At 39.6% G+C, this 56,853-nt stretch overlaps 1 protein-coding gene across 1 annotated transcript; it reads left to right on the top strand.

Annotated features, from left to right (window-relative positions):
- The first annotated feature begins 18,404 nt into the window (after window positions 1-18,404).
- Window positions 18,405-21,512, top strand: LOC104449137 (cytochrome P450 71D11). Its single transcript, XM_010063170.3, has 2 exons — window positions 18,405-19,304; window positions 20,695-21,512. The coding sequence occupies exons 1-2, from the start codon at window positions 18,408-18,410 to the stop codon at window positions 21,331-21,333; spliced, it is 1,536 nt and encodes a 511-aa protein (XP_010061472.1). The 5' UTR covers window positions 18,405-18,407; the 3' UTR covers window positions 21,334-21,512.
- The last annotated feature ends 35,341 nt before the right edge of the window (window positions 21,513-56,853 follow it).

A 56,853-nucleotide genomic window follows, 5' to 3' on the forward strand; every position in this document is an offset into this window, starting at 1 on the left:
ACTAGATTTACTCATCATTTGTCCAAATCTTCCTCATGAAAGAAGGCTAAGCACATACCAATGATATACTTCGGTGATCGATGCTAGTTTGGAACACGCCTGCGATGGTGAGGCTGGTCGCTGGTTCTATCTAGATCTAGTGGTTGGGCTTCGACGACGATGATTATGGTTGGACAGCAATAATGGTGGCTGTTTCTATCCAGATCTAGTGGTTGGGTGGCTGTGGTGGCTATGGTGGTGTGAGGTGATGGTTTTGGCGACGATGAGGGTGATTGTGGTGGTGGTGGTGAGGTTGAAAATTAGGATTGTTTTTCTAACTTCGATACAATGTTGAAGGAGATAAAATGTCGTATTGTGTATGTATGTATGTATCTATATACACACACATATACATATATATGAATGACCCTCTCAATCTAAAATAATTATGGACTATTTTTCTCCTATCATTATTATTTACTAACAGGTCTAACTTTGGATAAATACTTTCCCTTTTTGTGGGTGGGGGCTTGTTTTATTATTATTATTATTAGATTTATGTAATTTATTCGACCAAAAAAAAAGATTTATGTAATTTATAAGCTGGATTTCCACACTTTTGTCGTCCTCTTTTTCACGTTCTAAATTTCTTACCGTATCATTTGGGGATTACTATCATCCACAGAGGATTTGATATGGGATGACTGGCTTGCAACTGTCGGGCCTGGGTGAAGAGTTGACCGTGTGAAGTTGAAATGGACGGATGCGATTGGAATATTGGTCATCCAACAGTCGAGGGCATTGCTGAACTAAGGGATAGCGGAAGAAGTTATTCATGTCCTTGCAAGAGTTTCATGTTTTTTTACTCTGAAAATTTGCGAAAGTTGCTATGATCTTTTCGTGGATCTTGATGTTTTCAGCTGGTATCTGTTCTAAGTTTCTGCAGACTTCTCTGTATGTCCGAACTGGATTGTGAGAGCTTCCACCATTATTTGTTTACAACGAAACAGAAATTAAAAAAAAAAAAAAAACTAGATCGCTCTTTCTTCCTCCGACTAAAGACACTCACCTTATGATGCTACGCGAAGCGCACTTCTCTTCATGCCATTTTCAAATTTGTTCTCACTTTCTTTTGCTTTGCTTTTCTCTTTCTAGTTGGTTGTTTGGCATGTGCCCTACGAATAAAATAGAATTATGAAAGGGCACTATCCATTTGGACCATTTTACGTTCAGAACTTGGTGGAGAAGTGGATCAAGACAATTCATTCGGCATGAGGACATTGGAATTGCCAATTTTTATTTTTTTTTAATTTTTTTTATAGTGCTTACTTTAGTGTCAAAAGTTTTTGTTGGCTCATTTATGTCACACCTTGAACCTCAAGCATGCGCACATCCCTCGGCGGTCGACTAAATTGCGACGTTCTCAGGACGCGTTGCCGACCCAACACGATTTATGCACATGCGGAAGCGAAACAACAATCTCCAGACAACAAACAAACATGGGATAAAAAAGCAAGATAACCAATTCACACAAAACGCATTTTATAAACAAACCGAGCAGGACTCCTCAGACATGGGCTCTAGGTCCACCACGACACCATTAGGGGCGTCGATATCCATAGAGTGCCCTACTTCCCATTGCTCGGTCCTGACGGGAGGCCTATCAAAACCTTGTATGGGACCCCCTTGATCCCCTTGAGGAAAGTTAATGAACCATGCTCTGAAGTGATGAGGTACCTAGTGAGGTAGGCCCTCATCGACCCAGATTGTAGACTCAACTAATTCCTGGGTCAGGTTGGTCCCGGTGATAGGGAAGTAGGAGTACTAAAAATCCATCTGCTCCGGGACCCCATAATGCATATGATGCTCCTCCATCTATGGACCTAAAAAGTTTAACTCACGACAGGGTGAGACAATGTCTCAGCGAGTCTACATCCTAAACCCCGATTAGATGAATAATTCACCTAGAGGCAGCCTAAACACACATCATAAATGACTTACCTTCCCTCAACACCTCCGTGCACATTAGCACAACTCATATATATATATATGCATGCAATAAACATATTTAACAACTGGAACACTACACATTAATCACCAAATATTCACAGGGGTCCTGATTATAAGGCTAAATCGTTATGACATGTCCCATTTCGTGCCACACAATTTTGTCCCATAATCAAGCGTGGCTATTTAACTCATTCAAGCATTCCAGTTAATTACAACCCAACAGCCACGATCAACTCAATAGTCGACGGTTATTCGGCATAACCGGGCGTCGTTTCGCTTCGTCGGGCACGACAACGTCTACATCTAGACGGCATTCCTGAAGGAGCATCAACTCAGCCTCCACTGCGACCGGCATCCGTTGACATGGGGCATTCCCAAAGGAACATCGTCTGGCGTAAACGCATCGTGATGGGTTCTAATAGCGATCATGCGCATATCCAATCCCTACCAAGGATATCATGCTTTGCACTAAAATGTCTTAATTTCAAATAATGTACTTGGCATATTTTCTTCATATTAAAAACATCCGGTAAAATAAGTGTGCGTGGACACACGGTCAATTCGAACCATAAAGCATGTTATTCTCCAATTTTAAAATTTCACGATTTTATATAGTACTTAAAATCTTTTTGGCGTAAAAAACCAACACCTGGTATTTTTCTAATTAAATACCAAAATTCCATATTTTTGAAATAATAATTCAAAAATTATCACCAAATACTCAATTGCATAAATTAGCACTCAATTGCACAAACCAACTACACCACGACGATCAACACGAAATTCTGACAACTGTCTATCTCGGTATAATTTCCACTAATTAATAAATAATTAAATAAATTACAAAATATTTAAATTAAACCACTAATTAATCTACATACACTAATCTAACCACCTAATTGGACTAATTAACCAACCTAGCTAGGATAAGTACATTACACTAATTAGGCTAATCCTCTAAGCTATCTAACCACCTAATTAACCTAACTAATTAACTAAATAATTAAATTACACTAACTAACCAACCTTAATCCTAATTAGGCCTAACTAATCCACCCTTAAGTATAATTAGCATCCTAATTAGAGATTAGGAGGTAAACTCGATGGTTTAGCAAGCAAACCGGTTCATGGCGATGGCGGTGTGACGTCGACCACAACTCAAGCCTACGGTGACACCAAAGGAGGTTAGGAAAGGGATGAAAAAGCCTAGCAAACCTCATGGTTTGCTACTGGGTTTCACTTATGCTTCGAGTCGGGTTGGTTGGTCGTAGGCCTTTACGGAGCTAGATGAGTGGTTGCAAGCGATCGTTGGACCGAACGTGAGGCAGATGAAGCACGGGCGGCGTGAGGTGGTTGAGCGAGCTAGAGACACGGACGGGGACGGGCTTGCGGGCGGCCTGGCTCGCAGCTTTGGGCTGGCTCGAACATGGAGAAGGGGGCGGCAAGAGGGTGGCAGCTTCGGTGAGAGGCTGTGTTGGTTTGTTTGCTCTAGAAATGGAGGTTGCAGCTGGTGAAAATGAAGAAGCTGAGGAAGAAGAAGATGGAGTTGTTGTTGGGAAGGAGGGGGACAAAAAGCCTTATAAGTCAAGTTTAAATATCTAAAACACTTGAGTACCAGCCCCAAAGTTTTTAGCCATGACCAGCTGCCAATTTTCCCTCCCAAACTTCTCAAACAAGCCAAGAATGAAGGCCAAAAGATGGCAGCCCCATAGCCCTACGACTTTGCACCCACTCACCTCAAGTTCTTCATAATTTCAAGCCAATTTGATGACCGAGAAATCTCCTTGTGTGGCATCCTAAAAATTTCATGACAACCCCTGGATATACCATGAACCATGAATAGGTGATGGAAGCGCCATCGGATTATATTATAGCCATTAGACCGATGAATTACAATAGATTAAGGCCGAACATTTTAATAGACAATTATTTGGTTGGAAATATATCCTATGTCCATGAGTGATTAAGGTTTTGTATTAAAGGATAAATTGATAGGAAATTTTTTATTCTTGGCCATGTACTTTATAAGTTGGATTTTTATTGATTTATATTACAAAATTTTATGGCCATGTGAGTATTTGAGATTATGAAATTAAGTGGGGATTAAAGTAAATTGTTAAGAGCAATTATGGGCTTATTTAGTATTATTTTGGGCCATTTAAAAGTTGGACTTTAGACCCAAAAGTGTTGGACCCAAAGTGGGCCAAGAGGCTCGGCCCAAGGAGCCCATGAAGTAATCGACCAAGGCTAGCCCAAGCCCAGCCAAATGAGGCCCATCTTCTTTGCATGAAAATCCACAAGTGGCAAGAGGAGCTTGCCAAGTGTTATTCCCTTAGAGCCAAGTGTCATGCATGCAAGGTTAATGATTGCTAATGATGAAATGGAAGAAAAGTGGAGAAGCGGATTGAATGAGGGGGAGGGGTTATCGACCAAGAGAGAGAGAGAGAGGGAGAGAAAGCTGAGAGAGGGAGAGTGAAATCGTAAGAAAGGGAGAGTGAACCGAGAGAGGGGAAGCCGAGTGGGAGCCATGAAGGGGAGAGGAGATTGTCGACGCCGCCTAACTCACCGTTTTGCTTGCCGAGATTTTCATTCGATTTAAGGCAAGTAGAGTCCATCAATCTACCCTTTACTTGCTGTGATGTGTGTGTTATAAAATGGTAAATTTCGGATGTGGATGAAGTGTGAAATCTCGAAGCTACAAGAGTTGTGTTCTAGCCTGGTGTTCTGTTTCTGGAAAAACAGTCTAACCTTTGATGATTTCATGAGTTGCATGCGATGCTATAGTGGGAATTTAACTTCAACTTCTTGATGAAAGTTGTAAAGGAATTCTTGGAGAGTAACATATCCAAATTTCAGAAGAAATGAATAAGTATAGACCGGTGAAACTAGTTTTCTTTGAAGAAGTTAGATCTGGAAATCGTAATGCTGACCTAGTGTGACTCTGTGAATTTTATAAAATTTTCCAGTTGAAATTTGATCTCGTGTTCTGCATGAAAGTTGAAAATGACATAATAAGGAGTAACATACTAAAATTTTAGAGTAAATGGATGAGTTTAGGTTGGTGAAACGATTTTATCTGAAATTGTTAGATCTGGAATTTGATGTTGAGGGTTATGGAAGGTTATGGTTATTATATTTTTTAATCTATCACAAATAATATTTCCAGTTCTTCATGAAATATTTACTTCTGTATTTTTTCTATAACATATAAAAATTTCAGAATTTTTGGAGTTGATTTATGATTTTTACTGAATTTGTGAATGAAACTGTGTATGACAATATTCCGAGATTATAAAGACTGTGATGTGTGGACTGTACCGAATTGTATGATGTTCTTTTGATATGGTGTTCTTCATGGAATATTTTCCTATAGATCTTGTATATAACATGTCGAATTTTTAGAATTTATTAAGGTTGTTTACTATTTTTTCAAGAATTATGACCAAAGGAGTGCAATCTGTTTTTATCCAGAATTTTGCTGTATTTTCAAAAATAAATGAAATTGCTCCGTGTGGTATAATGTCTTGAGTGGTTGATTATGCTGCATATGTGGTGACATATGGCATGTTATATGACATCAAAATCTGGTTGAGACCTTTGATATTGTTGCATCAAATGCATTGTTGAAATTGAGATGCATGTGTGAATATAAATTATGATAATGATGATACTGTCGGAGGTGTGAGCCGATGATGCCTCGGGAATGTTAGGATGCCCGGAGTGTGTGTGCCGGATGCTCCGGGAGTGTTGGGATGCCCGGAGGTGTGTGCCGGAAGCCTTAGAGGTGTGTGCCAGGGGGATTCCTCGTGATGCCAGTTGGGGTACGGGATGCCCGGAGGTGTGTGCTGGATGCCCGGAGGTGTGTGCTGGATGCCCGGAGGTGTGTGCTGGAGGCTCCTCGTGATGCCAGGTTGGGTGCGAGCAATAAATGAGGGATGCAAACACTGATCCTTAGAAAGAAAAATGATGAGATTCTTGTGAAAGATAAAATTGAGAATTGAATCATGTGCATGGGATGAACCTCATGGAAATGCAAGCATGAAGTGCATGGTGGTATATGCACGTTACATGGTGATATATGCATGGCTGCTTGATGATATATGTACAAGTGCATGGTGGTATGTGCACGTTGTATAGTGATATATGCATGGTTGTATGGTGAGGTATGTTCGAATGCATGGATGATATGTGCTTTATTCGTGATACCTTGATTGTTCTGTCTGATGCATCGTGTAGTTTGGTGAATCTTTACTACTGAGTGGTTGTACTCACCCCGTTTGGGGACTAACATTTTAGACTAGATAAGATACCTCTGCTGCCACTGCCACCGGTAGATGGATCAAGTGGTTGGATATGACCGCGAGGAGGATGATAGCAAATGAGGGAACTTTTGGATGCCGACACTGAACGATGGACTTTGAGTATATAATTGTTGGAGGAGATGTTGGTCATCTTTTGAAGTATAGCCGAATATAGAAGACTACGACATTTTGATGTACCGATGAATGATGTCCATCTGGTTTAAGTAAATAAAAATGTTCGGCTTTTACCTAAAAATGTTTAGTAGGTGTGCATCGTTTTCTAAATATAAGGGAGGGAGTTGATGGATGTGCTTCCGCCATATAAATTGCACAGGGACCAATCTAAAAGATGTAAACCCCTGGAATTTATGAATTTTAATGAAATTCCTTGGTATTAGAGTATTATATTATCAGGTCAAGTGAAGGGTAAGCGGACTGTGGTGACCCTAACGGTTCGAGGGTCGTTGAGGGGTGCCACATTTAGTGGTATCAGAGCTATGGTCTATTTGGAGTGATAAGGTGCCTCAAATGGAAATGAGGATAGAATGATGCATACCATAGGGTATTAAATGGAATAATTGGTTAACTTTGAATAACAGGTGATGGGTATTCACTCGTAGATCCCTAGTAGTTTATTATGAGTTGTCTTTAGGTGCCAGTAACTTGTATATGTTACTTATATATTAGTTGTTGCTTTTAAATGGAGACAGTAAGTCTCAGATTATTCTTGAGGCAAATGCTTGGAAATTGCTGGAAAGTCATGGTGCGAGCTGGAAGTGCTCATCCATCGAGGGCTGAAGCCTCTGCTGCGAGGGGCTGAACTCTGAATGGAAGATATCCTACAGGCATTGGCCAATATTGGAAATCTGATGGAAAGGCAAGCGTGTCAACAACCTATAATGGAACGTCGCCCTCAGGGACTAGTGGAACAATTCTTGAAGTTGAAACCACTTAAGTTTGGCAGAATGGGAAGTCCTGAGGAGGCGGAACATTGGATTGAGGGGATAGAACAGATTTTCCGATTGTTGGACTACAGTGATGCTGAGAAAATAGTTTTGGCAGAGTACCAGCTGGAGGGAAATGCAAAGTTTTGGTGGGGAGCTTCGAGAGACACGATCTTTCCACCAGGTACTGATGTGAATTGGGATGAGTTTGTGAGAGCCTTCAATAGGAAGCATTTCTCTGAATGTGTTAAGGATAAGAAGATCACTGAATTTGTTCAGTTGGAACAAAGGGAGCTCACAGTGGATCAGTATGAGGCAAAATTTTCTGAATTGTCTAGGTATGCTCCCAGATTGATTGAGGATCGTGAGGAAAAAGCTAAGAGATTTTTGAAAGGGTTGAGGATTGATATTAGGAAACAACTGGTGCATTTGAATATAAGGGAATATGATGAGATTTATGAAAGGTCACAGTTAGTGGAGCAAGAGCTGGTGAGAGAGCGATTAGATTCTAAGAGACAGTTGAGCTTTAGTGATATCAGAAGGGGTAATAGACCATATCGTGGTCAAGGTCAAACTTGGGAGGCTAAGAAAAAGAGCAATTTTGGAAATTTTGGAAGAGCTAGGGATGGCTTGAATATAGGGAAAACAATCTATCAACCGATGTTTATCGAAGGTGTGATGGGCAGCATAGCCCAGGACCTTGCAATGGATGGCTGAGATGTTATGGTTGTGGACGAGTAGGTCACTTTAAGAAAGATTTTCCACAAGAGAGGTCGCAGTTGAGTGTTGGCTCGGTGCGACAGGTACAACAAAGTACTGGTGGACCAAACCTACGAAGGAATCCACAGAGGCCACCAGCATAATGAAGGGTGTATGCGGTCACTCAAGAGGAAGCGAAAGCTTCCGAAAATGTTATCTCAGGTACGATTTCTATATATGGATAAGAAGGCATATGCGTTATTTGACATGAGTGGCACGCATTCATTTGTCTGAGAAAATAGAGATAATTGTGAGAAATAGGAACAAATCTTTAGATATGCCTCTTCGTATTTCTACATCATTGAAGGACATGTTGTTATCTACATTAACATGTGAGATGCATGAGATAACCCTAGGGGAATGAGATCTGGAAATGGACTTGGTAATGATAGTTATGTATGACTTTGACCTCATTGTAGGAATGGACTAGCTCCGTAAGCAATGGACTAGGATGAATGATCTCCTGAGATAGTACTTACCCATGTGCTAAGGATAAAACCGTGAGGCTAAGAATGGGATAGGCCAAAGCGGATAATATCTCTGTAAGTTAGTCCCTATCGAAAGGAGACCCTCCAATGGATGTGTAGTTTGGGTTCTAACCAGGCGAAAGTTGGTGTACCTGTAACAACCTGGTCTGATGAGGGCGGGGAGTGGATGCCGAGGTCAAAGGAGTTGAACAAGGAGCGGCTCTTGGCAGGCTTCTAGGATGGCAAAAAGGGGGCAGAAATGAACTGAACTATGAACTGAACTGGGAAGGCAGTGTTTCTGGGATAATTCTATTAGAGTGGCGCAGCGGAAGCATGGTTAAGCTTGTAGAACTCTTGTTTGTGAAAAAGAAGGACGGGTCAATGCGTTTGTGCATTGATCATAGGCAATTGAATCATGTGATTGTTAAGAGTAAGTGCCCATTACCTAGAATTGATGACATATTCGACCAACTGCAATGAAAGTTCGGTCTTTTATAAAAATTGACTTGAGGTCAGGATACCATCAACTAAGGATTAAGAAGGAAGACATTCCTAAGACTGCGTTTAGGACTCGCTATGGACACAATGAGTTCCTAGTTATGCTATTTGGATTGACGAATGCCTTAACTGCATTCATGGATTTAATGAATAGGATATTTAAGCCTTATTTGGATCAAATTGTGATTTTCTTCATTTGATGATATCCTGATGTATTCTAAAGGACCTGAAGAACATGCGCATCATCTAAGCGTAGTGCTGCAAACAAGGCTTAAGAAGTGAATTATGGAGAGTGAGTTATGAATTTGAGAATTAAGTTATGATCATTTGAGCTAAGTAGTGACTTCCTATTTGAGGATCTCATTGGAAGTCTTGATGCATTACATGGAGGCATTTAGTATGTATAGATTAATTTTGGAAGTCATGAGTTTGAGTGGTCATATGAGACATGAAATTATTTGTGGTTTATATGTCGGAATAATAGGTTTAATCGAAGGTGATCAACTTTTAATTTTTGGTAATAATCTCAATTTGAAAAGGGTCTGTGGAATTAGTGGATATGATCAATTGTGATTATAGTATTTCCAAGGTGAAAAGGTGAAAGTTCAAGTTGTGGATTTGATGAGTGATTAGTCCAAGTGATGATCCTTTAGGGTGAGACATGAGATATACTCGATGGAAACTAGACAAGTTCTTATCTTGGTGGATTGTCAATCTTTGAATTGGATAAGTTTTGGTGGACTATCGATATTTGAACCCAATGAATGGTGTTGTATTTTAGGCTTGAATTTATGTTGCAGTGAAAGCATAGTGAATGTCTTTGTTGGGCTGAACCAAATGAGTTATTGGTGGTGTTGATTTTGATGGTTCTAGGCTTGAATTGATGGTGACAAAGGTATAGGAATAATTCGGCTAAATGGTGTGTTCGATTGAGACAGTTAGATATACCAAAGTGGAAATGGGATCATGTGACAATGGATTTTGTGCAAGGATTACCAAGGACATTAAGTGGTCACGACTCTATTTGGGTGATAGTAGATTGCTTGACTAAGTCTACCTATTTCCCAGCAGTTCACGTAGACTATTCGAAGGGTAAATTTGCTGTTATATGTGTAAGCCAAGTGGTATGCTTACATGGTGTTCCTGTAACTATCACGTCGAATCGAGATTCAAGATTTTCTTCAAAACCTTTGGCGAAGTCTTCAAACCGCCTTAGGGACTAAAGCTCTAGTTTAGTATCGCTTTTCATCCACAAATGGACGGACAAACGAAAAGAGTGATCCAAGCATTAGAGGACGTGTTAAGAGCTTGCATCCTTGTCTTTAGAGGAAGTACTAGCCTGATCCAAGACACATACTCGATCATGAAGCCATCAAAGTGGATGAGAAAGTGAGGTACATTGAAGAGCCTGTGCAAGTACTAGATCGAAAGGAACAAATTTTTAGGACCAAGAAAATACCATTGGTTAAGATATTATGGCGACATCATGATGTGTAGGAAGCCACATGGGAAAGTGAAAATGAAATGAGGGAAATGTACCCTCACTTGTTTAAAGAGACATATGCAATGTCTAATTTCGAGGATAAAATTCTCTAAGGAGGGGAGAATTGTGGCATCCTAAAAATTTCATGACAACCCTTGGATATACCATGAACCATGAATAGGTGATGGAAGCACCATCGGATTATATTATAGCCATTAGACTGATGAATTACAATAGATTAAGGCCGAACATTTTCATGGATAATTATGAAGTGCATGGTGGTATATGCACGTTGCATGGTGATATATGCATGGCTGCTTGATGGTATATGTACAAGTGCATGGTGGTATATGTACAAGTGCATGGTGGTATATGCACGTTGTATTGTGATATATGCATGGCTGTATGGTGAGGTATGTTCGAATGCATGGATGATATGTGCTTTATTCGTGATACCTTGATTGTTCTGTTTGACGCATCGTGTAGTTTGGTGAATCTTTACTGCTGAGTAGTTATACTCACCCTGTTTGGGGACTAACATTTCAGACTAGATAAGATACCTCTGCTGCCACTGCCACCAGTAGATGGATCAAGTTGTTGGATATGACCGCGAGGAGGAGGATAGCAAAGGAAGGAACTTTTGGACACTGACACTGAACAATGGACTTTGAGTATATAACTGTTGGAGGAGATGTCGGTCATCTTTTGAAGTATAGCCGAGTATAGAAGACTACGGCATTTTGATGTACCGATGAATGATGTCCATCTGGTTTAAGTAAATAAAAGTGTTCAGCTTTTACCTAAAAATGTTTAGTAGGTGTGCATTGTTTTCTGAATATAAGGACGAGAGTTGATGGATGTGCTTCTGCCATTGCACAGGGACCAATCTAAAAGATGTAAACCCCTAGGATTTATGAATTTTAATGAAATTCCTTGGTATCAAAGTATTATATTATCAGGTCAAGTGAAGGGTAAGTGAACTGTGGCGACCCTAATGGTTCGGGGGCCGTCAAGGGGTGCCACACCTTTAAGCTACCATACAATTTCTACCATTTCTCCACAAATTGCTTCACTTTAGTAGCCCAAAAATCCAATCAAAGAGGCCCCTACAAATTTCTTGATTTAATTTTGCCGAATTTTGATTTTTCACCAAAAATCCTAGGCTCACCGAAAATTCTTCAAAGAATGAGACGATGTCCTAAAAATAAATCGTGATACGCTGAAACTTTTGATTCTTGAAACCGAGTTCAATTTCATGGTTAATTTCAACCGGATGTGATTTTAGCGTGACCTAACCTACCGAGTAGCTTTCAAGGATTTTATCGTATTTAACCCGTGGTCAATAATTCTCGATCCATGTTTGTGCATCTTCGATTCATCGGCGACTCTCGGTTGTCGTAAAAATCACAAGATTTCAATTACAGGCAACGGGTACAGAATTGATAGAAAAATCGGTTTAATGCTGCTAGACACGAATTTTGCAATCGGGTGGAATCATCCACAACTTAATTACATGCTTCTGTCAAATTGACTTATCTTCGGTCTCTAAGGACGCATTTGGTAACGTTTATGTTCCGCGGAACAATTTATGAACATAAATAGTTTTTTTTTTCTGTTCCAGGGAATAATTTCTGAGTATAAGAATGTATTTGGTAACTGCAAAAAATTTCTACTCCGAACAGAAATGTGTTTGGTAAACTTGTTTATATATTTTTATTTCTTTTAATTTTTCAATTTTTTTCCTTTTTTTTCTTCTTTCTTTCTTTTTTCCTGTTGTCGGTGCGGCCATGGCCGACGAGGTCACCGGCCCTCGGCGAGGCTCAATCTCATCGGGCTATCGCGAGGTCGGTGTCGCCCAACGGTGGCCCGGCGAGACCGAGCCTCGCCGGTGGCTAGGCGAGATTGGCCTCGCCAAATTTGGGCGAGCTCAAGCTGGCCCAGCCAATGTGAGGCCGAGCCTCACTAGCCAGTGTTAGCTTGGCCTCACCAAGCCAAGGCGAGGTCGAGCCTCGTCGGTGACCTCGCCTAGCCACCGAGGCCACCAGCGAGGCTTGGCCTTGCCCAGGCGGTGTGAGGCTCGGCCTTGCCTTGCCTTGGCTAGGCAAGCTCGGCCTTGCTAGATCTGGGTGAGCTCGAGCTCGCCCAACCAAGGCGAGGCCGAGCCTTGGCTGGGTCGGCGATGCTTCGGCGAGGTCGCCGGCCCTCGACGGCCGGTTGCTGGCCATGGTTGAGGTTAGCGATCAGCCAAAAGGAAGAAAAAAGAAAAAAAAAAGAAGAAGAAAAAAGAAAAAAAAAAGAAGAAGAAAGAAGAAGAAGAAAAATGAGAAGAAAAAAAAGAAGTGTTTCTTGGAAGTGTTCCCGAGAACAAGAAAAAGTTTTTTCTACTTCTTGTTTCTCGTTCTAAATCTGTTTCGGGAACAAAAAATAGATTTTTTGTTGTTCCGGAAACAAAAGTATAAACAAACGCGTTTCTATTCTTTTTTTGTTCTCTAAAACAAAAGAACAAAAATTTATGTTCTGGGGAACATAAACACATTTTTCCAAACACACCATAATCGATTTTAACAGTGCCGTATTGACCCTTGCCGATTAGCATAGTCGAGCAGTTAATTTCTGATCGAATTCTCAAGTATGTCGCATTTATATCTCTTAACGGATTCACCTAATAGATTAGTTATCTCTATGAGTGATCAACTCAGAGAAAAAGGACTATAGGCACGTCGATGAGAAGCCCAATTCATTTAATCAAAACAGTGTCGAAAATCAGGATGTCACAACTTAAGTGCTAAATTGGAGAAAAAAAAATCACTTGAATGTCTCCGGCGAGAAATTTCAATAAAAAAGAGTGTGGCTATTATAATTAAAAAAGTAATCTGAGTTGGCACATTTTTTAAAAAGTCGAATCCACATGGGCGTGCAAAATGGTGTCACTTAGTCCAACGGGGAGGGCTAGGGCATAAACAACACTACACCATCTCCATGCCTAAAAATGATGTCGAACACGATGAAGTAAATAGGGCTCCAATCATATTCAATACTTGCTCATTGTTGCCATCTCTATCGCTCTCACTTAGTCAAGTTCATTATACTATCTAAGTCGCTCAATTGGAGGGAAAAATTAGGCATCAAAGGAAAAAATTAGGTGTGAGAATGAAAAATTAATGTTCTTGATTGTGACATTCGGAATTTCTGTATTTATAATTATGTAATATTCGGAAATTCGTATTATGATAATGATACTTAGATTTTGAGCTAAGAATTATTTGCCTTAGTATTCAGACAAGTACACGGAGACTTTAATCGAATTCGTAGATTTCGTGGGACGTGGACGGTAAATTTCGTGAACGTAAATCGTTTCGGGTTCGACGTATGAATCGAATTATGTGTGCACTAATAATAGAATGGTATTAATTAAATTACTATCATCTTACTAGTTAACAGTTGTTATTAATTTTATAAGTTTTTTCAATTAATAATAATAGTGAATAACTTGTGTTAATCATGCTAGAAGAGGATAATTTCGTTTTGTCCACTGCATTCATTTGCAAGGTTTATTAATTAAAATTTGAAGTGTCACTTGTCCTCATATTATGCATTTCATGGCCTGTGTTCTTACAATATTATATTTTGTGGCTAATTTCTTTTACATTCAAACTAAGTGAGGATTATTTCAAGATGACTCATATTTCTCTTGCTTTTTTTTTTGGCCACGTGCAAGGGCCTTGCTTTTCATTATTGGCACATCAAGCTGAAGATTTACATGTAATTTTACACCTAGCATTGCTATGAATTAGATTATCTTAATTAATTTTTTACAAAACCCACTTTATCTTGCCAAAAACCCATTTTTCGTCTCTTTCAAGACTCAAACAGAAGCTGCATGTGTTAGTTTTTGCTTTTCAATCCAAGAATTTGGAGAGCAAACTTCATATTCAAGAGCTATTAGGGTGGTGAAGACAATTAGTGGTTTATGGCTTGCATTCGTTTGAGGTAAGTGAAATTTCTAGTGTTAAGTTAGCTTAAATCTAATTTTGCTTCTATCTTGGTTGGTTGGGTGAGGGGTGAAGTCTTGTTGTGGGTATGATGGTTGTTAAGTAGCTTGATAATTTCTTGCAAGTTCGTTATGCTTCGCCTTGGTTCATTTTGGTTTGTTTTGTGTGATTCAGAGTAGTTAGAATGTGCTCATTTTGCCATATTTGTCTTGATAACCCATTGCATGCTCGTTCTGCTTTTTTCTACCTCCTTCTAGGTAGTTAGAATCTAGTCAATATATTGTATTTGTCTTGATAATCTATTGAATGTTCGTTCAACTTTTTTATGCCTCATTCTGGGTAATTAGAATCTAGCCATTATGTAATCCATTGCATGTTTGTTCTGCCTAATTCTAGGTAGTTAGAATTTGGCAATTCTACCATATTTATCTTGATAACTCATTTCATGTTCGTTCTACTTCTTTTTGCCTCATTCTGGGTAGTTAGAATCTGGTCACTATGTTGTATTTGTCTTAATAATCTATTGCATGTTCGTTCTGATTCTTTTTGCCTCATTCTAGGTAGTTAGAATCTAGTAATTATCCTATATTTGTCTTGATAATCCATTGCATGTTCACTTTGCCTCATTTTGAATAGTTAGAATATGACGATTCTGCCATCTTTGTCTTGATGACTTATATCATGTTTGTTATGCTATTTCCGCCTCATTCTGGGTAGTTAGAATGTGGATGCTGTATTTGTCTTGATAACCCATTGCATATTCATTCTATTTCTTTTTGCCTCATTCCGGGTAGTTAGAATTTAGCAATTATGCTATCTTTGTCTTAATTACCCATTACACGATCGTTATGCTTCTTTTTGCTTTATTCTGAGTAGTTAGAATCTAGTCATTCTGCCATAGTTATCTGGATGACCCATTGCATATTTGTTCTGCTTCGTTCTGCTGGAATTCTACTAGTCAGAATCTGTTTGTCTCACTTGTTTCTACTAAAATTTCCTGAGACATAATCTGTCTATTTGTGAGTATGCTCAAATCTGTTCATTGGTGAGTCTGTTCGCTTGTTGAATCTACCAACTTCTGAATATATTCATTGAGTAGTTTGTTTATTGGTTTAGACAGACTTTACTGAATTTGAATCTAATTCTAATTGAATGCGCTCATCAGTTGATTCTGTCCATTGCTAAATCTGCCTATTTGTAAGTCTGTTCATTGTTGGATCTGTTCTTTTGTTCTATGAGCTATTATCAAACTAGAAACTTGCCTTTTTAATTGTTCAGACTTTATGACCAAAATGTACTTGTTCGCCCAGACTCATAATATACCCATTTGATTTACTAGATTTTAATGTCTAGAACCTGCTCAATGTTTAGACTCAAAACATACACATTTGATTTACTCGATTATTGATGCCTAGAACCTTCTCATCGTCCAGACTCAGAATGTACTCATGAAATGTCGATACTTTGACAATCATAATATGATTACATATTATTAAATGTGCGGTTATTTGGTTAAGGCCTTAAATTGAGTTGAAATATGTGTGTTATGCTTGTGAGTATGCATATATCATGGCATAAATGAGATTAATGTGAATCTGTCACCCATATAGTGGTGAGTGATGATGCCTCATGGGGGAAGTTTGCAGGATGCCCCAGGGAGTGTTTTGGGATGTCTCGAGAGTCGAGATATCCTTGTGGTGGAAGTTTGCAGGATGCCTCGGAGTTGAGATGCCCTGTATGTCGGGATTCCCTAGGAGTGTACGGGAGGATGAAGCATTAATAAATAAAATACATTATTATGTATAGAACTAAATTATTGTGTGAAACATGGTATGCACATACATAAGTCTAGATGGACGGTCTGTTGGTTAATAATAATTCATGTGGTAGAAGATCATGAAACGTAAAGTCTGTTTATGTTTGCATCATACTTATCGGATGATTATGCCTTCATTTTGTGTATACCAAGTAAAGTGGTAAGATGATTTTTCTAACTTAAAACTAGAGATTTCATTTATTGGGCTTTGGCTCAACCCTATAATTTTTCAAACATGTAGGATGGACACCTCTCAACCCTTGCACTATGGAGTCCTTGTTTATAATGAAGCTTTTTATGAAAGTGTACTTGAATCAGAGTCTGTCATAGTATATACCAAGTGTAGTTCTATGGGTTGATATAGGAGGCTTGCGGAGTGGGTTCCTTTCTAATTCGTTGCTTGGTATTGAAATCTTGATGGAAAGTTAGTGGGTCCGTTGAGTAGCTTCGATCTGAACATTGGAGACACAGCAGAAGGAGAAGTTATTAACCCTTGACTCAGTCCGAAACGTTTATATAGGCAAACTTTTGAAAGTATAGTATAGTTTGAAGATAGGTCTCCCTACCCCTACTCAGAATTCTGTCTTTTGCTGGGAATGTAATGAAGTTGTGAACTCTCATGTGGTATAAGTAAAAGAAGTAGAAGTATGTTTGTTATAATTGTGAGGCTTTAAAGGTTAAAAGAATATTTGTAAATATTTGTTTTTGCTTCCGCGCGTTAAAAGAAAGTAACGAAATGAGAAACATGTCGCGGGTGACGTTCTGGGATGTCACGTTGACGCAGCTGTGGGGATGATGATATCAAAGGAGGAATCATTATACATTGAACTTAGCATTGTGGGGACCTCAATTTGTTTTATCAATTTGTGTGTGCTTTATTGCTTTTTATCCACTAAACAACAATCGCTGAGTAAGTTTATTGTTATTAGATGATCTCCACAACTTTCTTGTCCTCTTCTTCACATTCTGGATTACTTATAGTAATATCTCGAGATTTTTTATTATCCACAACTTTATCGTCCATCTAGGGTTGGCCAGCTTGCAACTGTCGGGCGCCTAGGTGAAGAGTTGAATGTGTGAAATTTAGATGGACGGATGCGATTGGACTATTGATGATCTAATGGTTTGAGGACGTTGGGCAACTAATCCCTGAGGGATTGTGGAAGTAGTTATTAATGTCCTTGTAAGAGTTTCATTCTTTCCTTTTTATGAATTTTGTTATTTATTTTTTTTCCTTCTGGATTTTCTATTTTTTTCATAATGGTTGTTAAGGTTGTTGACAACCCTCGCCGACCGGGTGAGGCTCAACCTTGCTGTCGCTAGGTAAGGTCGGCCTCACTAGGGTTGGGCTAGCAAAGCTCTGGCGTGGGTCAAGCCTTCCTGGCCATGTGCGAGGCTCGACCTTGCTAGATCTAGTGAGGTTGCACCTTGCCCAGGTCGCGACTCTTGCTAGATTCACAAGGGTGACTCTCGATAGAGGCCATGAGGTTGGACACAATGAAAAAATAGAAAAAAAAAAGAGAAAAATATTAAAAATTAAAAAATTCAAACAATTTTTATTTTTTTTAAATTTGTCTATGTCAGTGTCAATGGCACCACGTAAGATGTCTGGCATATACATTGGTGATTTATGGTTAAAATTGATTGGATTAATTGAATTGATAAATTATTAAAATATTTAGGACTAAAAGGTCAAATTAAAAAGGCTTAGGACACAAGCAACCAAGGATGTTTAGGATGGTAGGATACAATGTATCGATTCCCTTTTTAATGTTAGATGACGAAGCGTCTCATTTCAAAATTCAAAGCAGTTGTTCTTCCATGTTCTCTCCGTTAGAGACATAGGCCAGCTAATCTTTAGATGGTCCCCTCAACCTTAGTAAACATCTTGTGTCCTCCAACTATTTATTCGAATTCTCTCCTATGATGGAAGCATCGTACCGATGATATATAATATTTCATTCGGCAGATCCTTGCATCGCGGTAAATCGGTATCTTGTTGCCAACGTCGGCACAAAGATGACAATTGGCTAAGCAACAGGTTTGACTTTTATAGGCTTCTTGTCTCAGAAACAGCTTTTAGCCTTCCAAAAGGTATTGATCAGCAAGGTCTCTTCAGAAAGGCAGCCTGATCATTTTCCTACACTTCCCCACCTAAATGGAATTCCATGTTTTTGCCTTGCCAAGCGTAGTCTCCTTCTGCATCTTCATCTTCATTTTACGAAAATTATGTCACAAGTCTGATGTGAAAGGCCTTCCCAAGCTTCCTCCCGGTCCGAGGAAGCTCCCTCTCATAGGAAACTTGCACCAGCTTCTCGGGTCACCGCCTCATCGTGCGTTGCGGGACTTGGCCAAGAAACACGGGCCGTTGATGCATTTGCAGCTTGGGGAAGTTCCTCACGTGATCGTTTCTTCGGCTGAGATGGCCAAAGAGGTGATGAAGACCCACGACCTGACTTTCGCAACGAGGCCGCCACTTCTTGCTTCCGAAGTAATGTCATATGGATCCACCGACATTGCATTCGCACCTTACGGTGAATACTGGAGGCAACTTAGAAAAATCTGCACTTTGGAGCTCTTTAGTGTCAAGAGGGTCCAGTCTTTTAGGCATATAAGGGAAGAAGAGACTTCGAATCTCGTCAAATGGGTTGCTTCCAATGCGGGGTCTCCAATCAATCTTACTCAGAAACTATTCTCGACCAACTACGGAGCTACTTCGATTGCAGCTTTCGGGAAGAAATTCAAAGAGCAGGAGGAGTTCATCTCAGTAGTCACCGAAGCAAATAAATTGGCGGCTGGCTTTGAGGTTGGGGACGTGTTTCCCTCGTCAAAGTGGCTTCATGTGATTAGCAGGATGAAGCCGCGATTGGAGAAGTTGCATCGGCAAGCAGACCATATGATGAACAACATCATCAGAGAAAGAAGAGAAGAGAGGGCTAAGAGAAGAGATGATGAAACGAGACATGATGATTTGATCGATGTTCTCTTGAGGTTTGCCGATCCCGGTGGTCCTGAATTTTCCCTGACCGCTGACAACATCAAAGCAGTGATACTGGTAACTTAGTTTTTCTGTTTTCGTCATGCTCAATTTCCTCATAAAAATGAACTGCAACCTAAGTAGTACCAACACGAACACGCAACACGCAACACGACATGACACGACATGCTGACACGTCATTTTTCAGAAAAAGAAAATTCTGACACGTTGAGATACGTTGTATACTAAATGAATATTAAATTAATTTATTCAAATTCATAAATAAATAAATAATAAAAAGAGCCTATAATAAATCTATACTAATAACATTAATAAATTTATTCATAAAAAATTAGAAAGACATTTTTTGACTTTAACAAAAGTTATCGATGAAATAAATAACTAACGAGAGATTAGAGTCAAAATAAATTTATATTTTTCTACAATGATCAAAATTTATCATTATCTAACATCTAGTGCTTTTATTTTTCGAAATAACTTTTTAACCCGCCTATTTATTTATTTTTTAGCCTTAGCATTTATTAATAAAGTTATTTAACATTCATATATATATATATATATATATATATATATATATATATATTTTGGGCTAAATGGGTCTCACCCATTTATTTCACCCTCTATTTTTTTCCCCCACCCCACCCACCGCCTGCGCCACGAGGCTTTGGTTTCTTCCTAGAAGCCCTTGTCTCTCTCCTTGCTCTTCTTCCTAAAATTGAAAAAGCATAACAGCCTAAAGGGCAAAAACCCTAGCAATCGCCTTCTTCTCTCCTTTGCTCGGTCTCTACCTCTCTTGCCGCTGCCTCGCCTCCGTTCCCCCCTTTGCCATTGTAGCCTCACGTCTAGCCCTCCATCGCGGCATTGCGGTTCTCCATCTCGGCGTTGCAGTCGGCAGTCGTAGCCTTCTCGATCGTCTTGGTCTTTGCTCTTCCTCTACCCTCCCTCGCCATTGCTCAAGGCATTGCCTCGGCTCCATCACCCTTGCCTCCACCCTCTATCACCTTCTTCCCTTCGCATTGCAGACCCGCCCACAAACCTCCAGACACGCGCGTCGGAGCGTGTCGGAAAGAGTTGACCACGTGTTGAAAACTCTTACACGTGTTCACCGCGTGTCCGAGCATGTCCGACACGACACGGAGGCCCTCTGTCGGTGTCCGTGCTTCCTTAACTGCCGCTTTGGGATTTCAAATCAGTTGGATTTTGACCTCAGAACAAAGTCGAAGGTCGACATGGGTGGACTTCCACCTGTGGACATGATATCGGTGCGAGAAGAAGTCTATCGAGATAGCACGGCCCAAATTAAAATAGCATGAACCTCGAGACGATTGAAAATAACTTTGATGCTTGAGCGTGTTATTGACTAGTTCGAGGCAATATTTTCTTTGTCATTCTGAGGATTAAAATTCAAGTTATTCTAACAAAGATTGGAACACGAATCTGCATGCAGGACATTTTCGTTGCGGGGGGCGAGACTTCAGCCACGCAGGTTGATTGGGCATTGGCCGAAATGATGAAGAACCCAAGAATCCTCAAAAAGGCGCAGGCCGAGGTGAGAGAGGTCTTTGACAGGAGAGGCAAAGCAGACGAGATGGGGTTGCCCGAACTAGAGTACCTGAAGTTGGTAATAAAAGAGTCCCTGAGGATGCGCCCTTCTGTTCCCTTGCTGCTCCCGAGGGAATGCGGAGAGAGGTGCGAGATAAACGGGTACGAGATCCCGGTTAAGACCAAAGTGGTCGTGAATGCGTGGGCGATTGGCAGAGACCCCAAGTACTGGGACAACCCCGAGGTCTTTTACCCGGAGAGGTTCAAGGACAGCCCAGTTGATTACAAAGGGACTAGCTTCGAGTACATACCATTCGGTGCAGGAAGGAGGATGTGTCCAGGGATGAACTTTGGGATCGTGAACGTGGAGCTTCCGCTTGCGATGTTGCTGTACCATTTTGACTGGGAGCTCCCTGAGGGAATGAAGAGAGAAGAGCTGGACATGAGCGAGTTGCTGGGTGCAACTCAGAGGAGGAAGCGGGATATGTACCTGGTTCCTAAGCCCTATCAGCCTACCTTCACCGGTTCAGACCTTCCTCTGTAGTCATTACAAGGGTTGCCAAGGTCACAGATGTTAGTCAACAATAACGATGGGGAAGAAACAAAAAGAATGCAACTATAAGGTTGTGTGGAGGAAGAGGTTTATGTAATAAAGAATGCCACTTGCTACTTGTCTTTTTTAGCTCCCTCGGAAGAGGAGGTTTATGTAATAAAGAATGCCACTTGCTACTTGTCTTTTTTAGCTCCCTGGTGCGAGGAGTTTTAGGGCTACAATTGTATGTCATTCATTAGTCGAGTGCTTCTGGATGAGTGTCCTCACCGCTTACCTTTTACATAGAATACTCATATTTCAATAATTGGGTCAAACTTCTTATCTACATGGGATTGCTATGCTGTCAAGACCACTCTTTTCGGGGTTTTACATAGAATACTTGGTTTTGAATGTCAAACCAAATATGTGGGGTTTACAAAATCTATCAAATCATCACCCTTCAGGATCATATCAAATTAATCCCAAAACTAGACTCCCTCCAAAGACAGTCCTTTGTTTATTTGTTTATTTGTTTATTTTGCCCTCTTTGGCATTTATTATTTGTTAAAATGCTACAAAGAATCTAATGGGATATTTCTCTGATGTTGGAGCTGAGATAGATTTGAAGCAAATTTAAAATATTGGATATTTTATTGATAGAATTAAAAGGTTAAGATTAAACTGAAATCGCTAAAAAATTATAATTTTTGTTGTCATTTGGCCTATAGTTTCGCATGAAAAGGTTAGTCACGTGATATTGGTTATTTTTCTTTGGCCAAAAATGCGATGGTAGTTGGCTAGCTGAAACTCAAAGCCAATTATCCCGTTTACCTTTTCCCGCAGACTAGACAATGAAACGAGAAAAAGGTTGAATTTTCAATTTATGGTCTGTTTGTTTGTGTTTCTTTTTTTTGTTTTTGAACACTTTTTCTGTTTTTTTTTGTTCTGGGAACAAAAAGGAACAGAAACGCGTTTGGTGCGTTTTTTTTTTTTTCTTTTGTTCCCAGGAACAAAAAAAGAAACAGAAATAAGAAACAACAAATTTGTGTTTCTTATTTCTAAAACAAAACTTAGAAACACTTTTTTATTTTCTTCTTATTTTCTTTCTTTTTTCTTTCGCCGGTCGCCGGCCTCGGCCATGCCCGGCGACCGGCCGACGAGGGCCGGCGGCCTCGGCCATGCCCGGCGACCGGCCGACGAGGGCCGGCAGCCTCGCCCAGCCACGGCGAGGCTCGCCGGCCCCCGGCGAGGCCGAGCCTCGCCGTAGCTGGGCGAGGGTCGGCCTCGCCTTGGCTGGGCGAGCTCGATCTCGCCCAGATCCGGCGAGGTCGAGCTCGCGGCGGTGGCCCGACGAGGCCGAGCCTCGTCGGCCGCCGGGCGAGCTCGCCTCGCCGGATCCGGGCGAGCTCGTGGTGGGCGAGGCCGCCGGCCAAAAAAAGAAAAAAGGAAAAATAAGAAAAAAATAGAAAAAATAAAAGAAATAAAAAAAGTATACAAATTTACCAAACGTGTTTCTGTTTATTTTTTATTCCTGGAACAAGTTTACCAAACGCGTTTTTTTGTTCAAAAATTATTCCCGGAACAGAAACACTTTTTTCTATTTCTGTTCCCTGGAACAATTTTTAAACAGAAATGCAAACAAACGCACCCTTACTAATTTTGATAATAATAGTTGGGACGATTTGGTGCCTACTCTTGCTGAGTTGAAAAGGGAGATGTAACAACCAAGGCAATACTGATTTATTTACAGCCTGAGTAATCTAAGCTGAAGACCAAAATAGGCAGAGCATTAGAAGCGTTATTCAGTATGAAAGTAGTGGTGGGTAAAAGTATTTACTAAAATAAATAAAACTAATATGGAATGAGAATAATGGCTCTAGATTTCTACATAGTATATACATACATCTGGAATGTGGTCGTGTTTCTTCAAGGGCTAATTCTATAAAAAAAAAAAAAATCCTGAACTGGTACCCTCATGATTCTTTTATTTTAACTTAATTTTCATCTCACAAAAATTCCCAAACCAGTATCCCTTAACTCATATGTTTCAAACTACTTTCATTTTGTACACATGTACACCAAATCTACCCCTCTTAGCAATTTGGGATATGCTGTGTTTGGTAGATTTGGATTAGGACTATCGGTCTGGGATTTTTTGTGAAATGAAAATTAGTTTGGGATGTCACGAGGGTACAAGTTTATTTATTTATTTTTATTTTTTTGTGAGACAAACTAATTTGAGGTAAATGTGTCGTGGGAGAGCGGTTTGGGATTTTAAATAGTTTTAATCCTTCTTCCAACTTATTAAGCTTTATCCGTTTATCTAAGATTTTTAGATTGCCAATTGTTAGTAAGTTGACAAGGTCGGCATCCTTTAAGCTTATGCATAAGAATAAGTGCTACCACTTTACTATAGAATTAGACTCGAAAGCGAATTGGTTTAGCATTCGATTGTCAATATAGTTGCAAGGTAAAATTTATGAGATTATAAAAATCCACATATTGATCATGGCTTCTACATATGATCATTGTGATAATCTTGAGGTGCTTAATTGTCGAAGATCAGCAAATTTTTTTTTTTGTTTTGTGCTGGTGTGCTAATTCTAAGAATCAGTTCCGTTGAAGGAGAAAAAAGATAAAAATTTTATTAGGATAATTTGAAGGTGAAACACTCACGATTCACGTAAAGAGGAGGAGGAGATAGATAGGTTTTTTGTTTTATTTCACCTTATCAGAAATAATTACGGGACTCGCCTTTTATAAGCTTGATACGTAACTCTTAAGCTAAGTGACTCATAAATCTACTTTGTGTTCCGAGGAGATAAAGTCCTAGAAAGTTACAAAATATTAATTATACCTAGAAACATGAAAAGTCACAACATATAAATACGAACGGACTTCTCAAAAGTAACTCTCTAATTATGACTCTTCTTCAATGCATGCAGCCTCCTTGAGAGTCGAACATACATATTAATGAATCGATAATTTCTTTGCTTGGTTGACAACCTCGAATGAGTTTGGTTTAATTATTAACACTCCCCCTCAAACCAAATTCCCTTCCATCAATCATTCCAATCAAACTCTTGAACTTCCGAAATGCATCGATCTTGAGAGGTTTAATAAAAATGTTTGCTATTTGATCTCCCGTCTTCACATGCAACACTTCAATATCCTTCTCTCTCATCTATTCTCGAGTGAAGTCATATCGAACATAGATATGTGTGCCAGCCTGAATTTTTAGAATTTGTTTTCGATTAAATAAATCGGGCCTTTTATCGATGTGCCGATGGTGCTATTCTCTGAGTTGATCACTCACGAGATAACTAGACTATCTAGGGAAGCAATTAAGGAATCTAAATGCAATGGACTTGAAAATTCGACCAGGAATCAATTGCTCGACTGTGTTGATCTGCAAGGGTCATTAAGGCATTGTCAAAATCGATCAAAGATCAAAGATATGTCAATTCGACTAAGATATGTAATCAAAGTGTGGGTGATTCCACTTAATTGCAAAATTCTCGTCGATCGGCACTAAATTGATTTTCCGTCGTTTTTGGTACCCTATGTCTATAATTGAAATCTCGAGATTTTCACGACAACCGAGAGTTGTCAATGTGTTGAAGATGTACTTTGTGGCTCGAAAATAATCGATCACGGGTCAATTGCACGAAAAATTCCTAAAAGTTACCCGGTAGACTAGGTCACGCTAAAATCGTGTCGAATTGAAATTAACCGCGAATTTGAACCCGATTTCAGAAATTGAAAGTTTTGTCGTGTTATAATTCATTTTAGGAGCGTCGAATCATCCTTCAAAGAGTTTTCGGGGATTTTGGGAATTTTACGAAAAATCGATTCAAACGTTGCGGGAAAATAATAGAAATTTGGACGGGCTAAGTCGAAGAAAATTTGGACTTCCAAGCCAAGCCTTTGGGTGTTGGGGACTTGCAGAAAATTGTACGAGATTTTTCTTCAGCAAAATCGGACCTTGAATTGGAGAAATCGGAGAGGAAATTGAAGTAAAATTTGAGTGAAATTCGGATTGGTCATGGGGTTATTTTTTTTTAACATTAATTTGAGCCATTTATGGAAATTTTGGCTTCAATTTGGTTTAATGGTGGGAAATTATTTCAAGAAAGTATTAGAGGGGGACAATGCATTCAATTAGATGGATAACACTCTTGACTTTGCCTCCTTTTTCCGCATCTTCCGTCGCATGCCAGGTAGCCAATCTTCCCCTTCGTGCATTTTTGCTTTCACTATTCTTCTTCAATTTGATCTCATTTTCTTCTCACCGAGCCAGCTGCTTCTGCCCTTATCTCTCATTGATTTCCCTCGCATATCTCTCTGCGTCTACCATTCACCCCGCCGAAGCCACGCGCCCGTCTCTTGTTCTCTTCCAGTCAACACAGTAACCGTTGTTGACTCCTTGAAGCCCACAACCCACCGAAGCCTCGCCCACATGCCTCCCAGCTTTCGTCAAAGCCACGCCAACCCACGATTGAAGCCCAAGCTACCGCGCATCCTTCACCTCACCAGCACACTCCTTCGGTCAACACCCCCACCGAAATCCCCTCTTGTTGACTCGCTGCGCGCCCCCACAATCTCCTCCTTTGTCCATAGTATCCCACCAGCGAAGCAGCATCACTGTCCACGAAGCAGCTTCCCCAGTAGCAACCGAGGCAGTCGCATTGTCTCTCGCCTTCGCCCACAAGTTCGGCCAAGTTTCGGCCCGTCTCCATCGAGCTTAGCCCAACTTCCATTCTAGCAAGCCCATTCGAAGCCAACTAATCTTGAATTTAGCAGCCCAAGTCTTGTTTTCCTCAGCAGCAGCCCAACTCTGCCCAGTTTAGTTTTAAGCCCAACTTTGGTCCAATTCACTTGAAGTCCACGAAGTAGCCCAAGCCTAAAGCCAAGCCCAGCATTTGTTGTGAGCTTGCAAGGCCTTTTGGGCTAGGTCCAAGTGCCCGTTGACGCCTCCACAAACCCGAGTTTCGACTGCCGTCGCGCCACCGTAATGGTAAACCGGTTTCTGCGATAAACCGGTGAGTTTATGCACTAAACTCTTTTTAGTAGGCTAATGATGTTTATGGGGCGTTTAATTTAATTTAATTAGAAATTAGGTGGTTAGTTAGATTAGATTAGCAATTTAATTATTCAATTATGCATGTTAGGTGGTTAGATTAAATTAACTAAGGCCTAGATAGGATGTGTTATTTATCTAAACAGGTTCGGGAATTTTCTTGGCCCGTTTAGGCAGTTAATTTAGTGATTTTGGCTTAGGTTGGTATTTTTAGAATTTAAATTGATTTATTTAATAAATTTTTAGAAATGATTTAATTATTAATTATTTTTTCGCAAATTAGACCGGGATAGCTGGTGACCAGAATTTCGTGCTAATTGCAATGGTATGGTTAATTTCTACAATTGAGTGTTAAATTGTGCAAATTGAGTGCTGATTAGATTTTTGGTTATTTATTCCAAAAATTGTGAATTTTCATTATTTATTCAGAAAATCTCAGGTGTTAGATTTTGACACGGAAAATAATTTTATATATTATATAAAATAATGGGATTTTAAAAAGGAATGATATCAATTTTTTTTTCTGGGTCGATATGACCGCATACCCACACACGACTATTTTACCATGTATTTCTAATACGAAGAAAAAAGGCCAAGTTCATCATTTTAATTGAGGCATTTGAGTGTAATACAGGGTGCCCTAGGCCATACTTGAGTGATTGTGTGTTAGTTAAGATAACCCGTCTCGGGTTGTTAAGCTGGACGGTAATTCCTATATGGGACGTCCCTAGACAATGGGAAGCCAGTCGCAGTGGATTCTGGACATGTGCTCCTTCTGGAAAGCCGTCTGATGGAGACGTGCCATGCTTAGTGGTGTGAGACGAAGCCTGGCAATGCTAGAAGACTACCAAATAGAGAGTAGGCCGTGTTATATGCCAAGATCAAAACTAGGAATGCATGATTAATTGAGTTAAATGCGCCGGATTATGGGACAAAATTGTGTGGCACGGTATGTGATGTGTCATAATGATTTACTCCTATAATCAGGACCCCTGTGCTGGTTTGAGAATTGAGTGTGGCGTTCCAGTTGTTGGAGCTTATTTACTGCTCATGCTTGTGACTGCCTGTGATATAAACGGTACTGACCTACAGGGTAGATCTAAGACGAGGTAAGTCATTTATTTCATTTTTTTGTGATTGTGTGATTAGGACGCTTCTAGGCGTATTTCCCTCCTAATCGGGAGTGTGAACTCACTGAGATTTATATCTCACCCCGTCTTGGGTTAAATTTTCAAGGTCGTAAAGTGGAGGACCTAGAGCCGAGAGGAGGTGATCTGAAGTATAGGTCAGTTAGGACCACTTCTTTTTGGAAAGCCTGTCTTTGAAATCTTTTTGTCATAGACTTTGTATATGATTCAGTGTGTATATAAAGGTGTGTTTTGTTTGTGAATATGTTGCCTTGCTTTTCTATCCTGAGTTATTGATGTCAGAGGATTAGTAATTTGCTTTTGCATGTGCATTAAAATGAAATAAAATGAAAGGGTCAGCAACTCGTCCTGGGAAGTTGTAAATTTTTCTATCGACTACAAAGAGATGGGCATGCGCTCGAGGTTTGGGGTGTAACAATATATTTGTTTCATCCATGAAAGACTAGATTTTTCGCCAAAGTAACAATAGAAACATTATCGACAAAAATCTTTGCTACTTTTTTCTACTCCATATGAATATCTTTGAGTAGTCTTTTCAACCAAATTGCATGACAAATGTGGCACCCCGAACCCTTCGTAGGTCGCCACCAACACCAATGTTACACCTTACTACCTCTTTCTAGAAGAAAGCGTCGTAATTCATAAACATTTTTTTTTAAAACGGTCCCAGCGCGACTCATTAGCGGAAGCAAATTAAAACATCACCATCTCTCCCCCTACCAACCATGATACAAATACACACCACTAATCATCATGATTTTATAGACAAGTCATGACACTTTAGTTACATATATTTTCAAGATGGGACTTTTTTGGGTCGATACATCAAAAAGGAAAAGCCAGGACTCAGCCATATCTAGCCTAAAACCCCAAAAAGAACCCTCGACCCTCTACATCTCACGTGCACAACCCCCATCATCAATGTCAGCCAACTATCCCAAAAAGATCTAGCTCCTACTCGTCACACACGGGCCTCACACCCAATTCGGTGCATCAGGCGGTGGCGATGGCAACATCCCTCTCATCACCCCGTCGCGACAAACGTGGACGGAGACGAACTCCTGGACAATCAGCCCCCTAGCTAGGCCTATGTCGTACATGACAAAACAGTGCACTCATAAATACGTCAATCCAGGCACAGAAGGACAGTCGAACTTCTCGCACTCAACCTCGACATCGGATGGTAGACCGTAAAATACACCCCGCGTGACGGCAGGGAGCGACATGCTGCTATTATGAAATGTTGGTCCCCAAAAGAGGTGAGTACAACCACTTAGTAGGTAAAGGAATCCAATAACTACTCAATGCATCATACAAGTCATACATGCATTTCAGGCATTACTTACCTTGAAGCCATGCGCATACTATCATGCATCATCATCACAATCATAACACATACATGTGTATCATCATGTCATACTCATATAGTCGTCATCATGACATTATTATATTACACACATGTCATCATCATCATATACATGACATATCATCATCATGCCTTATCATATTTCATCATCCTCACATCATGCATATCTTCATGCCATGTCATATATCATCATCATCATCATGCATATCTTCAAGACCTCGTCACACACACTACATGGTGCAATTATTTATAAAATAAAATTCATGGAATTTATGCCAATTAAAATAATCCATTTATCATGCCCCTTTTTTATTTTTTTTATTTAAATTCCAGCTTGTGCCATTTTCAAAAATATTAAATTTAATTATTTATATAATCTCAAAAATCATAAAATTAAGGCAAGTGATAAACAAGACAATAGGATGATGATTTCATGTAAAATACATGGCCAAATAAAATTTCACATAATTCCATAAATCACACAAAACATCATATAATTTTCGGATGAAATCAGAATGCACAGTTTCCGAAGAAATTCGATTAAAATATCCATACGACCTCCAAAAATTACGAAATTTTACCGAGTTATAGCCAAGACATTAAAGTACATTTTTTATGAAGACTTCCAAGTCAGATTATTTTTAGATAAATTTATACAGTCTCACGAAGCTTCTGGATCCATCACCGAATCGTCCAGTACATGCTTCTCCAAAATACTGAGTTTTCACCTACCTACTCTTCGTCTTTTCCTCTGAAATTTGGATATGTTCTCTACAAGTTTCGTGAAGAGATCCAAGTCAAATATGTGGCATCCCAAAATTCAAAGTCAAATTATAAGGTGTGTTAAAGCCTCTAATTAGGTAATGAAATTACCTATGGTTTATGCTTTAGCCATTAGTCTCTTTTTAAGATTAGGTGATTTGTGCTTGTATTTATAAAATTTTAAATTAGATAGATTGATAATGATAATCTATGCTTGGCCATGCACCTTATGAATTAAATAAAATGTCACAAGACTTTGGCCATGTGGAATTTAAAATTTAAAATTTGAAATCTATAAAAGAAATAAATTAAAGATGAATAATTGAAAATAAAATTGATTTGAATTAGGTTTGGGCCTTAGGCCCAAAAAGGGGGATTTTAGTGGGCCAAGCTAGTCGGCCCAATAGAAGCCCACGGAAGGGGGCTGTCGCCGGCCCATTGAGGCCCAAGGAGATGTGGCCATCGGCCACAAAGAAGGCCCAAAAGGAGGCCCAAGCCCAAGCCCATCCATGAGTCTTGCCAAGTGGCAAGAAGGAGCTCATGCATTGGCCATTGGTGAGGCAATCTCATGATTGCAAATGATGAGGTTTGGGGGAAATAAAAGGGAAGAGAGAGAGAGGGGTGGCTGGTTCATTCGCCCAAGAGAGTGAGAGAGAGAGAGATTGTGCGAGAGAGAGGGAGAGCGGCCGAGAGAGAGGAGGAGCCAAGGAGGGAGTCACCGTCGCTCGCCGTCCGTCTGCCGTGCTCGCCGCCGTGTGCCGCCGTCCGTCTGGTCTAGAGGCAAGTGGGAGTCCTCTAGCTGCTCTTTCATGTGTGTTTGTTGCATGTATGGTTGATATAGTGTCAAGTTTGGGTGATTTGGTGAGGAAAACCGAAGTATGGATGGATTATTCTTGGGTGGTATGACTGTTTTCGCTTGAACAGTTTGAGTCGGAATGTTGTGTGAGCTTGCATGCATGTTTGGAGTCCGATTTTGGCTTCGATTTCTTCATGCAAGTTGTAGCTAACATATTAAACTACAACATACTCAAATTTGGTGGAAAATGATGGAGATTTGAGGAGTTAAACTCTCATCCTACGGAGACCTCAGATCTGGAAAGATTTCACTGACCCTTTTGTTGGATTTGTGGTTGCATGTTGATTTGTGCTAAGAATATTTCTTCTATCTCTTCATCAAAGTTGTAGGGGACATATTAAACTACAACATACTCAAATTTTAAGTGAAATTAACAATTATAGCCTAGTAAATCGACTAGATCTTGAAGACGGTAATTCTGGAGATGTATTTCGGGACACCCGAGACTTCATGGACAAAAATGACGCCTATAATCTGGTTATTTGACTTAGATATCTCATGAAATATGTAGAGGACATATTTATGTATAACATATCCAAATTTAAGAGGAAACGAAAGAGAATAGGTAGGTGAAAAATCAGTATTTCGAGAAGTATGTACTGGATGATGCGGTAATGGATCCAGAAGCTTCGTGAGACTGTAGAAAATAATCTAAAAATAATCTGACTTGGAAGTCTTCATGAAAGATGTACGAAAATGTCTTTTCTATGACTCGGTAAAATTTTGTAATTTTTGGAGGTCGTATGAATATTTTAATCGAATTTCTTCGGAAACTGTGCATTCTGATTTCATCCGAAAATGATATGCTGTTTTGTGTGATTTATGGAATGATGTGAAATTTTATTTGGCCATGTATTTTACATGAAATCATCATTCTATTGCCTTTTTTTATCACTTGCCTTAATTTTTATAATTTTTGGGAATTTAGAGATATTAAATTTAATATTTTTGGAAAATGATAAAAGCTGGAATTTTAAATAAATGAAAAAGGGCATGAAAAAAAAAATTGATTATTTTATTGACCATAAATTCCATTAAATTTTATTTCATAAATAATTATACCATGTAGTATGTATGATGAGGTCTTGATGTATGCATGACATTGAATTGAAAATGCATGTGTGAATTTCATGCCGAATATGACTTGTTTGATGTCATATCATATGCCATGCTAAATTAAGACCGAAATTGGTAAACATGGATAAAGTTAAATGAGGAGATGGTTGTGGTGGATGATGATGCTCGGATTGTATTGAGATACAAGGCCGGATGACCTTGGGAGATTCAGGATGCCCGGAATGTGGGGGGGCCGGAAGCCTTGTCGGAGGTCTTTGCCCGAAAGGAATGCCTCGCGATGCCAGGATTGGGGTGCGGGATGCCCGGCCAGGGAGTGTAAATGCCAGAAGCCCTGTCAGAGGTCTTTGCCCGAGGGGAATGCCTCGTGATGCCAGTTGGGATGCGAGATGCCCGAAATGTGGGGGGCCGGATGCCGGTGGCCTGAAATGGCTGAATGCCGGAAGCCTCGGAGGTCTTTGCCCGAGGGGATGATGAAATTGATGATCACCCATGGCACGATGATATGATGGAATGATGATGATGATATATGACATGGCATGATGATATGCATGATGATGATGATGATATGTGATGTGATATCATGATGATCACCCATGGCATGATGATATGCATGATGATGATGATAATATGTGATGTGATATCATGATGATCACCCATGGCACGATGATATGCATGATGATATATAATGATGACATGTATGACATGATGATGCCATGATGATGATGACATGTATGATATGATGATGTCATGATATATAATGATGACATGTGTGATGTGATGATGTCATGATAATGATGACATGTATATGATATGATGATGATACACATGTATGTGTTATGATTGTGATGATGATGCATGATAGTATGCGCATGGTTTCAAGGTAAGTAACGCCTGCAATGCATGTATGATTGGTATGATGCATTGAGTGGTTATTGAATTCATTTACCTGCTGAGTGGTTGTACTCACCCCTTTGGGGACCAACATTTCAGATTAGCAGCATGCCGCTTCTTGCCGTTGCGCGGGGTATATTTTACGGTTTACCATCCAACGTCGAGGTAGAGTGCGAGGAGTTCAGCTATCCTTCGGTACCTGGATTGACATATATTCGTGTGCGCTGTTTGGTCATGTACGACATAGGCCTGGCTGGGGGCCCGATTGTCCAAGAGTTCATCTCCCTCCATGTTTGTCGCGACGGGGTGATGAGAGGGATGCTGCCACCTCCACCGCCTGACGCACCGGATTGGGTGTGAGGCCCGTGCGTGATGAGTAGGAGCTTGATCTTTTTGGGATAGTTAGCCGACACTGATGATGGGGGTTGTGCACGTGAGATGTAGAGGGTTGAGGGTTCTTTTGGGGTTTTAGGCTGAACATTGCTGAGTCCTAGCTTTTCCTTTTGATGTATGGACCCAAAAGAAGTCCCATCCTGAAAATATATGTAAATAAAGTGTCGTGGCTTGTCTATAAAATCATGGTGATTAGTGGTGTGTATTTGTATCATGGTTGGTAAGGGGAGAGATGGTGATGTTTTACTTTGCTTCCGCTGATGAGTCGCGCTGGGACCGTCTTAAAAAAAAAAAAATGCCTGTGAATAACGATGCTTCTTCTAAGTACTATCAAAAGGGTAATAAGATGTAACATTGGTGCTTGTGGCGACCTTCGAAGGGTTCGGGTGCTACAAAATATCCAGAGTATAGTCGTCGTTTAGGTCCATGAAGTCTCGGGTGTCCTGTAATACATCTCCAGAATTTCTGTCTTCGAGATCTAGTCGATTTACTAGGTTATACTTGTTCATTTCACTTCAAATTTGAGTATGTTGTATTTTAAGATGTCCCCTACAACTTTCATGAAGAAATCGAAGAGATATTCTTAGCACAACTCAACATGCAACCACAAATCCATCAAAAGGTCAGTGAAATCTTTCCAGATCTGAGGTCTCCGTAGGATGAGAGTTTAACCCCTAAAATCTCCATCATTTTCCACCAAATTTGAGTATGTTGTAATTTAAGATGTTATCTACAACTTTCATGAAGATATCAAAGCCAAAATCGGACTCTAAACATGCATGCAAGCTCACACAACATTCTGACTCGAGCTGATTCAAACGAAAACATTAACCTTGCTCAAGAACAAGTCATCCAAGCTTCGGTTTTCCTCTCCTAATCACCCAAAATTCGACATACATGTAGCACACACACATGCAAGAGCAGCTAGAGGACTCCAACTTGCCTCTAGACCGGACGGATGACGACACACAGCGGCGGTCACGGTGGATGGACGGCGAGCGACGGCGACTCCCTCCTCGGCTTCTCCTCTCTCGGCCACTCTCTCCCTCTCTCTCGCACGGTGTCTCTCTCTCCCTTGGGCGAATGGCTAACCGGCCACTCTCTCTCCTCTCTCCTTCCCTTTTATTTCCCCTAAACCTCATCATTAGTAATGATTAGGTTGCCTCACCAATGGCCAATGCATGCCACCCTTCTTGCCACTTGTCAAAGTTCATGCATAATGGGCTTGGGCTTTTGGGCTCGGGCTTCCTTTTGTGGCTGACGGCCACTCCTCCTTGGGCCTCAATGGGCCGGTCGACAGCCCCTTCGTGGGCTCCTATTGGGCTGACTAGCTTGGCCCACTAAAGCTTAGGCCAATGGGCCTAAGGCCCAACCTAAAAATTAACTTTTCCTCCCTTTTTTTTTAATTTCTTCTATGAATTTTAAAATTTTAATTTTCCACATGGCCAAAGTCTTGTGACATTTTATTTAATTCATAAGGTGCATGGCCAAGCATAGATTATCATTATTAATCTATCTAATTTAAAATCTCATAAACACAAGCACAAATCACCTAATCTTTAAAAAGAGACTAATGGCTAAAGCATAAACTTTAGGTAATTCCATTACCTAATTAGAGGCTTTAACACACCTTATAGCTTGACTTTGAATTTTGGGATGCCACAACAAACACATGAGGATTTAGCTACATATTTAGCTTCATATGTTGAAAAAGTAATGCTAGATTTTTTTTTATGAGCATGTGAAAGCAACGTCGCACGAGAAAAATACAAAGCCTAAAGTGCCTTTTCAATTATCAATGTCTCCACCATAATCACTATCCGAATAGGCTCTAAATTGGAAAGATTTAGACTAACAATAGTGTAAGCCATGAGCAATAGTGCCTTTGATGTAGTGAAGTATTCTCTTTGTAGCTCAAAGATGCGATGACTTCGGTTTCTCCATGTATCGGCTCACAATTCCAACACTATACATGATATTCGGTCTCGTGCATGTTAGATATCTCAAGCTTCCAATCAAGCTTCTATAATACGTCGTCAACATCGATACCATTATCAAACTTTGAAACTTGGTTCCGTACTCTATCGGTGTATTGACCGGTATACTATCCTTCATGTTGAATTTTTCAAGGATATTTTCTACATATCCCTTTTGGGAAACAAAAATCCCATTGGCACTTTGCTTTACTTTGATACCAAGAAAAAAAATTCATGAGACCATTATTAATTATCTCAGATTCTTTCACCATCAATGCCTTAAAAGCATTGATCATTGCCGGATTATTTCCTATTAAAACGAGGTCATCGACATATATATAGGTGAGTAGAACATCACATTTTTCTTGTTTCAAATAAAGTGCATGCTTGTTTAAGCCAAAAAATACATATAATATAACCATTGAAGAGCTTGTCAAGTCTACTTTCATTATATAAACCATAGTCCTAAACTGTCACACCCCAAACCTCAAGCGCGCGCACATCCATCGGTGGTTGATAAAGTTGCGATGTCCCAGGACGCGTTGCCAACCCATTCATTTTATTGCACATGAAGAAGCGAAATAAAAACCCCTAACATCAAACAACATGGGATAGAAAATTAGGATATCAAATTCACAAACAAAACACGCTTTTATAAACAAACTAGGTTTATATACAAAAGTCTACAAAAAGATCGGCTTTCAAAAGGAAGCTATCTTACGATCTACTAATCGGACACGTTCGCTAATCCTTTGGACTCTACCTCCACAGGCTTCGGAGGCTTCAGGTCCTCCACAACCCCATTAGGAGGGTTAGCTGCACCCTCGCCCAGAGCGGCGTTGACCACAACGACGGGGATATCGAAATACTGAAGGGGGCCTACCCTATACCCATTGAGTCCATGGCAAAACCATGCCCTGAATCAATGAGGTGCCCTCTGAGGTAGGCCATCATCGACCCAAACAATGGTCACAACAAGCTCATAGACCCAATATGTGACATCTCGGTAGCATCACGTACTAAGCGCAAACGGAAATTATATGGATTATCTTTTCTTTACAGGACTTATTCATTACAAGGGTTTAACTAGGGTTCGCCTTTAAAGGTTAGCATGTATAACATGGATATCTTAAAATCTAAATTTCATAGACAAGGTTGTCTTGTAATAGTCCTATCATCTAACAAATAGACAATTCAACCAGGATCATAGATAAGGATCATGAGAAGCTTCATTACTTTCCTTAGTAATATCCAAGCTTACAAAAATCAACCCGGATCACTTCTAGTCTTGCACCTATATATACATTGCATTTACAAGTTCCAAAAGTGAAGATACAAGTAAATAGCTAGGGAAAAAGGGTGAGGGGGTTCTAACTCCACTATCCCACTCAAGCCCATGTTTATCAAAAAGCAAAAGACATTCCTCTAGCTTCTACACGATCACGGGCGTCTAGGTGCCATCCGTCCCAGCTCCAAGTCCATCGTTACCAAAAGGACGAGGACCAAATATCTCTCCTTTGTGGTTTATGAACCACGCAATGAACCTCATCAAGATCAAGTTAGATATGTCGTCGTCCATCCACAGTGTAGCCTCATACTTCGTAAAACTCATCTCCACATCAGGGCCAAACACATCACTAAAGGTAGCCTCAATACTCGCTATCACACCATAACGAGCTATCGGCAGCACGTCCATACTAACAATTTGAAAACTATAAGGAATGAGCAACAACAATGCCCAATAAAGAAAGAATAAAACTCTAACCTAGACAATCCACAGCTGTCAAAGAAAACAAGAGAGACATAACTGAACAGCTTAAGATATTAAGACAAGATTGTCACATGTATAACTAAATGAGTACTAGTGCATCACATGAATGATCACTCTATACCAGACATACTAAATGCATCTATACATATATCATAATCTCAATCTATATCCAAATGAAATGCAACAGTAGTATGCACAACTCACACGCCAAGTAGAAATTATAATTTAGTGTGAATAGCAAGTCCACTCTCGATCAATTTACTCACCGAAACACAGCCGACCTGATCGAGTCACTTCCAGAATCCCTCATCCAGCCTTCCACAATATTTCTATCATGGGCATCTCACTCCAAGGCACCAGTATCACACAACTAGGACATCCTAAGATCACTCAACATGAGGCATCTCACTCCGAAGCATCTCAGTATCCCGCAACCGAGGCATCCTTGATCACACACAAGGGCATCTCACTCCGAGGCATCTCAGTAACACGGGACCAAGGCATCCAAGAACACACAGCATGGGCATCTCACTCCCCAGGGCATCACCGGTATCTCAGTACCGATGGAAATCTCTTACTCATTCATGCACACATTTAACACATCACACCTTTGATTAATGCCATCATAGCATGCACAAGACCTCAAGAGTACACAATTTCCTCAAACATAATCAAGATCAGAACAAATAATTCTCGTGCGCCAAACATCACACAAGTCTTGATTATAAAGTAAAACCATTTCGATACATCCCATTCCATGCCAAACAGTTTTCACCCCATAATCAAGCGCAACGCTTCGCACTCATTGCATACGCATGTCACCATTGGTATCTATACCTTGACCATTCTTCAAATGATGGATGAGATATGCTCATGCACAAACTAACCACTATCATGAGATCTTTAGACTCCATATATGTCACAAAAGTCAAGCTCAAGAGACACAACAACTATAAAGCATTCTCGGATCAAAACAGGTTGTGAACTCAAATGAGCAGTTTCGAATATGGACTCATAAAGTATATCTAATGTTATCAGAATATTATGAAATTTTAGTATGTTATAGAAAAGACATAGATTAACATTTTTTGTGAAGAAGCCTAAGTCTATATCTCAATGTATTAAGAGCAGTAATTTGCTGTTTCCTTCAAAATTCTGCAGTAACTTTCAGATTTAGTACCTAAAGAAGAAAAATCGTTTCGCCACCTGTCCGTTTGTTCTCAAATTTCGATATTATTCCTAAGGATGTTTCCTACAAATTTAATGAAGGGTTTAAGGTCCAATTATTTCTAGAAAATTATTAGAATCATCAAAGGTCTTGCTGTCTCCAACAATACAGCTTACTGTTTCAGAGAGAATTACTCCCGCCTACACGTTTTTGCATCCATTTGGCTATAACTAGAAGTCGAACTTAATCTAATGGGTGTTCTCTTAAATAAACTTGTTCTTTTCCTTATCTTCATCATTAGAAATCAAGACAACACAAAACAAAAGGCTTTCCATCTATATTTCTCTAGAACATGAATGTTTTGCACCGTTTTCTTCATTTTCAGCTCAACTAAACCATTTAATTTCTCTACAAATTCCTCTTTTAGTATTCCGACACTTCTCCACAGCATCTAAGAGTAGCCACAGCAGGTCTTCACTTACCTACAACCGTCCACGGCTCAATCCAAGGCAATTACTCGCATCTTGACTCATCTATAACAACATGCAGCACTTTTCCTCACTTGATAGCCACCTTTCCATCTTACTCGACCAACTCAGCTTACACACACTCAACTTTTGAAACATGCAAGGCTCTAACATGACATGCAAGGACTCACAACTTCAATCTAGAGTTCATCTAGCTCATTTCAACACAAAACAACAACATCACACCTAATCCTCCACCATTCGGATAGTTCCACAAGTTCCCTTGGCAAAATCAGTGGATAACTTCTAGTTTAGAGGTTCATCTTCCTTACCTTTGTTCAGCTACTTGATGACTCAAAAAGCTTCGAAGGTCAGCACCTATTCTCGCGCATGAAGAAGAAAAATCGCTGGAGTGCTGCTGGTTTCTTCGCTACTCGACTGAGAGAGACAGAGAGGAGAAGAAGAAGAGGTTTCGGTTCTTGGCTTTGAAGAGAGAGGGAATGGCACAAGTTAAGAGGAAAATAGAGCTATAAGCTAATCCCTAGAGTAGCATTAATCATTGGCAAATCTAATGATTATGTTTCTCCTTTAGCTGATTCAGTTTTGAGAACACCGTGGGAGAAGAGAGTCAATCATGGCCTCCATGCACGACTTCTTTCCAACATATGTCGATCAATATCAATTAGTCTTTAATCCACGTCGTTAGTCGGTTTATTAGTTCCTAATGCTTTTCACTTAATTCCATTCCGAATCCACTAAATTTCAATTCTCTTGTATTTACACAAATTTATGAAATCATATGACATATTAACAACTCAGTGTTAATCAACAAGAAGTTTATCACAAGAAATGTTAAAGTTAGAAATCGATATCAGTATTACAATCCCTAATCGAACCATCATAACTATAATCTATAAACTTAATCGAAAATAAAAACACTCGGGCCTAAATACCTATCTCTGGCCCAACAAGCTTATTCTATGACAATCACGGCCCACTAAACTTAATTTATCATTCTAGCGAATCCGATTCTTGGCCCGCTCCAAGCCAAGTCCAAGTCCAAATCTTCCATTCGGCTAAACAAGTCAAATTCGTGTGGCCTGCCAACTTCTCAAGCCCACACGTTCCTCACGCTCCATCGGGTTTGCTTTCTAGCCTGATTTAAAATGATCCAAGCTCTTAACAATCTAATTACACTAATAGGGTCGGTGAAATTTTGGGATGTCACACAATGACTCCTGGGGACAGGGACATCTATGCTCCACTCGGAAATCCCTTGAGGCTAACCAAAACATTCCGAAGGGACCGCCATCTAAGAACTTGAAAAGTTAAGCCCACGACGGGGTGAGACAACGTCTTAGCAAGTTCACCCCCTAAACCTCGACTAGGAAGAAAATACGCCTAGAGGTGGCTTAACCACACAACCACAGAGACTCACCTCGTCTCAGATCCTTCCTGTATGTTAGTACGGTTCATATCACAAACATAAGCAGTAATAAAACTCAATCAATTGGAACGCCTCAACTTATATCTCAATAAACACAAGGGTCCCGATTACAAGGCCAAATTATTATGAAACGTCCCATACCATGCCACACAATTTTGTCCCATAATCAGACGCATCAATTTCACTCATTCATGTGTCCCAATTGATTACGACCCAACAGCCACAACTGACTCAATATTCAACGGTCTTCCGGTGCAACCAGGCGTCATCTCGCACCACCGAGCACGGCAATGTCTAAATCGAGACGGCATTCCACTAGGGACCATCGATCTAGCCTCCATTCCAACCGGCATCCATTGACTTGGGACATCCCATATAGGGGCATCGTTCGGCTTAATAGCTCGTGACGAATTCTTATAACCCTCACATGATCATTCAATCTCGGACAAGGATTCCGTACATTGCACTCAAATATCTCAATTAAAATAGTGAACTTGGCCTATTTTCTTCATATTAAAAACACCGGGTAAAATAATCGTGTGTGGGTACACGGTCAGATTGAATCAGAAAAATTGATATCCTCCCTTTTAAAATCTCACTAGTTGATATAGTATCTAAAAATATTTTGGTGTCAAAATCCGACACCCAGTATCTTCTAATTAAATACCAAAATTTCATAATTTTAAAATAAATACTCAAAATCACAATCACCACTCAATTTGCACAAATTAACATTCAATTGCATAAACTAAGCACACCACTGCAATCAATACAAAATTCCGGTCACCGGCTATCTTGGTATAATTTCTGAAAAAATATTAAATAATTAAATAAATAGCAAAAATAATTAAATAAATGCAATTGAATCCAATAAATGCACTCTTAGGCCTAAAACGTTAATCTAACCACGTAAATGGGCCTATAAAAATAATGCACTTATCTAATTAAATACTACACTCTATCTAGCTCTTAATTAATCTAATCTAACCACCTAATAATCCTAATTAAGCAATTAAATCACTAATTACAACTAACTAACCACCTAAGTCATACTTAGCAAAAGTTGTTAGAATCTTGTTTGGAATCCCATTCGGAATTTGCTCAAAAATGTTCCCATCCTTTATAGAAAAATTCAGAGTTCTTTGTTCGCCTTCCTTTTAAGAAGAATGAAGATATAAATCCAACCAAGGCGAGTCACATGGGAATGAAGCCAGAACATCTGGCTTTAGCTCAAAGGGAATGCTCAGAATTATTGCAACAAGGCCTTATTGAAATCTCTGATTCTCAATGGGCCTGTGAAGCCTTTTATGTCAATAAGCGTACTGAGCAAAACAGGGGAAAAATGAGACTAGTAATCAACTATCAACCTCTCAACCTTTTTCTCCAAGATGATAAATTCCATTTACCATCCAGAGACTCTCTCTTTGCCGGTCTAACCAAGGCCCATATCTATTCCAAATTCGACCTCAAAGCCGGATTTTGGCAATTGGGCATCCATCCTGAAAACAGATCCAAGATAGGATTCTGTATCCCAAACCAGCACTTATAGTGGAAAGTTCTTCCTTTTGGCCTAAAGGTAGCACCATCCCTTTTCCAAAAGGCCATGTGCCGTATTTTCCAACCAATCTTGTCAAGTGCAGCCGTATACATTGACGACATTCTGCTCTACAGTCCTGACGAGCAGTCACACTGTCAACTCCTTGAGCAATTCGCAGAAATCGTCAAAAAGCTTGGCATTATACTTTCTCAAAGGAACATGAATATTGCCCAAATAGAGATTGAATTTCTTGGTATGCACCTCAACAAAGGTACGTACTACCCAGAGCCACATATTGCTCAAGAATTATTGAAGTTTCCTGAAGATAACTTCACTACAAAACAAGTTCAGCAATTTCTTGGGATAATCAATTATCTTAGGGATTTTGTCCCAAACATTGCAAAGCTCCTGATTTCTTTGCAATCCATGCTGAAGAAGAATCCCCTATCTTGGGGAAAAACTCAGACCAAAGCAGTTGCTGAGCTTAAAGAGATTATGCAAAATCTCCCACCGTTGCAAATACCATCAACAGGAAAAAGAATTCTCCAAACTAACGCCAGTGATGAATACTGGGCAGCCATCCTGTTCGAAGAAATTGATGGTAAGAGACACCTTTGTGCTCATAAAAGTGGAAAGTTTTCTCCAGCTGAAATGCATTACCATTTCACTTTCAAAGAAATCTTAGCAGTAAAAAATGGAATCAAAAAGTTTGAGTTTCATCTCATCAGCCATCACTTCCTGGTAGAATTAGACATGGCATCTTTCCCCTAGATGACCAAGTTTAAACAGATTCAAATTCCAAATTTCCAACTGTTTCGATAGGCTGAATGGTTTTCAAAATACCCTCTTGAAACCAAACATATTCCTGGAAAGAAGAATGTGCTTGTTGACTTTTTGTCAATGCCAAAAGCACCAGCCGAAATCAACATGTACATTAAGAGGCCTGCTTTCCATATGCTCAATCATGGAGTGAAATACAAGATTGAGAATATCAAAGATTTACCAAGCTGGAAATATCCCCAGGAGATTAATCAGCAAATCTAGAATGACAGTCTCGCTGAGAACTTGGAGAATCTCATGTGGCAATGCCACACAGATCTGTTCAGATTTAATAGAGGTTCGATTCTTTATCCTTTTGGGTTAAATTCGAATTATCCATTCATTCATCCTCTTATTTGGAAGGAAGATTATTTCCCAGATCAACTCAAGACGTTATTATGGTACTTAACCAATAAGTACTTAATAGCTATTGAAATTCCAACCAGAAGATTCATTGCCAACCTCACTAGGATATTTTTACTCAGAAGAAATGTTGAGAAAGAAAGTGATAAGAATCTATTAGACTTTCTTAATTGGTTCTACCATCCTACTCACTGGAAACATCTCTTGGACAAAGAACTGAGAACCATGACCCCAAATCCCGAAGTCCATACCATCATGGTTTTCCAACGTCCATGGCATTTTTTCACAAATAATGGCCACATCATTAATGCCCCACAAGAAATAGGAACCACATCCTATAAACCTCACTTGGATAGTCGAAAAGCTCGAATTCACAAATCTTATCCCAGATCTGTTAGATCTTGTGAACACCAGTACCGAGAACTCCAGAGAATCTTGTGCCAGGAAAACAAGACCATTCTCGAAGATATATGAAATAATGTATCCACTATGTGGGATCATTATGGAAGAACTCAGGCAATACAGACAAGCTACATCATCTCAAGATCATGAAATGACAGGAGTAGATGACATTGTCCAATCCACCCAGGACCCCTATGCACGCTTTGGAGGTCCTCTGTCCTAGGATCCCTACGAACAAGGACATTCATCCTTATCCCAAAGCATGAACACATCCTTTTATGCACAGCCATCCAATTGGCCTCAGCCTAGCATTCTTGCTGACACTGAAGAAAATGACAACACAAACTGGGCAGAAGAAGAAGCATCCCACTAGGCTTACGAAGCCTCTGCATCCACATCCCATCAACTCAACCAGATTCTATCACCAGAAGACTTTGAAGCACTTGAACAAAAGTATGATGAACACTGCTTAGCAACAGTACACAGCTCGGATGACTCTAACTATGACTACAATGCTCATGACGGACGAGACCGCTAAGTTCGTACAATTTCACTGTAGCAAGTCACTATTCACTTTTACTGTAGTACTAGGCTAGGGAAGGTACTGTTCACAGTATGATTACTATTCATAGTGTGCGAATAATTCCCTCCCAGAAGTTTCTGGTGCCTCTGTTTGTATCCGAACCCATGAGCTTGGTCCTTGTGTGTGTCTTTGTGACCTCTTATTGTCTATAAAAGGCGACGGGGGTGTAATATGTTGGGCAGAGTCCCTTGAAGTAAAGTGTGTGCTTTGTGAAAAACCTCTCCATGGCTTTCCAAATTTCTCTTCTTCTCCAGCTTGGTAGGATCCTCCAAGAAATGCAGCTTGGGTAGGTTAAAAACGTTTCCATCCTGGAATCTTTGAGTGTCTCTAAGCTCTGAACTAAAGAGCTAAGTAGTTTTCTGCTAAAGGCTGTCCCTGAAGGGCTTGAATGAGAGTTGTTCACCCACTGTGGGATGCATACCTTGAGGAAATCTACTCTCCTTCCCTGATTCTAAGTCTAGGTCCATTCATGGTATCTTAAAATGGGCTAAGAAGCATTCTTACCCACTCAAAGTCCCAGCAGAAACACCACCCACTTCTTCCATTGCTATGTTCCATGATACTGACTTTCCCCCTCTTGTCAGAAAAAGTTCTAAACTCTCGTTTCCCGCTTCAGAAGAATTCATTAATCCACAAGGCAGATATCGCCATGTTCCTAAGATAGCTGCCCCCACTGATGTGGATGAGCATGGAAGACAGAAAATAACTCCTACTGCTGAAGCTGTTTTAAATTGGCAATCAGAGACTCTGTTAGCACAAAACAATGCCTTCAAGGCAATTGATTCCAAGATTGGAAATGTGCAACAAGATCTCCGAAAGTATGATGAAACCACCAAGAAAATGATTTTGAATTCCGAAGAGGCTAAATGCCTTGGAATCGGGACAACATCTAGGGTATCATCATCTAGAGAGCCTAAAGCCAGAGATAGAAAAACTCAAGAGGCAAATTCAACTCCTTGAAGAAGGAAGGTTCAGACCTTTTGATCATTTTGCAACTCTTGTCAGAACTGGGTATTTGCCTCCACCACCCCAGACGTCCATCTTTGCCGCCATCCCAAAAGATTCTTTCAGAAAAGAACCAAATATGGCAGAATTACGAGATCGTATCAAAAAGTTGCAGAAAGACAAAAGAAAAGAAAAGATGCCTACAGAATCAAGTTCGGTTGTTATAAGAGAAAAGCCAGATCATATGATATTATCCAATCTATTAGAATCTTTTCTAAAGGACTTGGGTACTCAAGAACCCGACCCTATTATCCAACAGCTTGTTCCTGCCATTCCAAAAAATCAGATTATGTTCTCAACTGAACAAACTTCTCCTAGCATCTTTAATACTGAATCAGAATCAGTATCCCTTTCGTCCTCTTCATCCTTCTCGATTCATACTATTGATTCCCTCCCTATTGAGCCAATCACTTCATTAATATTCATGGTTGATCCTCTAGATTATGAGATGGAATCAAACTATTCTGAGCCAGAAAATGTTTAGACAGACAATCCCGAAAGACATGTGTCCATGGCATCAAAACAGTTTTTCACCATTGATGGTATTCCTTATCACAAATGGCCAGAAAGACTTGAAGAATTTCATACTTGGTTGAATACTCGTTCCATCACCAACCATGATATGAATGATGTCCTTTACAACTTTGTTACGAGGTTCTCAGGAAGCCTCAAACTTTGGTGGAAATCAGTTTCAGAACAAGATTCTAACAACTTTTGCATGATTGGATCTAATATACTCATCTAAATGGAAAAGAGTCTCTGAATATTGACGAAATCAGAGAATTGGTCTTTATACCTAAGACCTTTTCCAGGAATGATACGGAGCTGAGAGATTTGAGTCATGATATCCCACCCAATTATCAAGTCTTTATTGGGGAGATTTGATCCAAAAATCTTTATGGTTATGGAACACTGAGGAAAGAACTGGACAGTTACTGGAGTGGTCCTGACATTTGTGGAGAAAGTGTCTCCCGAAGCAGAATTGAAAAATCGGACATAAGGAGTTTAATATTCTTCAGGAAGAACTTTGGTGTCCAGTATTGAACAACTTGTTTCGGTATCAATGAGAGCAATAACAGTGATCAGTTTGGCAAACTTTGAAGTGAGGATTTTTATAGGGAAATGGGGACAGTGAGTTTGACTTGAAAATATGTCAAGGCTTGGTTCTAGAGATGTGGTACTAAATGTCATTAACTTCATAAGTAAAGTTTAGCAAGTAAACTCATCGGTTTTGCGGGCTGATGAGTTCACGGCGACACCGACTCAGAGGCGAGTAGAAAACAAGCGTGCGGCAACACTAAGCGAGATCTAGACCGTCCCAAAAAAGGCCCACGACGCCTCACAACCCAGCTGGAACTTCAGTTCTATCCAAGGCCGAAAGGAGCTGGTCGAGGGGTCGGTTAGCATAGAAACAGCAAGGCGGGCGGTTAGGCGGCGACGGCAGATCTAAGGTAACATTGGGGACGACTGGATGGTGACGGAGGAGCTCCAGCATGAAAGGACTAGTGAGAACACCTAGAGGGGGGTGAATAGGTGTTAAAAGAAATTTTTGCAAAAACGTTTATAAATACATTTTCTTTCAAACTAGAATCTACAAAGTAATGGATTAGAGCAAGTTCAACAATTAAATAAATTTATGAATGAATAAGAGAGTTCAGGTAAGAGAATAGAAACATAAAGTTTATAGTGGTTCGGCTTAGATCAAGCCTACGTCCACTCTCCCACACTAACATCCACTAGTTGGATTTCACTATGAATCAAAAGAGATTTTACAGTCTCACGTCCTTGACTTTACAGTGTAGAAACTCTACTACATTCTTCCAAAGTCTCACAAGTGTTTGCTCTCTCTTTTGAGTACAAATTAAGCTTGACAAATGAAATATCAAAGAACTGGGAAGGTTCAGACTTTGAAATTTTTCTTTCACACACTTTCTCAAACAACTGGAGAGTCCGCTTTAAATTCTCATTTATGCATTCACAACCGTTGGCACTTTCCAAATGAATTCTTCCAATCTACCCATTGGACAAAATCAATTAAGGAGATCTCGAGTCGTTTGAAGATCGAGATGAAAGCCCGTCAATCCTGCTTTCCTATACAATCAGGATCTTGGTTTCCATAAGTAGAACCTTCAAGTATTTTCGCCTTTCAAAAGATTTAATTATCCGAATTGATTCCAATAAAGATAATTAATCATAAGGTGATATATCTAGCTATAAGGACTTCCAAAACCATACGGATCGAATCCTTGAAGATAATCCTACATCTGAATAAGTCTTCATTCCTCGGTTTGAAAATTGTCAATGAGGGTAGACTTTGAGATTAAAGTTTAGCAGTCTTCAGATTTTGACAGTAGAGTCTAGAGTTCTTTAGACTAGGGGTGTGCAACATACCCGGGAATTGCCCGGACCGCCCAGAACCGGACTGGAACCGCCCGGAACCGGTGGTTCTTGAGGGAACCGGTCCGGTTCCCGGTTCCAATTTATGGGAACCGGTGGGTACCGGTTCGGTTCCCGGTTCCATGGGCGGATTCACCCGCCCGCCCACCCGGACCGGACCGGAACCTTTTTAATATTAAAAAAATTTGCTAAAAGAAACCCTAGATCTCATCTCACTCCCTTCGTCTTCGGCTCCTAATCCTATCACCATTTCGTTGTGTTTACTTCTCCCGCCGTCCGCATCTCTACGTACTTAAATTTGGTTTTTCTTTTTTTAGCTTGCTTTGATGTCACGTAGTCGTTCTATGTTGAAAACCAAAATTGTTTCACATCAAGATTAGTTCCATGGATCCACTCGGGAATCGGACCGGACCGACGGTCCGATTCCCGAGTGGATCCATGCAACAAATGGGTGGATCCCGGTTCCAATTTTTTGGAACCGGTCCTTAGCGGGGGTTTCCGGTTCTAGGTCGGGAACCGCCCGCCCGAACCATGCACACCCCTACTTTAGACTATAGTACTTGAGTCTGCAAGTCTTCAGACTAGACTTTTGGAAATGTTTTGTCAGTTTCAAAATAATAAATGAGTTTTCTCTAACACGGTAGAGCTGGATAGCGACTAGAGGGCTCGTGGGGACGCGCGGTTGGTGTGAGGACATGAGCTCGCAGGGCTGGACTCGTGGGCGACGGCGCAGCCTGCGGGCTGCTCAGACGGGTGGCAATGACACACGATAGCGGCAGGGGGCGGCCGACGAGCTACTGCTAGCTTTCCTTTGGATTTGTTGAGCTCTCAAATGCACAACAATTGGGAAAGCAAGGTTGAAGAAGAAGAAAAAGAAGACAGCTTCTGAGGAAGGGGGCCACAAAATATCCAAACACTCATTACACTTTCCCCCACCATGTTCAGCCTCATCCTCAGCCTCTTTACTGCACCAAGGCTTCTCCAACAAGCCTCCCAAGGTGGCTGAAATGTTGCTCCCCCATTAAGTGCGCAAATCTCTTTACTTCATTTTATATATGTTCTTAATTCTAGTTATAGAGATCTTGGAATGCGCTTTTATGACTTACAACATGCATTGGTCACCCATGATAATGAAACAAAAGAAGGAAAGCTACCTTGAATGAAAAACTTGAAATTCTATTAATTTAGTGAGAAACAAGTATCAAAACAAATACAAAGCTACCTCACCTAAGATTAGACTAATCTAAACTTATTGTTGGAGAAAACTTCCTTGTGTGTTTTGAAGCTGACAAAACGTTTCCATCAGTCTAGTCTGAAGACTTACAGACTCTTTAGTCAAAGTCTGAAGATCGCCAAATCGCCATACTCAAGATTCAGAGTCTATCCCCATTGATAGCTTCTAGACTGTCGAAAAAGACTTATCCAAATCTGAGTATCTTGTTAAGGATTTGATTCTATCGACTGAATAAGCTCTCTCGACTGGAGATAGCATCTTGAAATCTGTTATTCGTTTTAGTTTCAATTTGGGTAATTTAGATCCGTTGATTGACGAAGCATCCTTGGAAGGTTCTACTTATGGAAACCTAGATCTTGATTGTATAGGCGAGCAGGATTGGTGGACTATCGTCATATTTCTTAAATAACTTGAAATCTTCCTAACCGATTATGTCCAACGGGTAAATTGGAAGAACTCCTTTGGTAAGTGCCAATGGGTATGAATGCATGAAGGAGTATATAAGGAAGTCATTCTAGTTATTTGAGTGTGTGCACGATAGAAGAATTCTAAAGTCTGAAGCTCCTTGTTCTTTGTCAAATTCAATTGTTGAGCGAAAACTTGTACTCAAAAGAGCGTTTATATTTGTGAGACCTTGAGGAAGTGTAACGAGTCTCTACACTGTGGAATCAAGGAAGTGCTATACTGTAACAACTCTTTTGATTCTTAGTGAAATCCAACCAGTGGGCTGTCAGTGCGGAAGAGTGGACGTAGGCTTGGATCAAGCCAAACCACTATAAACCCTATGTTCTTATTCTCTTCCCTAAGCTCTTTACTTCGATCGCAACAATATTTTTTTGTTAGAGTATAATTTCCTTTTCATAATCTATTGCTAAACAGAGTCAGTTTAAAAGTAAAATTATAATCTTTACTCCGCAAAATTTGTTTTCGCACCTATTCACCTCCTCTAGGTGCTCATACTAGCTTTCACAATTGGTATCAGAGCTCATGTACTCACTTAAATTGAAGTGTTTTTACTTCAGAGTTAACGATCCATGGCTAGTATGTTGGCTCTAGGTCTGGTTAAAGGGCAGAGCAATACCAGATCGCTTTATTTTGATGGAAAGGAATACAACATATGAAAAAACAAGATGAAGACATTCCTAAGATCAAAAGATCCTCTGGAACGGGACATGGTAGACAAAGGAATCATTTCTAAAGCTGTAACAGTCTCAGAAAGAGGAAAAAAAAGCCATAGAGTCCAATGAAATGACTCAAGAAGAGATAACCAAAAGATAAGCTCTTAATGCAAAAGCAATTTATTCCTTATATTGTGCATTATCTCCTACTGAATATAACAGAATATCTTCTTGTGAAACAGCTAAAGAAGTCTGGGATAGATTGAACATCACCTATGAAGGAATCGATCGAGTGAAAGAAACCAGAATCAATATTTTGCTCGGTCAATATGAAGCATTCAAGATGAAACTAGGAGAATCTATTACTGACATGTTTAGTCGTTTTACAGAAATCGTGAATGATCTTGAGTATCAAGGTCAACCAATTTCTGGACCCATGAAGGTCAACAAGTTACTGCGTGGGCTTTCCAAAGATTGGACCACATTAAGACTTCAATAAGAGAGACACAAAGAATTATGCCACTCTCTGTTGACGAATTGGTTGGCATTCTTCAGTCTTATGAAGTGGAGCAAATCAACGAAGATGAAGATCCCAAAGGTAAGAAATCCATTGCATTAAAATCTAATGATGATTATGATGTCACAGATTCTGAAGACGATATGGACGATGAAGAGCTTGCTCTCATGATAAGAAGGTTCAGAAAACTGAATAAAAGGGGAAGAAGATTCAATCCGAAGAAACAAAGTTCTCAAAAGCTACAAAATAAATTAGCTGAAGATGATGAATCAAACAAGGATGTAATCTACTTTGAATGCAAGAAAAAAAGACACATCAGACCCAAATGTTCTCTGCTGAAGAGAAAGAAAGTAAAAGCTAAGAAATATCGAAAAACATTTAAAGCAGAAACTTGGAGTGACACTGAATGTGAGGAAAGTGATGATGATTATGCCAATATTTGTCTCATAGCACAATCAGACTCAGATTCAGACGCCGAGACAGACTCGGACTCGGACGGTGAAATCGCAGTAAGTAATTTAAAAATTCTTACTAAAGTTTCTAAATATATTGATGAATTGCATTTTAGTCTCAAAACCTCTCTCAAAAAGATTTCCGAACTTAAAAGGGAAAATTTTGCGCTAAAGCAACAGGAAATTGTTTGGAAAGAAAATGTCGAAAGTTTAGACAAAAGTGTTATTACTTTAAAAGAAAATACATATAATCTTTCAAAAGAAAATGCATTCTTGAAAAATGATATCTCAAGCATTTCTAAAAGGTTTCTATAGGATCTGAGAAACTGGAAAAAATTCTTTCTACACAAAGACCTTACTTCAACAAATCAAGTTTGGGAATGACTGCTGAAACCATTCCTCTAATTGATTTTCCTAAGGTAAAGGAAAGAATTAAACAAAGACTTACAAAAGATTCTTACAAAAATCATTTCCAAAAATTTTTGTAAAACATGTAAACCGCAGTGCTCTTAAATGTTCTAAATGTAACAGCTCATAACACTTTGAGAAAGAATGTCCTATGGTTTGAAAACCCGTGAAGAAGGTTTGGGCAAAGACTGTATAATACACTAACTCCACTGGACCCAAGAAAATATGGATACCAAAGAAAGCTTGAGTTTTTTTTTAAATGTATGTCACTATCAAGAAAAATGTTAAATGGTACTTGGATAGTGGATGCTCGAGACATATGACGGGAGACTCAAACTGCTTTATAAAACTTGTGCAAGTTAATGGTAGAAAAGTTTTTTTTTGGAGGAAATAGCAAAGGAAGAATTGTGGGATACAGAATTGTAAAGATTGGAAGTCTCACGATCAGTAACGTTTCCTAAGTAGAAGGACTTAACTACAACTTGCTGAGTATTAGCCAACTGTGCGACACCGGTTTCAAAATCAACTTTCAAGAATGAATATGTTCAGGTAAAGACTCTTCTCAGACTTTTATGGGGCGAAGACATGAAAATATCTATCTCTTGGATATTAAACCAGAAAAATCCCAATGTCTAATCTCAATTCAAGATGAAGCAAATCTATGGCACAGAAAGCTTGGGCACATCAACATGAAGCAAATAGCCAAGATCTTTACAAAGAAGCTTGTTTGTGGACTACCCAATCTGATATACCAAAAGTCTGACTTATGTACACCATGCATTTTGGGAAAACAGGTAAGAAATTCATTCAAACCAATAAATCAAGTGTCCACTAATCGTGTTCTACAGCTCTTGCATATGGATCTATTTGGACCAACCAGAACTCAGAGCATTGGAGGTAAGAAATATTGCCTAGTAATTGTGAATGATTATTCACGATTCACTTAGGTATATTTCCTAGCAAGTAAGTCTGAAACATTTTCTTATTTTATAAAATTTGCGAAGAAAGTTCAAAATGAGAAAGGGTATGTTATTTCCAGTATACGGACAAACCATGGAGGTGAGTTTGAAAATCAAGATTTTGCTAAATTCTGTGATGAATCTGGTTTTCAACATGTATTCTCCTCTCTTTATACTCCAAAGCAGAATGGAGTTATGGAAATGAAGAATAGATTTTTGCAAGAAATGGCTAGAACTCTTCTAATTGAAAGTAACATTTCTTCTCGTTTTTGGGCTCAAGCAGTTTCTACAGCATGCTATATTATTAATAGAGTCTTCTTAAGGCCTATTTTGGAGAAAACTCCTTATGAGTTGTTCAAAGGAAAGAAGCCAATTGTTTCCTATTTTCGTGTGTTTGGATGCAAATGTTTTATATTGAAAATGCAAATGATCGAATTGATAAGTTTGAAGAAAAATCAGACGAAGGCATCCTCCTTGGATATTCAACCACCAGCAAAGCTTACAGAGTATACAACAAAAAGACCCAATCTGTGGAGGAATCAATGAATGCTAAATTTCAAAACTTTATGCAAAATCATTCAATTTATACTCAAACTGAAGAACCCGAACCTACTCCAGACTCTCCAAAGTCTAAATCTACAGAAGCAGCTCAGATTTCAGAAGACCAGTAACAAATGATCGTTGAAGAATCAAATGAAGAAAATGATCAACAGTCTAACAAATCAACCAGCAACTGGAAGCACAAGTTTAGGCATCCTAAAGAACTCATTATTGGTGACATTAATGAGGGAATTTGTACAAGATCAAAAGGCGTGAAGAGTCTAGTCTTGTGGCTCTTATTTCGAAATAGAACCCAAGAGCATAGAAGAAGCTTTAACGATGAAAGCTGGATTGAAGCTATGCAAGAAGAACTCGGGCAATTCAAGTATCAATGATGTCTGGGAATTGACTCCTAAACCGAAAGGTAAATCTATCATTGGAGCTAAATGGGTTTTCAGGAACAAGATGAATGAGAAAGGAAAAGTCATAAGGAACAAAGCAAGACTCGTGGCCAAAGGATATACACAAGAAGAAGGGATAGACTATGATGAGACCTACGCACCAGTAGCAAGGTTAGAAACAATTAGACTATTACTTGCTTTTGCTTGTTATAAGAATTTCATATTATTCCAAATGGACGTCAAAAGTGCTTTCCTAAATAGATTTATTCAAGAGGAAGTCTATGTGGAACAACCTCCCGGTTTTGAAGACCCAAGGAAATCAGATTCTGTATTCAGACTAAAAAATGCGCTATACGGTCTAAGCAAGCACCTCGAGCTTGGTATGACAGACTAAGTAAGTTTTTAATCCAAAATGGCTTTGTTAAAGGTAAAGTAAATACTACACTGTTTATCAAAAGAGAAAACAAAAACTTCTTTCTTGTTCAAATTTATGTTGATGATATTATTTTTGGATCTCATAATGAAAATTTGTGCAAGAAATTTTCTAAGACTATGCAAGATGAGTTTGAAATTAGCATGATGGATGAACTATCCTTCTTTTTCGGACTTCAAGTAAGACAATTGAATGAGGGAATCTTCATTCACCAAGAAAAATATGCTAAAGAACTTGTGAAAAAGTTTTGCTTGGAGAATTGCAAAAAGATTGACATATCAATGTCAAGTTCTTCGAAGCTGGACAAAGATGAAGGAGGAAAGAAAATTGACCAGAACCTATACGAGAGTATCATTGGTTCACTTCTTTATCTTACTACTTATAGACCTGACATTCTGTTTAGTGTTTGTATTCGTGCCAGATTTCAATCAGATCCCAAATAATCTTATTTAAGTGCTGGAAAACGCATCATCAAATACGTTGCATCTACTTCAAATTTAGGTCTCTAGTATCCTAAAGAATGAAACTTTACTCTTCTTGGATATTTAGACACAGACCTAGCGGGATGCAGAGTTGATAGAAAGGGCACCTCGGGCACTTGTCAATTGCTTGGAAACAAAACAGTATCTTGGTTCTCGAGGAAGCAAAGTACTGTAGTTCTATCTACAGCAGAAGCATAATATGTGGCTCTTGGAAGTTGTTGCTCACAAATTTTGTGGATAAAGCAACAACTAAGAGACTTTGGAATTGAAGATTCATGCACTGAGATCAAATGTGACAACACCAGCGCAATCAATCTCACCAAGAATCCAATTCTTCACTCAAGAGCAAAGCATATAGAGATTCGATATCATTTCATTAGAGATCATGTTCAAAATGGAGAAGTCTCGATTCAAATTATTGACTCAAAGAATCAACTAGCGGACATCTTCACAAAGCCTTTGAAGAAAAGTCAATTTGAGCTTATTCGTACCAGACTCAATATCTTAAAGTCTGAAGAAGTTCAGACTCTGGGATAAAAGTCTAATGATATTCAGACTCAGAAGATGAAGATCATTCACTGTAAGTTATTTTTATTTTTAGAAATTTATCTCTTAGATAAAATCTCGAAAAGGTACGATTATCTATTAATCTGTAATTAATTGATCTTGAAAAGGCACGATCATCTCCTCGGTTTTCATAATTATTGCAATAATTCCTTTTCGGAAAATGGGTTATTTTTTAAAAGACAATTATCCATTTTTCAAAAAGACGGTTATTTTTTAAAAGGCATTTTCTATTTTTTCCTTTTCTATGTCATTCCGTATGCCTCTTTTCGACTGCTTTATATACTGTTTGTCTTCCTCAAAACCCTAAAAGCACAGACCTTCGTTTTCTTACTTTTACTCTTTAGTTTAATCTTCCAAGTTCTCACCTTTATCACAAATCGAGTTTGGAATCTCTCAAAATTTGTGAGAATGGCATCCTAGAGAAAGTCTTCAAGGATTGTGAACAGGGGACCACAGCAAATGCGTGAGGGTCCTACACATTTTGACCTCACCAAGGAAGAAGAATCTCCAAGACAAGAGCAGAGCCCACAACATTCTCAACAGCGTCAATCTCATCAAGCTAGACCTCAAGGCAATATTCGTAGATTGGAGGAAGAAATCATTGAAGATGCAGAACCCGTAGGATCTTAAAAGCACGCTTTTATGTATAAGCTTTATTCTGCTTTAAAAAGGAGAGGGACTCCTTTGAATTATATCGATGAATTTTTGAAAGATAAAGGGTATCGAAATGAAACCCACTTTTTACGGACAATGGAACGATTGAAGATTGCTCCTATGGGATCGGCAGATCGACATTTGCGAATATTCCTAGTGATCCACGTGTTGGAGGCCTTAGTCAGCTTGATGGAAATGATTATGATAAAATGTACACTCAATTCAAGCCTAGAATGGGTATTGTAGTAAATTTTCGAAGTAAAATGATAGACTTGTTTCGCTCAGATGAACATAGGCGACTTTACTCTAAGTTGCTAAAAAGAGGGGTGATCAATCTGAGGAGTGTAGACTTTGATTTTCTCGGTTCTGTGAATGTGAAACTGAGAGAGAAATTCACTAAACTTCAGCTTGAGCAATTTTGTTCTGAGACTACTGAGGCATATCTAGAACTTACTGCTTACTTCTATTCTAATATCAGTTTCTTGGATGTGAATAGATTTTCGTTTAGTATTCAAGACCAGGACTATGTTGTTGACATGGACACATTGGCGGATGTGATTGGAGTGGAGCGAGGGGCTTTTCAATCGATTAGTGTGTCTGTTGGTCGTGCGACAGTAGAACTTGTTTGGGATGGAATGGCTGAAGGAAGAATTTCGTACTTGAGGATGAATGCCTCTAACATTTTGCTTCACAAGATTGTAATCAATTGCCTTAGACTCAAGTCAACCTAAAAAACAAACGTCTCCAACTCAACAACAAAGTTGATGTATGCCATCAACGCTAGCAAGAAATTCTCTCTACCTCACACAATCATGTTTCACATGTACAAAACGATGGCAATAGACAGAGGGCAACTTCCTTACTCAGGGCTTGTTACAAAGCTTTTCAGATGTTTCAATATACAGCTTCCCAGGATCTTATGTGTTCGATCATGTGATCAAATGGTAGTGGGACTGAAAATGGTTTCCAAAATGCGTTTGAAAAAGCTGGACAAAGCTTTGGAGCGATTGAAAGAGAAAACCCCTGTCAAGTCACACCAAGGTTCTTCAGTGGCAAAGCGGAAAGGAAAAGAACCCATGACAACTCCATCCAAGAAAAAAAGAGCACTCGTTCTGGAAGATGAAGAGAATGAGGATGATGTTACCATTTCTTCTCTTACACTGAGAAATCTTCAAAGTGTTGTTCTAGAGACTGAGGGGAGAGAGAATCAAGACAGAGATGAAGAAGAGGAAAAGAGTGAAGAGAGAGAATCAATGCAAAAAGAAGCAGAGGAAGAAAGAATTGCAGAAGAAGAAGAAGGCAGAGGTGAACAAGCAGAAACAGAGCATGAAGCGTACTTCTCACCTCCTGAGGGCATTGAAACAGGGGGAGTTGCTGAGAAAAGAGGTACATCTTCAACTGTTGTTACTAATGAAGGTGTTAGTCGCTCACCTGCAGATCCAGAAGGTATCTATGCTTCTCAATTCCCTGAGGAAGGCCATGAGGTTTCATCGCCAAATTTGAGTGATCATGCTTGCTTGCCATCATCTGCAAATACTCCTACTGATCATGCAGAAGCCAGTACTCAGACTAAAAATTCAGGAGACCTTCGCAGAATTCTTGATGTTCTTATGGAGATGCGAGGACAAATTTATGCCCTAGGATGCGAAGTTCAGAACTTGCAGAATGCAGGTCAAGCCTCTTCAGCTTCCTTGCATAGTCAAGTTAACGCCCTTGCTCTTCAAGTTTAAGCAAATGTCAAGGATGAAGATATGGCTCAACTAAATGAAGATTTGAAGAAGCTGGAAGGGATTGTCCAGTTAATGGGAGATTTTCAGCTCATTCATGTTCCTAGGCAACCATGATTCCATTATCTTTTTATCTCTACCTTTTTTAATACTGACAAAAAGGGGGGAGAGATGGTGTAGATTTGAAACTTGACTTTTGTTTGGTTTACTTTTTGAATGACTTTTGTTTGGTTGTTTGGTTCTGACTGGATTTGATTTGGTTTGTTTGATCGTTTGGTTATTTTAAGCACTCTATTGGTATTTCATGGCAAAGATGGTTGTTTATTTACAGGACTAACTTTTTTCCTGTGGATGCAGATTCAATGTTGTCGTTACTAAGTCAATTATCTTTATGAGATATCCATGTTTGCTTAAGTTCTGTTTTGCAAGTCAAAAATATCAAAATCTGCAGGAAAGTTTAGTCACCATCAAAAAGGGGAAGATTGTTGGAGAAAACTTCCTTGTGTGTTTTGAAGCTGACAAAATGTTTCCA

Source organism: Eucalyptus grandis, chromosome 6 (assembly GCF_016545825.1).
Source record: "Eucalyptus grandis isolate ANBG69807.140 chromosome 6, ASM1654582v1, whole genome shotgun sequence".
In the NCBI taxonomy this organism is placed as follows: domain Eukaryota; kingdom Viridiplantae; phylum Streptophyta; class Magnoliopsida; order Myrtales; family Myrtaceae; genus Eucalyptus; species Eucalyptus grandis.

What these genes read in the sequence shown, in the direction of transcription:
- LOC104449137 (XM_010063170.3), top strand. Translation starts at nt 18,408, where the DNA reads ATGGAATTCCATGTTTTTGCCTTGCCAAGCGTAGTCTCCTTCTGCATC. An exon ending in ACATCAAAGCAGTGATACTG is followed by an intron (nt 19,305 to 20,694) that starts GTAACTTAGTTT and finishes ATCTGCATGCAG; the next exon opens with GACATTTTCGTTGCGGGGGG.